The following is a 60,948-nucleotide window of genomic DNA, read 5'->3' on the forward strand; positions in this document are numbered from 1 at the left end:
TTTTCTCCAGTTCCAATTCCTTCTGGTACCTGAACAATAAGATTTTTAAAAATCAACTGTGACATGGGTACTAATATCTCACCTCTTTCAGTCTGAAGATGTAGCTTAAAAGGTCAGTGTTTCTGAAACTTTGGGGCCTCCATCAGTAGTGCGCCAAATCACATATACTCCAACCATCGTTTGGATGCCTCAGGTAAAACGTGAGACAGGTCCTGTGTTTTGGGTCTGGAAGGGTCCCTAGTCTCCTGTCTTCTGAGGTATTAGCTATCCCTCCCAATTTGGTGTCATCTGTAAACTTGATAAGTATGTCCTCTAAACCTTTCCTCTGTGGCCATCATCTTTTCCCTGCACTGATTAGAGCAGGGGAAGGGAATGGCTTGCTCCCATATTGCTTCCACCAAAGTGTGATTGACATGTGAATATTTATTTCAATGTCCAGAAAATAATGGAAGTTATGATGCATACTATGTATGTTCCAGAATTTGTAGTTAAGTTGTAGACATCACAGAGAAGGAGGCATTTGATGATATATTTGACTAGCACTTACACCTCACCATTTCTCATCCCCAAAGGGGGGCTCAGGGGGGCTTTCAATCCATGGCAATCAATGCCAGATTCAGACAATATCAGTAAAATACAGTATTATAAAACTGTAAAAAACATATACATATCAATTAAAATAGTCTTTCAAGTGATTAAAACATATCAAACATAGCAAAAGTCTAGCACCAACTGAACTTTGTAAACATTACATTCAAATTGCAGGAAAGGAGATTACACCTAAACATTAGGAAGAGTTCCCTGATGGTAAAAGCTGTTTGGCAGTGGAATATGAGGTGTGGCAGAGTCTCCTTCTCTGAAAGTTTTAAGCAGAAGTTGAATGGCCCTCTGTTGGGGGTGCTTTGATTCTATGGTCCTGCATGGCAGGGGATGGACTGAATGGCCTATGTGGTCTATTTCAGTTCTATGATTCAGAGGCATTTTAAGACATTGCAAGGCATGACTGGCATAAAAGAAGAAATATAGAGTTGTTAAGAGGTTGGGGAGACCGCTCAATAGCCGAGCATTTGGACCTATAAGCGGAAGATCAGGAGCAGAACAGAAGATAGCTGGCACTTTGAGCTGTGCCCCCCAAAGAACCTAGAAGTCAATACAAATAAAAAGATAAAAGATATTTAGGATATAAAATTTGGCTCATAACACTGTGCTCAATGTCTCCACAAAGACAGAGGTCCTTTCAAGGCCTTTCCCTCCACCAGTCCCAAATGGATTTCACAGAACTTATACTTACCTCTTCTCAAGATCTTCAGAATTGAGTGAGGTGGAAGCAAATGGAATCAACTCTGTGTTTCTTGCATCCTGTTCCTTTAGGTGTGACTACCTATGGTGATGTTTAGCAACGGTAACTCCAGGTAATGACATCATTTGAGTTGTGATTGGTCCAATGTCAGTACTTCATGATCTCTTTGAAAGCTATCCAGGACCTAATAAAAACTGATACAGTGCCCTCTTATTACTGAGACTGTAGGGGAATGTCTCAAAGTCCACCTGAGTCTTCTATTAAGATGGTTGAAGTTCAGGCAACAATTTTCCAATGAAAGTGTGTCCTTTGGACCTTGATCGTTGGCCTGAAGCAATAGCTCTCACCTCCAGCAAGGTTCCTCCTTTGTATTATCATAGAAAGCAAGGAAACCAATGAAAGCTCTGCCTGGTTTTCCAGGTGGAAATGTTTCACTTCTCATTTCATATGCAAACTTTTTCTGTGTCGGACTCAGAATATAGGCAGGGTCATAGTTTTGTAATCTTATTTACTTTAGATGGTATCAGAAGGTTCAGCTACACTATAGGAATAATGCGGTTAGATACCATATTAATTGCCACAGTTCAGTGGTATGGAATCCTGGTAGTTATAGTTTGACGAAGTACTAGCACTCGTTGAGAGACCTCATAGCACTAAAAGTCCCTTGATTCTATAGCATTGATGATGGCAGTTCAAGTCATTAATATTTACTATGTAAATGCACCCCTAGAATAAATAGTGTCTTCACAATTAATTTTGACATGTATATTATGTAAGTGATTGATTGATTTCTAACAGGAAGTAAAAGGATGGAATGTTTTCTTTCCAAACAGAAAAATTATTTACGGAGCAATAGTGTGACACAAAGTTTCCAGGTGTCAAAGGTGAAAACAAGGGGCACTCTGGGAAGGAAGGGCGTTTATATTTTAACGTTTATTTTAATGTTTACATTAATATGCTTTTTAACACCATATTTTAATATTTAAATGTCATTGTGTTTTTATGATTAAATTGATAGCTGTATGTTATTATTGTTTTATGTTAGGTTTTTATGTATGTGGGGCATTTAATTTTGGCATATATATGTTGGAAACTGCTTTGAGCCCCCTTCCCCGGGTGAGACAAATGGTATACAAATGAAGTAAGTAAATAAATAAATAAATATTTCCCTCCTGGAAGGTTTTTTGGACCTCTCTAGGTGCAATTCTATGGTATGTTTTCAGCCCAAGTATAGTCCAAATATAGAGTTTGTTCATGGTTTCAGGTATCTACAGGTGATCTTGGAACATATCTCTAGCTGATATGGAGGATGTGTTGTATATCAGCTCCAGCACTGGTATATGTTACTTCCTCCATTAATGACAGGTGAGTGTGAAAGCTTTGGGATTTACGGATGCAATGCTTCCTTGCTGCTATTCCCAATCCCAACCTGGAGACACCCCTTTGCCCTCTAATGCCATGAACACGAGTGAAGGATTTGTAAAGAATTATGAATAGACCCCTGAAAGAAGTATAGAAAAAAAGGGGGTTAGGTATACTGCCCTGAAAAAATAGGTTATATGGAAAATATGTGTAATTCTATGATATGTTTTCAGTCCAAGTATAGTCCAAATATAGAGTTTGTTCATGGTTTCAGGTATCCACAAGTCAGGCCCATAGCCAGGATTTTGATTCGGGGGGGGGGGGGGGAGGGGCTGAGTCTGAATGAAAGAGAGTCTACCCTAGCAAACCTTTTGTATCATTACCCCAATACCCCCATGTATATGGGCTATATTGAGCATGGTGATCAGATCATGATATGAATAAGCATAACAGTTTAAATAATGTACCTGTAAGGCCTACTCGTGACCACCATGAAGCCCCTCAGCCCCCCCCCCCCCCCCTCCGCACTACATGCCTGCCACAGGTGATTTTGGAATATATCTTCAGCTGATATAGAGGCCGTGTTGTACATCAGCTCCAGCACTGGTATATGTTACTGCCTCCATTAATGGCAGGTGAATTGGAAAGCTTTGAGTCTAAGGATGCAGTGCTTCAATCATGTTGTTCCCAATCTCAACCTGGAGACACTCATTTGCTTACAAAGCATTCTGAAAACCAATCTGGAAGATCTTTAAAAAGTGATTCACCAAAGGTTATACATCACGATTGATTGTTAGATTAGGCATCTAAGCATTGGGCTTCTGCATATTCCCTCTTCTGTCTCTCAGGTTTGTTCTAGTAATTGCCATCTGAGATCAGAGAGGAAGCTTAAGGAGTCTGACATGGAGTTAAAGCAGATGAGTAAATTTTAGGCAATACTTGTTTCCTTTAACTGTTTGATTTGGTAGGAGTAGTCTTGGTTATTTTTATTTATTTATTGAGTCATCAGCAACTAGTCTTGGTTAATCTTCTGCCATTCCACTTTTCCAGCTGCTTTTAAAATTTTGGAGTGCACGCAACTCACTGACTCATTGTGCAAAGGTGATAATGATGAGGAAGACTGATTGCCAGGAGAGAACAGATATATCCATTGAAGAGAGAGATTAGAAAAATGGCTTAGATAGACATGAGAGGACATCTTCCTAAGCCCATCTGTCCCTTTTTTCTATTTAAAGCCACCAAGCTAAGAACTGCATATTTAGAGTCGGTTGGGGTAAACTGTAGAGGTGATGTAGATATTTGATCTGGATCAGGACCTTGTTAACAGCTTGTTTATTTTAATGTATGTTATACTGTGGGTTGTATGCTGTATGTGTGTGTTTTTGTCAAATGTTTTTGACATGGCCAATGGACTAATCAATGCAATGCACCCTTCCTGGATCTTGACAGGAGGGGTAACAGGAGGTTGCATGTTTTTGGAAACAGTGAGAGAAAGCAGTACCAAGAGGTTAGAGAAGCACGAAAGGTGTCCTGGTTTTCTCCTGTACCATGAGATGGTTGTCACGTAACATTTTAAAGAAGATAATTATATATTACACTAATATATTAATAAAGATCAGTGTGGATTTATAGCAGGGAGACAAATGTCAAATTTCATGAGTAGAGTTTTAAATGTAACTCATACTATTAAAGAAGAAATATCAGCCGGTTTACTAGCCTTAGATATATTTAAAGCTTTTGATAGTGTATCTTGGGCTGCTTTAAAAACAATTTTTGAGAAATTTGGATTTGGAGAAAGATTTAGAAGTTTAATTGACAAGCTGTATTCAAAAAATTATGCTTCAGTAATGGTGAATGATGACCTAATGGAAAAAAAATAAATATAACCTGAGGTACAAGAGAAGGATGCCCCCCTTTTCCAATTTTGTTTGTGATAGTGATGGAAATATTAGCTGACATAATTAGCGAAAAATATATATAAAAGGAATAAAAACTAAGAAAAATATATAGAATAAATTTATTCACAGATGACACACTTTTAACGATTAAAAACCCAATACAACAGTGTGAAAAAATGGAAGTTCATTTAATAGAATTTGGAAGAATAACAGTGTTACAGGTTAACGGGAACAAGCCAGAAATGTTATTATTCAACTATCAGGAAGAAGAGGAAAAAAATCTTTGTGGAGAAGGGCCCTATGTTATCTGAGTCCACATTGCCATATAATCCAGTTCAGTGTGGATTTTATACAGCTGTGTGAAAGGGGCCTTACATTTCACTTTTGGAGGAGTGGGATTTGTTAAGAGACACACCATCATCATCATCTGAAAGTCTAAGCAGAAGAGGACAAAAATACTTCTTAAGCTCTTTCTGCCTTGCATTGTTATCATGTAGGTGAAGCTCTGCATTGCAAACAGTTTTTCAGGCCCCTTCCACACTGCTGTACAATATCCACATTGAACTGGGTTATATGGCAATGTGAACTCAGATAACCCAGTTTCAAACAAATATTGAGGATTACCTAACTTGATATTCTGGGCTGTATGCCTGTGTGGAAGGGCCCTCAGAATGTACAGTGCTGTATTTTTTCTGATATATAAACACTGGGTTGCCTCAGGATCTAGCTTCCTCCGCATGAAGCAAGCCAGAAAAAATAAATTGTATTCTGAGATCCCATCTGATTTCTACTCCTCCATCATAACTTTAAAAAAATTCCATGAATTGACAATAACACCTAAACCCAAGGTGTCACTTTTTCAAATACCCATGAAATTGAACCAGTCTTTCTAAAGTGAAGGGGCAAAGAATACCTAAGTTTGCCAAGGTTTCCCTTGAAAGGTTCTCTTCAGATCTTCTTGCTTCAGGCAACTGAAGTTCTGAATTGTATTTGTTGGATTTTAATCTTTTAATTAAAGGACAACATTCCTAAACTGACGAGTTTACCACCAAAGTAACAGTGCAAAGAATTTGATTGTGTTGAGTTCCAAGGATTACTGTATTTGCTAGATGTTCATGAGAGGGTGAATAGGAAGAGTATTTTGTTGCACAAATTAGCCCAAGGTCCCTTAGAACTGTTTGAGGTTCCTTCCACACAGCTGAATAAAATCCCACATTATCTGCTTTGAACTGGAAGATATGGCAGTGTGGACTCAGATATCCCAGTTCAAAGCAGATATTGTGGGATATTCTGCCTTGATATTCTAGTGTGGCTGTGTGGAAGAATACTTAGCTAACTCAACAGAGGGCAGCCTATGCTCCGGAAATGATAAGACTTACCTTTCCAAATCAGATGAAGTAAAAGCAAATGGAGTAAAAACCATCATTTAGGTTAAATAACCACAAATTGCTTCTTGGGGTAAGCAAAAAAATGACAGAAGTACAGAACTTGGACAAAGTAGTGAAAGGCAGAGGGTGTTGATAACATAAGTATGCTTTTTGTGAAAGGGTGCGCTTTGAATCTTCAGTACTGTATGCTTTCCCAAATATCTCATACACAGATGGACGCATTGTTCTTTTCCCTTGAATGGATGTTAGATGCTTTCTCTGATTTTGATCTACTTTTGTTGTTTGCTGTGTGTCTTCAACTTTCAGCCCTAAAGTGAATCTAGGCAGTTGACCACAGAATTTCCCGACCTATCCAGCTCCTGCATTTTGACATAGTCCCTTTCTGGCACTTCTAACACTTTAATAGTCTAAGGACATTTGCCTCCTAGCCCAGCCCTCCGATTGTCGCACTTTCCCTGGCCCTACTTAGGATTCATTGCACCTAGGAATTGTGAACCGAACCCAGCACTATATTTGCTCAGCCATGATATTGCTTTTCATTGTTTTATAATATTGTCTGATTTTATGTTTATTGATGTTTTATATTGCTTGTTTTTAGATGCTTATTTTAACCTGCTTTGTTCGGCATGTCCCTTTGTAAGCCGCCCGAGTCCCTTTGGGGAGATGGAGGAAGTGTATAAAAATAAAGTTGTTGTTGTTGTTGTTGTTGTTGTTGTTGTTGTTGTTGTTAGTTTTCCTGGTAATATTTGTTCAGAAGTGATTTTCTTGTTTTCCACTGAAGCTGAGAGAATGTGAATCACTTAAATTCACAATATGGATTCCCATGGCCAAGCAGGTTTTGAGCCTGGGTCTGTTAGATTCATAATCTAGCAATCCAACTACTATATCACACTGGCTCAAAGTGTTTAATCTTGGTGATGTAAATATCTGGTATATTTTTAATAAGTTAAAGACAAACCAATCTCCTTGGATTTGAAGTATCACACATTTTTTTTAAAAAGTACACCAGAGAAGAAGTTAATATGTCGTTTGTCATATTATTCATATTTATTGACAGGATCTTGACACAGAAATTAAATATCACAAGACACTTGTTCAGGAGTCTGTTGGAAATGAGGCAAGTGGAGTGTATATCTGTGGAATGTCCAAGGTGGGAGAAACATGGCCATACAGCCCCCCAAAAATCACAGCAATCTAGTCAATGTAAGGTTTTTTTCCATTTAATCTTACAAGATCATCCTGAGTAATTTCTCCAGTTTGCTACCATGAGTTCACTGGCTATGCCACATTCTGCTTGATGTAGATACTGAATATTCCCATAATTATTTGTGAAACTTTTGGCCATAATAAAACTAGAACACTTTGCAGTCTTCCCTGACCAATGATATCCCATTTAATGAGTGGTGAGGCAGAGCTTGGAGAGCTCAGGGGTCTCACATGAGGGTCAACAGGAGAAGAAACAAGAGGATTGCCAGAAGGGGTGCTGACTTACTATTGGGATCACTACTACCCTCCAAACCAGCACTATTTGGATTGCAACCCACAGAACCAACACTATTTGGATTGCTACCCCCTGAACTACCACTATTTGGATCTCTACCCTCCAAACCAGCTCTGATCCAGTTGGCATAATAAGGCACAGATGCGTAGACACCGGGGTAGTTGCGCTGGGCACAGCCTAATCCCCAACTCACAATTCCAGCCTGGAACCAGCTTCCTTGTACTTTGCAAACCAAAGGTCCTCCAGAGTCACCCTGCGGAGGGAAAGGAGGGTTGGTAAGACATGCCAGTTGCAAAGACTCTGAAAATCACATTTGAAGTGCTGAGTAGGTGAGGGCTTGGGGCACACTTAATCCACCAGCCACACCCTCAATACAAACATATCCTCAATAAACATTGGGGTAGGTGAAGTGTGGCCACATATGCCCACAGATCTATTTTTGTGTGGCTAGGGGTCATTTTTCCCTAAAGACCCCCAAATGGGAAACATTTTCTCTATGTTTTTTTCCTTTTTGGGGTCATTATGAGACATCTTTTTCTGGAATAGGAAGTGAACAGCAACTAACTAATGGTCACTTTCTGTTGCACTACTCCTGGAATTCATTGGCAGTCTGTCTTATCCAAGCACAAACCACGGTAGGCTCTGCTTAACTACTGAGACCAGACATGATTTTGTACTCGTAAGGTATTCAGGCACTTTGTACTACACAGAGTCAAATAGGTAAAAAAAGTTCATTTATTTTGCTTTCACTCTCCCTCATGATACAGCTGAAGGATTCCCTGATGTTGCTAAATGTTCTATGCACTTTATTGACCAGCCCCCCAGCCCCCCAGCCCCCTAAAATGAGACTTGAAGTATTTTTGGTTGTTGCTTATGATGTACATTTTACTATTGTTATAAGGTTGTTTTATGTTGTTTTAATATTCTATCTGCTATGTTTTAACTGTATGTGTTTGGGCTTAGCTCCATGTAAGCCGCCGCGAATCCCTTCGGGGAGATGGAGGCGGGGTATAAAAATAAATTTCTTCTTCTTCTGAAAGGTCTTCTATGTGCAAACTTGGTCTCTAAGCTGTTCCCCATATCCTTTCATTATGTCATCATGATATCTTTCCCTGGGCTTTAATAGAACCAGAGGAATCCAAGGAGCCTGCAGTTCAGACAACCAGAAAGATGATAGTATATATTCACGTATAAGCCTAGAAAGTTTAGTCCAAAAACTGGACTGACTCATCTACAAGTCAGTGTAAATATTGTATCTTAACTCTAACCACAAATTGAACCAGCTCTTCCTCAGAGTGGAACAGTAAAAGGCAAGAACGAAGCCCATTCAGGGAGAACCTAATAGAAGCACCGACTCCCTCGACTTTTTCTTCCATACTGCCACTGCTGGCTTTTTGGATGCCTGGGCAGGGAAATGGCACAGAAAATCAGAGGTACCTCAACCCCTGAATGGCACTCAGGCTTTCCCTTTTCTGAAGAAAATCAAAATCCATAATTTTGTCCCCCAAACCTGCCCTTGACTTATGTACAAGGTCAACTTATTCATGAATATACATGGTACAAAAGAAATGAAATCTATGTGTCTCTCAAATATTTCTTGGCCACCCTGTATATATGGCGTGCACAAGAATTCCATATGTAAGCATTTCAGCAGTTTTTCCTCCTCCTCTGTGTTCTTTACACCATTACACCATGTAATGCAACCACGGTTTTTGTTCCTGGGTTATAAATTTATTGGTTCTATCATAAAAGCATGGAAAAGGTTTATTAAATGGCAAAAATTGTTTTTGTGGGATATCCTGCAGTACACTTTGCTATAGTTTTTCAACCAATATCTCATAGGGTCTCATCACACTTACCAGTCACATGACATCTCTTAACTTTCGGTGGAGGTTCCATCCCCAACCAGTCTGGAAGCATCCTAGGATGCATCCAATGGAGCCAGCATATTTCTGACCTGGTTGGGCATAGCTATGCTGGGGTGTGTAGTGTGCAGAGTAATGGAGTTGTCCCACACACCTGTCAGTTCGCCACACTTTCTGGTGAAACACCGTGTGTGTGTGATAAGATCCTTACAGTCTCAACCAATTCAACAAAGTTTGTTTCTGTTTTGAAAGTGTTATTTCCTGTTTAATTCTCCAGTACTTACTTTTACAGTAGTTATTGTTATACTCCAAAAAGTTCATTTTTGTGGCTGCCACAAACTTTGTTGAATTTTGTTACATAGTGTTATATAACATTTGTTATAACCATTTTATAACCAGTTTTTTTAATTGCTCAATTAAAAAGATATATTTAATCTATTTGAAAGTTTGCTATTATTTATTGCATTATTGTAGGTGCCCTGATATCTTTTGACTATAGGGCAGGATATCCTATGACAGGCAATGTGCCCAATGAGGAACAGGTGATGGAGCTTCTTACCTGGCAGGAATCCTTCCCACCCATTTCATAACCAGCACAGAACATATCAGCCTTCACGGGATTACAGCTGAGGCCTTTGATTGGAACCTTATTATAATAAATGTTGCAGGTTTCTCGTTTGATGAGAGGCAGGTTTACTTCCTGGAGGGTCATTGGGTACTTTAATGGCACTGGAGGAGAGAAGAAACAGAGCATGATGATAGGAGACCTTTGATACATAGAGGGAGGGCATCCATATTATTAGTAAGAAAGCCATCTGTAGAAAAACACTGATGGGCATTCACACAACATTCCTTGCCCATCGCCAGAGCTTGTTGCCATAACCAATAGAATCAGTGGCATCACTATAGGGATTCATAGGAGAGCACCTGGTTACACCATCAGAACGGGTGAACTCCAACCTTAGTGAGGTTAGTGAGCTGATCCATGTTACAGAGGTGTAGAAAAAGGATGATGGCAGAGAGCAAAAATGGGAGAACAGGGGACAAGTTAGGTGGGTGGATCAAGGGAGGGAAGACTAGGAAGATGGTTGTAATCAGAATTTTCCAACCTCACTCTTGTCCCTACTCTCATCTGCCACTGCGAGGTAACTCCCCATTCCCCCCACAAATTGCCTTTATTTGTTTTATGCAGCCAGGGGAGTGAGAACCAGATGTAGGAGAAGTGAGATGGGCCTCCTCTTCTGGACAATGTGATAACAACTGGGATGAGGCATTTGGGCAAAGTACAATACCCAGGTTATTTAAAAAGGGTATGTTTTATTTTGAGATGTTTGGTAATTTGTAATGCTATGTATTAGAAAAAAAGCTAATCTTTCCTTTCACTATTTATTAATGCTCCCATTAGAAAATGCATAAGGATGTGGATGAACTACAACTCCCAAAATTTTGGGTCAATCACCCCTAAATCCAGCCAGTATTGAAAGTTGGTCACATTGGGTCTGTGTGCCAAATGTAGTCCAGATCCATCATTGGTGGAGTTCAGAGGACTCTGAATAAGGGTGAACTACACCTCCCATATTCCAAGGTCAATCAGCCCCAAACCCCACCTGTATTCACAGTTGACCATGTTGGGTCTGTGCTCCAAGTTTAGTCAGATCCAACATCAGCTGGGTTCAGTGCTCTCTGTATGCGGACGAACTACAACTCCCCCAAATCAAGTTCAAACCCTTCCCCAAAAACCCCTGCAGTATGTTCACAGAGAACCCATGGAGGTGACTAGTTTGGTCCCAGTTCATTGGCAGTGGGGGTCACAATATCTCTGGATGCAGGTGAACTACAACTCTCATAAATCAAAGTCAACCCCCCCCCCCCCCCAAAAAAAACCCCTCTCCAGTATATTTAGTTGGTCAGGAGGCTTCTCTGCACCAAGTTTAGTCCAGGTCAGCCATTCGTAGGTGTAGGATTCAGTGAAATTTACTAAATGTGATGAAGTGGTGAGAGAATGAAATTGGTAGCATAAGCTTTTGTGGATACAGGGCAGATCTACAGTGACTCCAAACCTGGGGCCAATAGTGTGCTGGATATTAGATTGGCTCTTGACTCTGTTCCCCTGGCTGCCATGGAGGGGGGAGGGTGTCTTGGGGAGTCACCCCTCAGTCGTCTGTGTCACAGCAGTCTCCAACTGTGACACACGATCTACCTGCTTCTTGACACTTACCCTGATGCCAGCCGGAGTGATGGGAAGCCAAAAAAGGGAGGGAGGGAGGTGGTAGGGGGAGCATGACTGCATCTCTCCTCTCCCCCTTCCTCCCCATTGCCCTATCTGGCATGACAGCAAGTGATAGAAGAGAGGAGGGGCTGGTATTACAGCCAGGGACCACCACACAGGGGTGGATGGTGTCTGCCATCCTGAAGCCAGGGGTGGATGGTATCTGCCATCCTGTGTCCCCAGGCTGCCTGAGCCTAATGAATGCAGGATGGCTGTGAAAACAGTTGTGACTGGTTCTCTTTGGGAAGCAGGCTAACAATTCTCGCCGGGGCAAACTTCAGACTTCCCCTAACTTTGGGTAATGTGGGGAAATGCTATGTTAAGGTAGCTTTGCCCTGTGTTATCCTGTATCACCTCTGTACCGTGCTTGATTGTTGTGGAGCTGAGCCTCATCTACAAAGATCTAAGTTATCAATGTCTACTTTCTCAGATGGATTGAGTGAAGTGCCTAGGAACTGAGTTTTATCGGTGACACTCTGTGTATGGATAGTCTTCAAAATGTAAAACCTGTGGATATGGTGATGAGATGACAAGTTCAGTGTCTTTGAATGCTACTTCACAAGATCTGCTTGAACCCTTCCTGCTCCTATACTTCCCCCCACGGACTGTACAAAAATCTTAATGAACCCCTCATTCTTTTTGCAGTTTCCTGTGACATTGGTTGTAAGCCAGCCTAGCAGCCTTAGTAAGCTGCAGACCTCATGCTTCATCTACTTCCTTAAAGTTCATAGGGAAAGGAGCTGAATTGCCCATCTCACCTGTAAAATGAAATATTTGTCATGGGAGTCAGCAGGGCAAAGAACATTTATCACCTTCATATTGTGTATTTCCCCATCCTGTCACCCAGCAATTGGGGTTTGCATAGAATTCTGCAGATGACTCTGGCAGACAAACAGGGAGGATGTTGTTGGTGAAATCCACAGGGAATGAGAGTTGAAGTAAAGCGACATCACCGCTGGAACCATCGGCACCATTGTAGTCATAATGGAGGATAATCCTTTTCACATGTCTGACTACCACATCGTTTGAGAGGTTTGAGAGTTCATAGGCTCCAAATAGCAGGAGATATTCATCAAGGTTTCTGTCACTATAAATATAAGAGAAATATACAACAAGAACTTGGAGTGCTAAGTTTGAGGTTTCTTCAAGACTTGTAAGATTTCACCTGTTGTGTTGCAGATGGCCAAAATACTTAGGATACCAGAGAACTATGACCAGATAAAGTCAATTAATCTTATCACTCAACTACAATAGGCTATGAGTTGGAATTGGGTGGATGTTGAGATGTGGAACTGTGTAGTTCCCATTAGCTGTGATGGCTTGCACATAAATTGTTGTCATTAATGAGAAATGATAGGAAGGCACACAAAACAATATGAATGAAAGAACTTCAAGACATGTTGCTAATAACAGCCCATTTCAGCTCTTGCAGACTTGAGGCTATGGTTGTCTTGACGAAGTTCATCAACCTAGAACCCCTTCCCCCCTTCCTACTGCTTTTCATCTTTTCTGGTGAGTAGTGTTGTTTTATGGCATATGGTAGATATAAAGTGATTGACAACTGGAAAATAGAGGGAGAAACCGTGGAGGCCGTGGCAGACTTTGTATTTCTAGGTGCAAAGATTACTGCAGATGCAGACTGTGGCCAGGAAATCAGAAGACGCTTACTTCTTGGGAGGAGAGCAATGTCCAATCTCGATAAAATAGTAAAGAGTAGAGACATCAGACTGGCAACAAAGATCCACCTAGTCAAAGCCATGGTATTCCCTGTAGTAACCTACGGATGTGAGAGCTGGACCTTAGGGAAGGCTGAGCGAAGGAAGATTGATGCTTTTGAGCTGTGGTGTTGGAGGAAAGTTCTGAGAGTGCCTTGGACTGCGAGAAGATCCAACTAGTCCATCCTCCAGGAAATAAAGCCCGACTGCTCACTGGAGGGAAAGATACTAGAGACAAAGTTGAAGTACTTTGGTCACATCATGAGGAGACAGGAAAGCCTAGAGAAGACAATTATGCTGGGGAAAGTGGAAGGCAAAAGGAAGAGGGGCCGACCAAGGGCAAGATGGATGGATGGCATCCTTGAAGTGACTGGACTGACCTTGGGGGAGCTGGGGGTGGTGACGGCCGACAGGGAGCTCTGGCGTGGGCTGGTCCATGAGGTCACGAAGAGTCGGAGACGACTGAACGTATGAACAACAACAACAACAGATATAAAGTACAATTGTCTCTGTTAAGTCCAGGCTTAATTTAGCCCAAACCTCTGTAAACCATGCCATCCTGTCATAGTATACTATAAAATACTTTTTTTTGTTTTTTATTGCAGAAACAAATAAATGACTCTAAAAGTGTACTTACTAGAGAGAACAATAAAAAATTCCCAGTAGTTAACAATTTTGTATTTCTATCACTGCACTGCAAAGCTCAGAATAGAATCACTGTACTGCAAATCAGTGTATTGCAAAGCTCAGATGTTCTGTTGCCTGACATGAAGTACCAGATGGCAACCCTCTCATATATAAGCATAGAATTGGACTAACCATTGAATCTTATTGGTGAAAAAATAAGGTTCTTCACTGTACATGATGCAACAGGTTTGGGTGGCCTCGGGACAGAAGGACTATACAGGTCTCTCTTGTAATATAAGAGCATTTCTAGTGATTCAAGAGGGAATGGTTTGGTGAAGTTGTTGTGATTATCTCCCATCCTTTTCAAATTACTAGGTCAAAACCAGTGTTTCTACACATTTTAGAAACGGCAACCCACTATGCCCTTCACAAGACGCAAGCTCCAACTGTGGGGGTGAGGTATTTTTCTGTTTCTAAAGTATTATTTTTTTCCAATGATTCCTGAGTCAATTGGCAAATGACTTATTTTTAAATTCCCCGCATTGTGACAAACCAAATGGCTAATTTCCCAGTGTGATGTTAATCACTGTTGGCCACTTTTATTGCCTACTTGTAAATAAAACAATGACTGCTGTGTGTGGGGGGAGACGAAATGCCCATTTGCTCAGATCACCAATGCAGTGGCTTGGGGAAAAGGGTTAATTTAAAACTACTTCCTAAGATTTTTGGTGATTTTGTTAATAAAAAGATAAATAACACAAGCTAAAAAGTATTTTTAATCAGATATAATTTTAGGTCATTCTTATAGAGTTTTTTGCACTGAATTCAGATTTGTATTTATGTTTTCTCTACCATGTGTAGTTTTTGCGATGAGCTAATTGAATAATTAATGCATTTACGCACTGATATCAAATATATTCAGAATGAAAAATACTTTTGGCTTGTGTTACATGAATATGATGTGAAATGTGCAGACTTTACAGTTGTTCACTGTAACATACCATTCATCATATTTTTAAAAGTTGACGTGATAAAAAAATAAACACATATTTGAAATCAGCATAAAATTGATTTAAACTGTGCTTTCTCATTTCTGATTATTACAAAAAGTTTGATTGTGTTGGCTTGTCTAATTGAAATCTTGGAGGGACAATGGGAGGAAATTGTGAATTGTTTGCGAATTTTCCATTGTAAATCGCCCTGAGTCCCCTTGGGGAGATAGGGTGTTATAGAAATAAAGTTTATTAAAGTTTATTATTCTGTTTTTGTCTGAGGGGTCTGAAGGCAGGGCTGGCTTTAAGGATGTTTGCTTTAAAAAGTGTGCTAGTATCCTTGAAATGAGAAAAATCATCACCTGCCTATGTGATGGAAATTAAACAGATGGTTGAGTTAGAAGCCGGAGGAGATGATTTTAGTGTGATGAGAGTAAGTTCTTTGTCTTCTTTAAAGACAGAACCCTGTCAAACTCCACTTTTTCCCTTGTTTTCTCCAGCTCAATGTGATGAAGTCCTTAGTTTGTGTCTCCAAATCTCCATAGTACCTCCTATGATACAATGATCTCACAGCCAGATAGTGGGCCTAGTCTTCTGGGTGCTTAAGTAACTGACTGCAAATTTGCTAGCCAGGTTCTTGGCTTGATGACTAGCCTGTCTACAAACCAGAAGCTATCTTCACTCATCTGTCGACAGATTCTTCTCTTCTGTAAATTCTTGCATTGCTCATTCTGGCTGGTAGACACAGAACTTGAACCACATCTCTGAAATGAATCTAGAGAAAATCTTTATAAATGGCTAGATGATAGAATTGCCCAAATACCTACTTGTAGAAGCAGTGTGCTGCTGACAACACCCACTCCTTGTCTATGAGAGAGCCTCCACATATAAAATAGGTAGAACGTAAAACGGTGACTTGCCAAGGCCATGCCCCATTTGTGGCTGCTTGGCCCCCAACAATCCGTCCGGAGATCACTGGTTGCCCACAAACTGTAGAGGAAGAAGAAACAGGACAGGTTTTTATTTTTCAATATTTCACAGATGAAAGCTGAGACACATGTGGTCAAGCAACATCAGAATATTTCCACAATGCCAAAAGTTATTAATGAAGGATAACACATACACTAGGAGAGGATGTAACAGATTACTTTTGATGGCGCCTTCTGGGAAAGACAAGATTCTTCTCCCTCCTCTCCTTCTGTGCTGAGTTAATGAATACAAACTATTTTTTTACTTTCAGCTCAGGTCTCACCAATTGAAATAAGTTGAGAACAAAGGAGAAAAGTGGTGGAGACAAACCTGGGAGCATTTAAAATCCATCTTAAAAAGTGGGATGATAAAGGATGCAGGCAGACCATACTCATTGTGTAATTTATATAATATTCCCCCTTTTTCAGTGGTGTGCTTTTCACTAATCCGTTCTTTTCACACTTTGTCAATAACAACCAAAACCCATACATACTGCCAACTGAGAAGACAACTGAATGATAAAGAACACTGACTTACAATTCAACCCATTTAAATTACAAACCAATTTAGATAGCTAAGCTGACAGATGATTTTTCTTGTGTTTCTTCAGACACATGGGAGACAAGTAGATAGCAATGATCAGAGAACACCAAAATAATTCTGGAAATAACAAATAACTGATAGGCATTTCCTTTTCATAACCGCTGTTTTCTATTATATAATGCAGTGGTTCTTAGCCTGTGGGCCATGGACCACCAGTGGGTTGTGAGGACGAAAATCTGGTCCATGAGCTTCCTTCCTTCCTTCCTTCCTCTTTATTTTATTTTATTTTATTTCCACTTCTTTCATGCTGCCTGCCACCCCTTACCTGATGCCATATGTTCTGCATCAGAAACTAGCGCTAATGAGGTCTTTCCAATTCAGTTTTCTGAATCAGCACCCCAAATAACCAAACTAAATGTAAAGTTGACCAAAGAGTGGTCCCTGGTCAAGTGGGTTAGGGGTGCAGAAACCCCATGAAAGTGAAAAGCCGCTAGTTAAAATGATTTATTTTAAACACAAGAGGACATACATGTATAGTAGTGGTTCCCAAGCTTGGACACTAGTGGTCCGCAAGAATGAAAATATGGTCTGCGGCCTCACAGTTACTACACTGTTGCCTCGAAACCATATAGCAACAAGAGTCTTGCAATTTTCTGAATCAGCACCCCAAAAAACCAAACCAAATCTAAAGTTGACCAAAAACTGATTTGTAACCCTTTTGGTACTAATGTTGGAGAGTGGTTCCTGGTCAAAGTGGTCCCTGGTGAAGTGGTCCCTGGTCAAAGTGGTCCCTAGTCAAAAAAAGATTGGGAAACACTGATCTATAGGTTATTCAGCATGACTCTACGCCGAACCTGTAATTGAGTTACCCATAGAGTCTTGCTGGAGGAACTAGAGATTTCTAGAGAGAAAATATTTATCAAATTCACAAATGTTAAATCTGAAAATGTGGAGGGTTAATTAAAATTACTACAGGTATATTTCAATCTGCAAAATGCAATTCTTCTTGAACTCATCCTATTGTAACTGTGTGTTCCTACTACACGGCTGCTAACTGCCTTCTGAATCCCTGGCTATGTGAACATCACAGCAGAAAGAAAAGAGGGAAATACATGCTACCCTATACATGTTTAAAAAGTATAAACGTATAAGTTTGATCAACCAAAAAGAAATCTTAAGAGGATTGGAGGTTTGAGGAAGAAAAAGTTATCTCTTGATTGATTTCAGAAGCAGCTTTCAAGTGGTCTCTAAAAGATTCAAAATGTGTTTGTTTACTTATGCTAGGCTTACCTGAGCTGGTTGGTTCATTTTACTGAATAGGCAAATTATTAGTTTGGGATCAAAGAGTTACTAAAACATATTGACATGTTCTTTTTTTGTAGTTTAGAAATATATCTCTATTTTTCCATGTAATTTCTTCCTCTTGTACCATTTTTTTTGTTAAAGAAGTAATTAATATAATTTACCAACTGAGGTATACACGTATTTACAACTTTTGAGAGACCAGGCAATTGGAAAATCTCTCCCCCCCCCCCCCGTGTATTTTCCATTTCTCTTTTCCCTGATTTTGACTGATAGCCACATCTAGAATCACATGTTGGATGGTAGATTGTATTGAATATTATGTGTCTGCTGTAAAACAAACAATGTATAAGAAATGTATTAAATTATAATAAAAATTTAAAAATATTAAAAAAGAGAGAAGAAAAAATGGTGAATTAAGGGAGATCCCATTTTTGTTTAAATGATTAGATTATTTTGAATTCTGACTTCCAAATTCTGTGCATAAATGTTTTCAAAAAGGCAGACCACTTACCTACTGGTGAGCTTGTAATACCTGAGAATATATAAAAAGTTAATGTGTGGTAGATTGTATTGAATATTATCTGCTGTAAAACAAACAATGCATGACAAATTTATTAAATTATAATAAAATAATTAAAAATATTAAAAACAAAAAAGAGAAGAAAAAGTAGTGAATTAAGAGAGATCACGCTTTTGTTTAAATTATTGGATTATTTTGAATTCTGACTTCCAAATTCTGTGTATAAAGGTTTTCAAAAAGGCAGACCACTTACCTATTGGTGGGCTTGTAGGACCTGAGAATATATATAAAAAGGGAAGATGTTTTGGGTAAATAGGATGTTTTCACAATGCCAAAAGTTATTAATGAAGGATAACACACAAACTAGGCTGTAACAGATTACTTTTGTTTGAACCTTCTGGGAGAGACAAGATTCTTCTCCCTCCTCTCCTTCTGTGCTGAGTTAACAGAGTACAAACTATTTTTTCACTTTGAGCTCAGTTCTCACCAATTGAAATAAGTTGTGAACAAAGGAGAAAAGAGATGGAAGAGACAAAAATGGGAGCATTTTACAATACAAAGCTCTATTATGGTCTATGACCAGCACAAAGTGGGACACAAGTGCTCTGGGAAGATTAGAAAATGTGACGGTGCGAGTGGCGCCACCTATATGTAGAACTGTAAGTTGCAAGATTTGAATTGTATCATGCCTGATTTTGCCTTTTTACCCTGTAAATGCATAGTTGGATTGATTGGTTATTTATAGCTGTCAATCAATGTTGTTTGCACCAGTTATATTGCTTCCTCAGCTCAATTGTTTGGCTCCACCTCTTCCTGGAGCAGGACAGTGTTTCCTTTTTCATTCCACCATCAAACTTTCTATCAGATGGACGTGAGAGAGAGACTTGGTTCTAAAAGCCCTTGATTAAGTTACCTCTCAGCATCAATTCTTGATCAACCTGCATGATGTTGAGAAGTCTAAAGCGCCTTCAAACCAGTTCTTTGGCACCAGAGGAAGACTTTGTGACTTCAAACATAGGCCATTTGGACTGGGGTTGTGGATTGTTCCGGCATTCACAGCCATTGAGAAAGAGGGACCTGGAAAAGCTTCTCAGCTGCAAAGCTTTTGGACCCAAGACAACCAGAGACTGTAATGTATATTTTCCTTCACCCCTTTGAAACTTCCAGCTTATTGCCTTAAAGGGATAACTCTTTGTGAACAATAAAACCTATTTTGAGTTATCTACAGTGTTTTGGTCCTTGGGAGTTCCAGTTTTCCTAAAGGAGGGCAAGAAGCAATCCCCTGGGGAAAGATGTCTCGTCCATGCCTCTTTCACTAAGAGTTATAGCCCCCAGGCGCGACAGCACAGAAAACCAACCTGGACACAGCATATTATTTGAGAACACAGAAATGCTGGGCCACTTTAACAACCACCATGTCAGACTACACAGAGAAGCCAGTGAAATCCACAAGCATGTGACTACTTCAACAGAAAGGAGGAAACATGGAAAATGAACAAAATCTGGCTACCAGTACTAAAAAACTCTAAAATTACAACAGCAAAACAACAGAGATGAAACAACCAAGGACATCTAATCACTTCTCAACAAAAGATTGCCCCAGGCACTGCCAGGCCATCAAATGCTAATCAAGGTGGTCAATTGAAACATTCACACCTAGCTCCAAGAGACAAGAGTTCTTTCTCCCACCCTGGTCATTCCACAGATATATAAACCCATTTTCCTAGTTCCAACAGACCTCACTACCTCTGAGGATGCTTGCCATAGATGCAGGCGAAATGTCAGGAGAGAATGCCTCTAGAACATGGCCATATAGCCCGAAAAAACCTACAATAACCCAGATTAGAAAACAGTTTGAAATGACAGTTTAAAAATATAGGTAGAAGGTATGGAACCGGGGGGGGGGGGGGGGTCTGATAGGAGGGGTCAAACCACTGGTGGGGGCACTAAAGGGGATGGGAGGGACACATTACAAGTCTATTTTCACAACCGCTCCTCCGTATTATATAGTACAATAAGCCCTCCATGTTCATGAGTGTTAGGGGCGCAGAAACCTCATAAAAGTGGGAAAGCCACTAGTTAAAAATGATTTTTTAAACATAAGAGGGATAAAAAAATTACTAAAAATGACTACAGGCATACCTCAATTAGCAAAATGGAATTATTCTCGTGCTCATCCTATTGTAACTCTGTGTTCCTACTACAGGTATGCTAACTGCCTTCTGTGTCCCTTATGTGAACATCACAGCAGAAAGAAAAGGGGAAAATGCATACTATCCTATACATGTTTTAAAAGTATAAACTTAGAAGTTTGGTCAATCAAATAGAAACCATAAGAGAATTGGAGGCTTGAGGGAGAAAAAGTGATCTCTTGATTGATTTCAGATGAAGTTTTCAAGTGGTCTCTAAAGGATGAAATGTGTTGTCCTACCTTAACTGGCCAGTTCATTTTACTGATTATACAAATTGTTAGTTTGGGATTAAAGATTTGCTAAAACATATTGCCTGGTTATTTTTGTGCTTTAGAAATCTATCAGTATTTTCCCATGTTATTTCTTCCTTCCATACCAAATTTTAAGGAAGTAATTCATACAGTTTGCCAACTGAAGTATACACATAATTGGAACTTTTGAGAGAGCAGGAGATGGGAAAATGTTTAGTTTTCATTTCCTTTTTTCCTGATTTTTGACTGATAGCCACACCTTGAATCACATGTTGGATGCAGGCTCCGTTATTTACATACAGTATGCTAGAAAAATTTGTAATATTCATCCCAAAAGCTGCATCAAGAAGTGGTGAATTAAGAGAAATCCTGTTTTTTTTGTTTAAATAATGGAATTATTTTGAATTTTGACTTCCAAATTCTGTGCATAAATGTTTTAAAAAAGGTAGACCACTATTTCAGAAAACCTTTGGAATGGTCCAATGAAACAGAACAAATAAAAGAAAGCATGATAAGATGGGCGGCCAATATAGGCCGCCCAATAAAAACAGATGAATGGGGAGTAAGAAGCTAAAATACACATATTGCAACAGATCTAAAAGATAATTAGTACAAGATAATGTACCAATGGTATATGACTCCACAGAAGCTGGGAATATTCAATAAAACAATACAGAACAAATCTTGGAAATGTGGTACTCAAGAGCGCATGTTCTACTAGATGTGGTGGACATGTGAGAGAGCAAGGAAATATTGGAAAAAGATACAGGAAATATCCCAGAAGATACTTAATATCAAAATTCAAATGAAACCAGAATACTTTTTACTAGGAACAACAGACATAGATATGGATACAAACACAAAAATATCCTCTTTAATTATTTAACAACAGCAGCAAGAATTTTCTAAGCTAGAAACTGGAGAACAGAAGACGTACCGACAAAAGAACAAAGGCTAACAAAAATCTTGGAAATTATGGATATGGATAAATTATCACAACTGCTAACAAAGAATCAAGGGAAACCTAAGAAAATAACAGACTGGAAACCACTTAAAAACTATATGAATGTGGAGAAAAAATTAGCATTACTATAACTCAAATTAAACAGAGAATAATAAAAAAGATCATCAATGAAAAAGAACAAAAAAGAAGAAGCATAGTATTTGAAGAACAAGAGACGAGTGATCATAAGCTAACCACAAATAAGAAGATTGGAAGACGACAGATCTGCCCTTTCCCCCTATCTTCCCCCTTTCTCTTTCTGTTCCCCCTCCCCAGATTCCTTCCCTTAACCCCACTTCTTCCACTGAAGTCGAAACTCTTCCAGCCTCCAATCCCCCTTCCTCCTTTTTTCCCTTTTTTCCTTATTTTCTTTTTTACTCCATCCCCTTCTCCCCAACACCTCTAGTTCCTATCTATTCTTTTTATCTGTCTTCTCACCCCCTTTGTTTTTAACAATATGCATATATAAAAACCACTTAATATTATTTTTTAAAAGGCGGACTACTTACCTACCGATGAGCTTGCAGCACCTGAGAATATATATAAAAAGGAAAGATATTTTGGGTCAATAGACTTTAGATTGTAGAAAATGTATACAATGTACCATAGCTTGACTTAATCATCTGAGAAATCTGTGAACCCGATCTACACTGCCATATAATGCAATTTGAACTGCATTATAATGGTCAATATAGACACATATAATGCAGATTGAACTGCATTCAATTGGATTGCTGTATATACTCAAATATAAGTCGAGTTTTTCAGCCCCTTTTATCCACTGTTTGTAATCTTCCCTCGCTTCTCCACTTTTCCAGAGAGACTTGCAAATCTGCAGGCTTTATTATTATCATCGTTTGAGTGAAAGGGGAGGGAAGGAGGGAAAGGAGATATATTTCATTTCTTCCTTGTTTGTATGGCTCTCCTTCAAACCCATCCAAAAGTAATAACTATAGTTTACTGATCTGAATGAAATAGAAAAAAAATACATTAATACAATTAATACAATAATTTAACTGCAATATTTGGAAAAACAAGGAGTGTCTGTGGTTTGGGCAAAAGTGACTACCTCTCCATTGTGGCTGATCTGTTCCCAATATCTTGAAAAATCAATATGTCTGTCAAATGTACAATATATGTATTTTATCAGCCTGGTGAAGCATCCTGATTTTCCTGGCATTGGGCAAAAGGAGAGGGACAGCGAGGCAAATCTGTCGTCCTGCATGCAGCTCCCTCCCGGCGATGCTTTCCCCATACAGTGACTCCATAGTTGTGCTGCCGTGCTGGCAGCACAACTCCTGTATTGTGAGCAAAGCCTGTGATGAGGCTTTAACCCTGGTTGGGAGTGGGGCCTCAGCTGGAAGTCACACGACATTGTGTGATGGCTGGCATGAGGGGCTCTGTCCTGAAGTCAGCATAAAAGCGTCCTAGGATGCTTTGCTAAGTAAGTATGATGAGGTCAATATAGTCAAAGTCTCAGGGCTTAATCTCAGTCTTGACCTAATGGAATTTACTGGCATGTTCAGCATTGTGGCACCATTCAATAGTTACCCAAACATTTGTCGCCTTTTCTGCTTCAGACCCTTCCTCAATTCTCATTGTGTGTTTACTGGCCCCTTGATCTGGGGCAAGGGTAGGAAATATACAGCCTTCCAGTTGCTGTGGTATATAATTCTTTTAAACCTTACTCATCTAACATGAGATTGTGGGAGTTGAGAAGGCCAAAGGTTCTATGGCATACAGGTTTTCCTTCCTTCCTTCCTTCCTTCCTTCCTTCCTTCCTTCCTTCCTTTTATAAAAATGCAGAGTACTTTTGATAGAACATTGAGAGAGCTTGGTCTCTGATGAGACTAAGAAGTACTTTTTTACTCCAGGTTTTCTGGACATTGGCATCCAAAAATGTCACATTTAGGTTCCTGATGTGTACATTTCTGAAGCATCAATAAAAAGGGGAAAGTATACAGTTTCTCAAGTTGCTCCTGACACAAAAAAAAATGTCTGATGCTATGGACCACCAGCTGCCCAGAGATTATGTGACTTCTGGGAGTCTCTCCTCTATATTTCATTTTAGAAATGAATTCTTTGACTACCCCATGAGCATCTCCCATTACCCTCAATCACCTTGTGCTGGAATCAATTGCAGCAACCATACAACTAGCAAACAAGGCACAATTTGAATTGTGCCCATAGCGTCTGCAATCCTGTTACGAAATGTGATTCCGTGCAGTCAGTTTCAGACAACCAAAGTTTTTCTCCAGTTCCAATTCCTTCTGGTACCTGAACAAAAAGATTTTTGAAAAATTAACTTTGACATGGGTACTAATATCTCTCCTCTTTCAATCTGGAGATGTCAATGTTTATGAAACTTTGGGGCCTTCGTCAGTAGTGCTACAAATTACATATACTCCAACCATTCCAGTGTGATAATTTTCTGCTGTCCTTTTTTTCAACTGTTTTTAAAACATCACTGTTTTTCTTCCCCTTCTCAAACACACACATAAACACACAAAGGTAAGCCTCCCTCTGAACACACAATGCTAAAAAACCCCATGCAAGTCTTGCCTTAGGATCCGTATAAATCAGAAACTATATAAGGCAGGCAACAAGAGGAAACATTTTCAGGAGTCAATTTATGCAGTACCTTCGCAGTAGTCTATGCAAGGCATAACAATAGCAAATTGTTGCCTTATCCAAATTTCAATTTGAAAACCATGTATTTCCTCAAATGAACAATGAACTCTTTGAACTTAATTTTAACATTTACGCAATGTTACTTTATGGTTGTAACAGTTTCTTGTTATATTCACAAACTTTATAGCTCCTCCTCCCCACCCCTCAGGATTTAAATAATTTTCTTATCAACTGTAAGGTTTTTTCCTCCTATAAAAATTAACACAAAGTAATGTAATATGAAATATTAACCCACCCCATCATTGCAATCAGAACTTGGTCATCTTTTAAGCTTAATAACGAACAATAGAACAAATAAATTTTGAAATGTAGTTCGATGCTGGTAATCCTTGAATATCCAAAGATGGAAACAGATTTAGACCTAGTCCTAGGCCTAAATATGATGATGTAGAGTGCATTCATACTGAGTGATACCACTTTAATTGCCATGGCTTAATGATATAGGATCTGTAGTTTGGTGAGGCACCAGCATTCTTTGGTAAAGAAGACTATATACCTTGTAAAACTACAGCTTCTGCGATTCCACAACATTGAACCATGGTAGTTAAAAGTGGTGATACTCTTTCTCTTCACCAGAGTTGGGCCCATCAAATCAAAGGAATTAATGTAAATGTTGAATTATAGGCAGTCCACAAGTTAAAAAGAAGAAAGGTTCTGTAAGTTTGTTCTTAATTTGAATTTATATGTAAATAGGAAGAGGTACATTGTTAAAGTATAACTCTAGCAATAATTCACACTTACCTGAGGCATCGTTTGGAAGCCTCAGGTAAAAATGAGACAGGACCTGCATTTTGGAAGGGCCGCTAGTCTCCAGGCAGCAGAAAATAGCCCTGCTCCCTCTTCCTTATGACATACATGGCTATCATGTCTCCTCTCAACCTTCTCTTCTACAAGGTAAACATACTAAACTTTTTAAGCTGCTCCTCATTCATGGCCTTCAGACCTTTGATAATTTCCTTTGATAATTTCAGTCACTCTCCTTTGGACACCTTCCAGTTTTTCAATTTGTTTCTTGAGTTGTGATGCCCAGAATTGGACACAGTATTCCAAGTGAAGTCCAATCAAAGCCGAATAGAACGGCACCATGACTTCCCTCAGGCGAGACACTATAATCCTTTTGATGTAGCCCAAAATCCCATTGGCTTTTTTAGCTGCTGCATCACACTGTTGGCTCATATTCAGCCTGTTGTCCATTAAGACTCCAAGATCTTTTTCACATGTCTCTACAAAGACAGAGGTCCTTTTGAGGTCTTTCCCCTCTACCAATCCCAAAATTGATTTCACAGAACTTACAGTTACTTCTTCACAAGGTGTTCAGAACTGGAAGTAAATCGAATCACCAGAGTGCTTCTTGCATCTTGCTCCTTTATGTATGACTGGCTGTGATGATGTTTGACAACGGTAACTCCAGGTAATGACATCATCTGAGTTGCGATTGGTCCAATTTCAGTGCTTCATGACCTCTTTGAAAGCTATCCAGGACCCAATAAAAACTAATATAAAATTGTTGAAGTTCAGGCACACCAATATTTGAAGAGTAAACCAGCCAATGCTGGCAACTATTTTCTAGTTTTGTTCGCTGGCTTGCAGAAATACAAAAGTTTCCTCTTTTGCATTATCACAGAAAGCAAGGAGACCAAAGAAAGCTCTGCCTGGTTTTCCAAGTGGAGATGTTTCCTTCTCATTTAATGTTCAGTCTTTTTCCATGTAGGACTCAGAATATAGGCAGGATCATAGATTTCTAATCTTATTTTCTTTAAATGGTATCAGGAGGTGTGCTTACACTGTAAGAATAATGCAATTTGATACATTGCCATGGTTCAATGATATGGAATTCTGGTAGTTATAGTTTGATGAAGCACCAGCACTCTTTGGAAGACCTCATAGAACAAAAAGCTCTATGATTCTATAGCTTTGATGATGGCTATTCAAGTGGTGTCATTAACACTTACTGTGTAAATGCACCACTAGAATAAATAGTGTCTTCATAAATAAATCTGACATCTATATTCTGTAAATGATTGATTATTTTCTACCGGGAAGGAAAAGAATCTAATGTTTTCTATCCAAACAGAAAAATGATTTAAGGAGCACTTTTGTGAAACATAGGGTTGCCAGGTGTCAAAGATGAAAACAAAGGACACTCTGGGAAGTCCCTTGTGGTGAAAACATTACCCAAGAGACACCCATCCAGATAGTACCTGTGCTCAACCTATGAAAAAGGGGGTCGGATGGGCCACAGGAGAGGGAGGTTGCCCCTGCTGCCTGGGGTTGGGACAGCTTCACCTGGGTGTCCAGAAGGAAAGACTCTGCCGACTCTGCCAGAGGGATGTGAATAGACTGGCTAGCTTCCAGACTCACTTCCCGCCAGAAGGAAGTGCATGCTCAGATTGGTGCATGTGATCAGCATAAATATGGGACAATTCATGTCCTGGCCAAGGATGTAATGCGACGTGGGACATTTTATTTAAATACAGGATTATACCTTAAAACTGGGATGCTTGGCAAAACAAGCCAAATGATCAGGCTTTTTTTTTTTTTTGGGGGGGGGGATATGAAGTGTTAAACAGTAAGGAGGAAGATGACTGAAAAGTCTGAAAACACTTAGGGCCCTTCCAGACAGGCCCTATATCCTAGAATCTGATCCTAGGTTTTCTTTTTATCCCAGTTTATCTGCCAGTGCAGACTCATGTAAAGCAGAAAACCAGATCAGATCCTGGGATATAGAGCTTGTCTGGAAGAGCCCTTACAGTCAATCAGTTTAGCCTCTTTTTTTGCTTAGAATTTTATTTCAAAAGGAGAACATAATGTTACATATAGTGGAAATGATGCTTTAAGAAAACAATTTGATACAAGAGGAGAAAACAGGCCATTTAGAACTTTGACTTTTACTGGCTGAATTACTGAGCATTTGCATCTAGGATTTGCATTGGTGAGAGCAGAAAAAGGTAAATTGCATGGGGACCACTGGAGAGAAAACAAATACAATGCAGCCATCTTATCCAAATATTCTACATCCAGAAATTCATTTTTCATACACTTCAGAAACCATCTCCCTCCTGGAAGTTTTTGCGGGCCTCTCTAGATGCAATTCTATGATACGCTACCAGCTCAAAGTTTCCCCTTGACATTATGTCTAGTCGTGTCTGACTCTGAGGGGTGGTGTTCATCTCCATTTCTAAGCCAAAGAACCGGTGTTGTCCGTAGATGCCTCCTAGCTCATGTGGCCAGCATGACTGCATGGCGCACCGTTACCTTCCTGCCAGAGCGGTACTTATTTGTCTACTCACATTTGCATGTTTTTGAACTGCTAGGCTGGCAGAATCTAGGGCTAACAGCCAGAGCTCACCTCACTCCCCGGATTTGAACCACTGACCTTTTGGTCAGCAAGTTCAGCAGCTCAGTAGTTTAACCCATTGCGCCACTGGGGATTCCAGCCCAAGTTTAGTCCAAATATAGAGTTTGTTCATGGTTTCAGGTATCCACAGGGGATCTTGGAACATATCTCCAGGTGATACTGAGGCCGTGTTGTATATCAGGTCCAGCACTGGCATATGTTACTTCCTCCATTAATGACAGGTGAATGGGAAAGCTTTAGGGTTTACGGATGCAATGCTTCCTTGCTGCTGTTCCCAATCCCAACCTGGAGACACACTTTTGCCCTCTAATGCTGTCAACATGAGTGAAGGATTTGCAAAGAATTATGAATAGACCCCTGAAAGAAGTATAGAAAAAAGGGGGTTAGGTATGCTGCCCTGAAAACATAGGTTATAAGGAAAATATGTGTATTTTAAATGATCATAATTTTCACATCTGCATGACCACTGCAAGTCAATGTAAAAGAAAAGAGATGGAGTATGACTTTCACAGCCAGGTTGATATTGCACAGCTAGCCCAAATACTGTGACACATAGAGTTACTTTGCCAAGTGCCGTGCAAGGCTATGGAGTCTCATGAAGGAAGGTTAATAATGAAATATTAACAAGTGCAGGAAATAGACAAGAATTCAGTACAAAGAATTTAAGGAAGAATGTCTGGTGATCAAAATGGAACAGGGAGGTGAGCATTTTGGAAGCACTGTGCTACACAGATATGAGCAAACACAGGTGAATTGTAACAGGTCTGATAGAAGGAACTTGGCATTAATGAAGGTTTGCTTTTGTTTTTGTCGTGTCAGGAGCGACTTGAGAAACTGCAAGTCACTTCTGGTGTGAGAGAATTGGCCATCTCCAAGGATGTTGCCCAGGGGACGCCTGGATGATTTGATGTTTTTATCATCCTTGTGGGAGGCTTCTCTCATGTCCCCGCATAAGGAGCTGGAGCTGATAGAGGGAGCTCATCTGCATCTCCCCGGATTCCAACCTGCGACCTGTTGGTCTTCAGTCCTGCCGGCACAGGGGTTTAACCCACTCCGCCACCGGGGGCTCCGGAATAACCCATTAAGAGGTGTGAAATAGAGGAAGTTATTAAAAGTTAAAAACTGGGAAAGCTCCAGGTCTAGCTGGATTAGGACCAGAATACTATGAAAATTTCAGAGAAATATTTATTCCAACATTTTTGGAGTTGTACAATGCAATAATGAATGGAGAGAAAATACCAGATTCATGGAGAAAATCATAGGAACACAAAGGAAAGACTACATCACAGGATGCATGCATTTGTAAAAAGGTTTTATTCCACAAATTAACCCTATATATTTTAATTATGAATACTATAATTATCACATTATAATGAGGTGATACAAAAACTGCATATGCACACGTATCTCATAATAAGCATATAAATTACAATCATTAACAAGAATATACTGAAGCAAATACTACTACATAAAGCAACATACTCTATATGGCTTGCAAAGCATTCTGAAATCAATCTGCAAGAAGAGTTTTTAAAAGTGATTCTCCAAAGGTTGTACATCACAACAGATTGTCAAATTAGGCTTCTAAGCATTGATCTTCTACATATTTCCTCCTCTTTCTCTCAAAGTTGATCTAGTAATGGCCATCTGAGAGCAGAGAGGAAGCTTAAGGAGTGTGACCTCCTGTTAAAGTAGACAAGTAAATTTTAGGTTATACTTGTTCCCTCCAACTGTTTTGATTTAGTAGGAATAGTCTTGCTTAATCTTCTGCCATTCCAATTTTTCAGATGCTTTTAAAATTTCCTGGTTTCTCTCTCCTTTTTTTATCTTTCCCTTTTACTTTCAGTTTCCTTCAGTTGTTTCCAACTCAATTCAAAGTGCAGAAGGAATTAACTTAGGAAGGGGGAGGGCAGGAGGGGTGCAGTCCTGCCCTTCCCAGTAGGCTCAGGCAAAAGCAAACTGCTGCATGCTCTCCTAGTTTGTGTGCCCTTCCTCATCAATACATTTTGTCATCTTGACTACACGCAGATGTTGCTTGGCAACATGTTCCCCAGTTTTCAACTGTGAAATGTTGGAGGGGCTGTTAGTTTCTTCATTGGGCAGATGCTGCCTGAGGACCTTCACTGTCCACTTTTTTTTCATGTCAGGAGTGACTTGAGAAATGGCAAGTTGCTTCTGGAGTGAGAGAATTGGCTGTCTGCAAGGACATTGCCCAGGGAACGCCAGGATGTTTTGGTGTTTTACTATCTTTGTGTGAGGCTACTTTCATGTCCCTGCATAGGGTGCCGGAACTGTTAGAGGGAGCTCATCTACGCTTTCCCCGGATTCGAGCCTGCAACCTGTCCATCTTCAGTCCTGCCAGTACAAGGGTTTAACCCACTGTGTCACCCCCCCCCCCCCGCCCCCACTGTCCACTAAATTTCCACAGATATGTGTCTTAAGGGAGCACTGTGTGAAGGGATACTGAACACCTTCTGCCATTTTCCAAAAGTGACACATACTTATTCTAATATCTACTTCCTTTTTGTAAGCCATGATTACTCCAATTCGATTCCAGCCACTGTATCCTTTTTCATATTTCTTTTAAAATGTGGAGCTATATTTATGACAGCAACACAATGGAATGTAAGTTACAGCAATGAGAAACCTCCCACAGTTGAATATTATCTTAATCAAGATCATTAGAGAACCCCCCCCCTTTTTTTTTTTGTAAAAAGCTATCTGTTTCCAAAACTTTTGGAGAACATCTAACTGTCCTAGCCATGTTTATTTAGGAGTTATACAAACTCTCTGAGTCTCAGAGAATGGCATGTAGCATTAGAAAAAATATCAGTTTGAGTTACAAATCCAATAGAAAGACGGTCCATTGATCTATTTTACAATAGCAACACTCAGTTCTCAGTGAAGCTCTACTCTCAGCATTCATTGAGGTAAACCACTCATTAAATTGTTTTTGAAAATTGAATGGATAGTGCAAACATGCCCACATTCAGGAGAGGTTTGAAAGTAGTGTCACCACAGGTACCATGAATAAGAATAGCCCGGTCAGCTGATCAACTGAAGATAGAGTATCTTACAGGACGACTGATATTAGAGGGAAGAGTGGAGGTTTTCATTGGAGCAATAGTGCAAAAGAGACCAAGATGAGTGTCACACTGGGGGTTTTGGGCAGTCCCCCATTCCTTTTTATATCAGTGTTGTTATGAGACACTCCAATCTTTGCTTGGATCCAATCAGCATAAAAAGGAACTGAGGCGTAGACACCGGGGAGATTGGGTTTACCACAGTCAATTCCCCAACTCACAACACCGGCCTGGATCCAGACTCCATTGTGATTGCAAACCAAGGGTCCTCCAGAATCACCCTGTGGAGAGAGAGATTGTGAAGAGGGACTGGAATTAGCACATGGCTCTGGAAAACTTCTGATGATAGATTAATGTAGTTTGACAGCCATAACTCAGTGGAATTGAGTGATTGTAAAACTACCACTCTCATGATTCCATAGTATTGAACCAAGTGCTGTCAAACTACCAAAATTCTATGGTGTAGATATAGTAATTTAGCTAGGACCATGGTTAGAAAGTCTGTGCCTGGCGAGCACATGCTAAACCAGATAGGCCAGGACAGAGAAACCAACTCACCAGGTTGAAGACAAGCCACAGAGGTTTATTACAACTTGGCCAAAAGGTAGGCAAGTACAGCAATTTGTTTCAAAATGTATAAGAATAAACATACAGAGAAATACAAGACATCTTATACAGCTCTGACAGCTATTCAGACTTCCCGCTCCCTCTCCGGATTGGTCAGAAAAGAGGCTGGTTAGAATTTGTGCCAGGATTGACTGGGAGAGAGAATGGCAGTTGGGGATTGGTCAGAGTGAAAGGCCAATCAGCTGCAGAGACAGCTCCTGAGAGGACACAGTCTAGGGAAAACAAATAGTAAAGTTATGTTGATGAGCTCAAATGTCTAGTTCTGTGCCAAACAAAGATATGGATCTTAGAAAACAAAAGTGTAGGACTCAAGGGAAAAAGGTGCTGATTTTGGGTAATCAAGGGCTTGGCTGTCAATAAAAGAGTTAACGAATGCACAGTAGAGTCTCTAAGCTTCTATTTCCATGAAGGAGCAGCAAACTGTCAGCTTCATGTGACTTTTACCAACCTTTTGTGCTTATCTGTCTGGCAAAGGAAGTCACCTATGTTTGCATACACACAATGAATCTGATGATTATCTGGCTTGGGAAATAGCCAGAGGGATTTGCCTATTCCCAGGAAATGATCTAATAGGATCACAAATGGCTGGCTGTTTCTAAGTTAAATTTGGATACACTTCTAAGAAGCAATTATATATAAGAAACAGATCCAGTATGCAGTTTACAGATACAAATTACACAAAATCATAAAGCATATGCAATTTATTAAAGGGTTAGATACGATAGAGTTTAGGGGTTTACGGCCGCTACTGATTCAGTCTTAATCTTCTGATGCTTTGATCTAGTGTAAGGCCAAAAACAGAGAAATCATATCTTTATTTCTGAGCCCTAGTGAACTATAAATCTTTTATGGGGGAGAGGCACTGTGACTCAAAAACATAGATGCACTCTTGGAAGACTAGGTAGATGAAGAAGTTTGAATATGGTTCTCATCCCGGCCCTGCTTGGAGATTCTGGGAGATATAATACAAAAAGTAACTTTTTTGTTCTGGGGGACAGCAATACCGGATTCCACTATTGTACTATAAGCCTAAATGAGGGTCAGATTGGATGACAAGAGGAATGCATGTTCACTAGAATTAACACATTTTACACCCTTCAGTTGTTGGGGGTTATTTTCCAAAAGGAAAAAGCATTCCTAAATAGGTAATGCTGCAACAGCAGCAGCAGTTCAGCAGATCAGAAGCTTCTAGTGCCAGCACTAGAGCATTTGACGTATGCAATTCAGGAGCAGAGTCAAATGTAAAAATTAAGCATTTTATTCAAGGAACAACATAACTAAGTAGGAGAGATAACAGGGTCTATCTTACAGCAGACAACTTTTCCCTCTCCATGTTCACAAGAGAAGAATGAAAATGGAGGAACCAGGGGCTTGCCATGTGCTTGGAAAAGGAGGCCTGTCCCTGAGAAGTATTGGTCTAACTGGCAAGGTGAAAAGAGGAGAGAATGGAGAGACAGTCAGACAAAGAGGTGTGGGAAGGGCTTTCCCAGTGTGGGAAGGGCTTTCCCCTGCCAACTAAGGGCCCTTCCAGACAGGTCCTATATCCCAAGATCTGATCCCAGGTTTTCTTGTTTAAACTGGATCATATGAGTCCACACTTCCAGATATCTGAGATAAACAGAAAACCTGGGATCAGATCCTGGGATATAGAGTCTGTCTCGAAGGGTCCTAAGTCTTTGATGAGAACTACAAACTTGTCCCAATAACAATGGGATTCTGTGGTCATCATTTCCCTTGAGATATATTTCCTGTATGGATGTACATTATTGAGTTTAACATATCCTAGTAGCAAAGTTAAAGAATCTCGGAAGGCAGGTGTATTCAGAACATACATTAGCATACCTATATTCCAATGTATTGCTTTCCTTTGCCCCTACAGAAAACTATACTGAGCAAAAGAAAAATGGAACATCCTACCTGGCAAGAATCTTTGCCACCTTCCAAATGTCCAGCACAGATCATATCAGACTTGACAGGATTGTCTTCCACGTCCTTCAGCTGGGATCTGTTAAAGAGCATGTTGCATTTATCTCGGTCCAAGATTGGCATCTCCACTTGCTGAAGAGTTTGTGGGGGCTTCAGTGGCACTGTAAAGGGAAGAAAGCCTATGATTTAAAGTGCATTGCTATTTCCATAATTCTATCTCTGAGCTCACTGGAGAAAAACATTCAATGTACTGTAGCAGACATGGACCATCTTCTACCCCATACTGAATTCAGGAAACATTCCTCTTTTTTGGGAGACAGATTGGACTAATTCAGTGGTTCTCAATTTTCCTAATGCTGAAACCCCTTAATATAGTTCCTCATGCTGTGGTGACCCCCAACCAAAAATTATTTTCATTGCTACTTCATAACTGTAATTTTGCTACTGTTATGAATCATAATGTCAATTTTTGAATACTGGTAGTGTTGGTGGGGGGGGGGGGGATCATTTTGTCATTTTGGAGTTGTAGTTGCTGGGATTTATAATTCTCCTATAATGATGGAGTTCATTTATGAACTCCACCATTGATGGAATTGAACCAAACTTGGCACACAGAACTCCCATGACCAGCAGAAAATACTGGAAGGGTTTGGTGGGCATTGACCTTGAGTTTTGGAATTGTAGTTCACCTACATGCAGTGAGCACTGTGGACTCAAACAATAATGGATCTGGACCAAACTTGGCACGAATAACCCAATATGCCCAAATGTGAACACTGATGGAGTTTGGGGAAATAGACCTTGACATTTGAGAGTTGTAGTTGCTGGGATTTATAGTTCACCTACAAACAAAGAGGATTCTGGACTCCGCCAATGATGGAATTGAACCAATTTTGGCACACAGAACTCCTATGACCAACAGAAAATACTGGAAGGGTTTGGGTGGCATTGGCCTTGAGTTTTGCAGTGTTAGTTCACCTACATCCAGAGAGTAGGAGGAGGGCTTTTGGTGGGAGGATTCACCCTTTGTTTCAAAAAAGGAAGAGAAGAACAGGTGGAGAGATCTTCAGATTTCTCTGCCAAAGAGTTTCCTAAGACATCAGAAATATGTGTTTTCTGATGGCCTTTGGTGACCCCTCTGAAACCCCCCTCACCAACCCTTCGGGGGCCCCAACCCCCAGGTTGAGAAACACTAGTCTAATTGGTTTCTGTTTCTGCCACTCAACATCCTTTACAACTTCTCAGAGCAATTTTTAATCCTTTCTATGCTCCAAACAGCAGTGGTTGGGAAGATGGAGTGGGGAATATAGAAGTTCACAATACCACTGTGGCCATCCACATGATGAAATAGTTGGTCCACTACATAGGTGCTGGAGGACCTACAGATTCTTAAGGAGGTGGTCTCTCAGATAAAAAGTGGTATTTTTTATTCTTAGTTTTTCCACTTTCACAGAGGTCTTGAAGTTAATGTGGATGGCCTATTGTAGTTGTGGAGAAATGTAAGGCTACATTTGGAATGAGGAAACTGTTCTCAGCAGCATCCTTTTAGAAGCTCTGGTTGTGATCTCATCCTTGACTCAATGAGTTCAGTTATTGAATGTTTCTCCCTCTCCTCACCTTCTTGCTGAATGTCTCCCCATCCAGTGACCCAACATCTTGCACCTGTAGAGAATTGCATAGAGGACGTTGGCAGACAGACTGGGAGGATGGCATCTGAATACTTCACTGGGAAAGTGAGCTCCACTAAAGCAATGTCTGCACCTGAACCTGCTTTGCTGGTGTAGTTGGGATGGATGATAACCTGTTGAACTGTAGATGTCACAGTGTCCTTCGAATCGTTTGCCAGTTGGTAAATACCTAGCCGAACAGTTATTATCTTAGTGAAATCAAGATTCCTGTAAATATGAAAGTACAAAGTGTTGGTTATAATCTTTAAAGCATTGTCCAGGTTACCTACAGATTGCCTTCCTTCTTACAATCCACCTGATAGATTCAGCTCCTATGAGAAACATTTAATTTAACCATTCAGAACTGGCAGTTGTCACCCAGAGGACCTTTTTGTTGGCTGCTTCTAAACTGTGGAATCATCTGCTGGATTCATGTGCAATCTGAATGTTAAAATGATCTAACTCTCACAACATATGAATTTTAAATTGGCACTCCAGATGTATAGATGATTTTAATTTATGTAGTGTTTTTAATCTATGTGTTTAAATGGTCTCATGTTTTAGTTATCTATTGTACTTTAACTCTTCACACCCTGCCTCAAATATTGGGGAGAGGTGGTTAAGAAATAACATCATTATTTCTTCCTCCTCCTCCTCCTCCTCTTCCTCTTCTTGTATTTTGTATATATGTACACAATGAGATATCTTTGAGAAGGGACCCAAATCATGCATGCTTTATATGCACTTTATACACATGGCCTGAAGCTAATTGTTTTTCATAATTTTGTGCATGACATTTTGAACCATCCAAAAGCAAAGGTATTGCTGTCTAAGCTATTTGTGTGGAAAATTTAGGATTTTGGATCATTTCAAATAAAGGATGCTCGACCTGTACCACCAACATTGTATTGCAATTCACCCAGAGTTATACCTTGTTACTTGCCTTTGAGATAAAAACTGACCAGAGCTTTACAGCCACCTGTGTTGGAGACTTACAGTGGGAAGCAGTGAGCTGCTGACAGCACCCATTGCCTGGCGATGAGGGTGCCTCCACAAAGATGGATATTTTTGGGTTGTTGTAGGTTTTTTGGGCTGTTTTTCACTGAAATGCTGACTTGCCAGGGCCAGACCCTCTCTGAGGCTGGTTGGCCCCCAACAATACGTAAGGTATTTTCTGAGTTCCCACATACTGTGAAGAAAGGAGAATAAATGAGGGATATATTGGAACAAGTGGCAGTAATCACAAAATGGAACAGGAAACCAAATCTTTCAGTGTGGATCTATTTGCAAACATTTGTATACATAGCTTGAGATAACATTTCACTTCTTGATTCTACGGACAATGCTGGCTCTTCGGCTTTGAAATGGAGATTAGTATCACCTCCCAGAGTTGGACTCGATTAGACTTAATGTCAAGGGGAAACCTTTACCTTTAGTGTGCTGAGGTATTTGGGAGCAGAGAGTGTTTTGTTTAGAGGACTAGCTTGGAAAATTATGGGTTTTTTTGGGTTGCATCCCCCCCCCCCAATCCTCAGTGAGTATGCCCACTGCATATGGTTTAAATATGCGAAAGCATGTCATATTGAAGATGGACCAACCTTGTTTTTGGCTATGCCAGAGAGTAGGCCATAGAGCAAAGGATTCAAACTACAGGAAAAGAAGTTCCACCTACCACACACAAACATAATTAAAATACCTCAACAAATGAAACTACTCATAAAAGAGAGTAATCTTATTCAGTTAAAACCCAACTGCATGCCAAATACCTCTTTGTATTCTTTCCAATATCAGCTACTAGGCTCATGCAGTTCAGTTGTGAACATATTTATTTATTATTTATTTATTTATTTGATGCATTTATTAACCGCCATTCTCAGCCCTTTAGGGCGACTCATGGTGGTGTACACACATATAAAAGACAATTTACAAAGAGGCAATTACAACAACATATAAACTACATAACAATTACAAAACTACACTAAAAATCCGCTTCGTCTCATAGTGGAATCATAACCAATCTCATATTCATTGTTCCATTCCAGTCATCTTTACCACATTGTTATAGCACTTAATTAAATGCCTTCTTGAACAGCCATGTCTTGAGGCTTTTTCGGAACATACACAAACAGATGGTTCTTTTGGTCCTGAAGGCTTCCCATGGTGGTTGACCATTAAGGAAACAAATTACTGGACCAAATAGACTTTTGGTTTGACCTAGTATGCTATTCTTATGTTTGTGGGATTCTGATTAGGTTTATATTCTCTTTTAATATTTTTGTGTATATGTGGAGAATTCCTACCTTCATCTGAACTGGCAGCACCTGTGTGGGGAAAAAAACCAAAGGGGAAAATATAAGAGACACAGACGCGAAATATGCAAAAACAAGAATCTCATGTAACTTGATATATTGCTCATTTGGAATCTGGATGTCATGTTTTACTGCTGGAACCTGTTGTTAAAATGCCAGGAAATGTCCTGAAATATGTCAAGTAGGAAGTCAGCTGCTAACAACTCTTTTGCTAGTGAAGCAACACACTTTTCCAGTGAGTCCAATTAATCACCTGCTCATCCCTCATTTTCTGTTGTAGTTCTAGTTGCAGTAAAAAAAATACGTTAATGCCTCCATCAAAAAACTGAAAGCAGATTTAATGATCCAGTTGTGGATTCTGGGAGCTGTAGTCCAGAAAGCATAACAGGAAGGCTACTTGTGTAAAGGGATGGGATTCTTCCACACACTTCAATTCTAGGCAAACCTCTGGCTGAAGGATAGAAATGTAATACAAAAAAACCATTCTGTTGCACATGTATGAAGTTATTTTCTACTAGGAATTATTAAAAATGTTTTTGTTGGCTGTTAGTTTTGGACTTCCAGTGATTCAGGTAGGAGTCCCGGTGGCGCGATGGCTTAAACCCTTGTGCCGGAAGGACTGCTGACCAAAAGGTCAGTGGTTCGAATCTGGGGAGTGGGTGAGCTCCCATCTGTCAGCTCCAGCTTCCCATGCTGGGACATGAGAGAAGCCTCCTACAGGATGGTAAAACATACAGGTGTCCCCTGGGCAACGTCCTTGAAGGAGACCAAAACTCTCACACCAGAAGTGACTTGCAGTTTCTCAAGTTGCTCCTGACACACATAAAAAGTTCTACCCAAGAATCTATGAATATTGTATATACTCAAATGTAGGCCTAGTTTTTTGGCCCTTTTTTTTTACTCTGAAAAGCCCCCCTTGGCTTATGCTCTACAGTGTTGTCCTTATGATGCACTTTCCTCCATCCTAAATTGAAGGCCTAGCCGTACTGTTCTTTCTTTTTGGGTTCCTCTCAAATACACTTTATCTACTACCTCATCCATATGAAATAGATACAAAGATGGAATTGATACAAAGATTCAACCGGAGAGAAACATATGGAATAGATTTCATACTGCATTTCTCTCCAGTTGAATGAACAAGCAGGGACTATCACTACTTGTGAACAAGCAGGGACTATCACTACTTTAAAGATGGAAACGGGCAGTAGGCAGCCCACCACCATCACTATCAGAGTTGGCTTCAATCTCTGGATTCTCAGATACAGCTGACTGTCTTGCTACCAACACACATGGCACTTCTCCTTTTCATTGCATTTTCATAACAACTGTTTGAATCAAAACATGGTGAGAGGTCAACCAGTGGGTTCGTTCAGAGAGTAGGAGAAAGTATCTGACTACTGTATGTTGACTGGAGGAATGTGGGAACTACAGTGCGAAAAGTTGCTTGTACATGGTTTGGATCTCTCAAATCCTAGACCACCATGGTAAACACTATACCTTATTTTTTCATAAGGAAGACACTTCTTGGTTCACACAACATTTCTGCTAAACCTTGGCATTATTGCTTTCTCTTCCACCTCCCCCTAAAATTTTTACTCCTTTGAAAGTGATGTGGAAATTTGGGGGGTTAATATTCACATCTTTAAATAACACTCTCAGTCACCTTGAAGCATCGTCACTTGTAGCAACCACAGGGCCAGCAAAGAAGAAATCAGTGTCATGATTGCTGAATCTTTTGCTCTGAATTGTCCACCAAACAGTTCTACTCCAAACAACTGCATAAAAACAGATGTTTTGCTTCAGTGTCAATATAGATTAGTAGCTATGCTGTAATAAAAAAGAGGATAAGTGATTAACAACAACAACATCAACAACATCAACTTTATTTTTATACTGCGCCACCATCTCCTCTAGGGGACTCAAGGCAGCTTACAAAGGGACAAGCCCAGAGAGTTACAGATAAAAACAGAGACATAATTAAAATCAATCAATACGATAATAAAACAACACAGTCATAAAACAACATGGCTGAGCTAATGAGAACATAGCTGAATTCAGGCTCAATGAGTGCAAAATTCCTAAAAGGAGCCCATGGAAGGTGCCGAAATCACATGAACAAGGGCTGGAGGATACTATTGTCGAAAATATCAACAATTTATTTGTATTCCACCCTATCTCCCCGAAGGGACTCGGAGTGGATTCCAGCATACACAGACACAATGCCTCAAAACAATGAAACACAGGTACACAGATAACCGTAAAGGTTTCCCCTTCATCTCTGGCTCTGAGAGTGATGCTCATCTCAGTTTCTGGTCAGCAAGTTCAGCAGCTCAATGGTTTAACCCGTTGTACCACCACAACTCTGCTCCTTACCCATGGATGTCTTTGGGCCCTTCCAGACAGGCCATATATCCCAGGTTTGATCCCAGGGTTTCTGCTTTGAACTGGATTAGATGGGTCCACACTGCCAGATAATCTGGGATAAGCAGAAAACCTTGGATCAGATCCTGGGATATAGGGCCTGTCTGAAAAGGCCCTTAGTTAGTGAAGCTAGACTGAAAAGTAGGAGAATCCACATTTGTCTGTGACTAATGTTCAGCTGTCCCAGTTGGACTGGCAAAGTTCCAATATGCCAATTTACCTTTTTTCTTCCATTCCTTCCTTCATCCTACTTTACTTCATTGTGTGAAAGCACCTAGAGCATCTTGAGATTCCTAGATGATATTTTAATCAAATCTGTGAACAATCAAATCCTCAAATGTGGAAGGTTGACTGTTCTAATAACAGAAACTGATATAACAACAACAACAACAACAACAACAACAACTTTCTTTTTCTCAAGAGGAATGCCTGACAATTATGTAGCCTCTTATGTATTAAGACCAGAATGAAAATGCAGGTTAAGTCAATGATATGAAATGAAATCCAAACTGAGAAATGTTCCCAACTGGTAAAAAGTATTTTCCTGTGTGAACAGCCCCTTCTGGATATTCTTGCTCTTACCTTGTTATTTTCTAGCTCATTGACAAAGATGTTGAATTCAACAACTTTCTTCTGGTTCTGGATTAAAAGGGAGAAAATCCCTTTATACATATTTTTCTATGGAGTACTATTATGTATTAATAAAAGTAAACAGGCTAGTTTCCTGGTTTGAAGAAAAAGTCTCTCTACCTTTTCATTATAATTCTAAATAGTTGCCGGTAAAAGGTGTGACTCAGCATTGTATGGAGTGCTTTTTCCCTGAAGAGTTTTTCATAAACAAATAATCTTTTATTTGCAAGAATGTTATTGATATTTCATTGTGCCTCTAAGTAGTTCCTGTGAAATTGTGCCAATTTGTGGTACTGTGATTGTATTTCTGCATACCCAATGACCCTACCTTCCAACACTACCTCTGTTATTTAATTTTCCATTTTTATTTTCAAAACAATTTTATAAGTCCAGCTTTTAAAAATAAAAAGGCAAATATAACTATTAAATACTAAGTTATTCACCCAATGGGAGAATTATGCCCACTGGAGACACATTATTGTCAATATGCCAGCAGAGAAGTGGAATGGACCCATTTCACCAAAGTAGGTGATGGAAATATTGCAGAACTGTAAGCTCATGACAACTTGTACTCAGTCTCTTCCTCTCTTCCTGTTTTTTTTCCTTTTGAAACTTAACTTAAAATTCAAAGTGCTGGCTTTAACCTATAAAGTCCTAAACCAGAGTTCTCAACCTGGGGGTTGCGACCGCTGGAGGGGTCGAATGGGCATTTAGGAGGGGTCGAATAGGCATTTAGGAGGGGTTGAATGGCATTTAGGAGGGGTCGAATGGGCATTTAGGAGGGGTCACCAAAGACAATAAAAAAACACATATTTCTGATGGCCTTAAGAATCCCTTTGGCAGAGAGGGCTGAAGATCTCTCCCCCTGTCCTTCTTTTCCTTTTGGAATCAGGCGGAAAATCCTCCTACCAAAAGCCCTCCTCCGCTGTGATTGGCCAGCCTCTCATCTGGCCTCTTAGCAAAGGGGAGGGCTGTTTCTGTGACTCCAAGCAGGGAGGGGAGAGCAGGCACATGGAAGAGGTGTGCATGTGCAGGCAAGGGAGAGTGCGCAAGGCTGGATGGAGGCTTGCACCAGTGGTCAAGTGCCTTCCAGGCAAGGGGGAAAGTGCCCATACCAATGGGACTGAGAGTGGCCCAGCAGCATCAGGAGGAGGAGGAGCAGCAGAAGCAGCTAAGGTAATTTGTAACACTATTTATTAGAAAAAAGTAGCAAAATTACAGTTATGAAGTAACAATGAAAATAATTTTATGGTTGGGGTCACCACAACATGAGGAACTATATTAAGGGGTCGTGGCATTAGGAAGGTTGAGAACCACTGCCCTAAACAGTTCTGGCCCAGCTTACTTGCCCGAAGATATCTCCCTCTATGATCCACCTCAAAGGCTAAGATTGTTGGGGGAGGCCCTGCTCTCAGTCCCACCTCCTTCCCAGGTGAGGTTGGAGGGGACAAGAGATGGGGCCTTCTCAGTGGCGGCCCCTCATCTATGGAATTCCCAACCCAGATTGGCCCCCTCCCTCCTGACCTTCAGGAAAAAACTAAACACATGGTTCTGGAATCAGACTTTTGGTCAGTAATGGGAACAGTGCTGTAAGAGATTATAAATTATTATTATTATTATTATTATTATTATTATTATTATTACTTCATTTTGTTTAACTGGTAAATGATCAGATATTCTTAATTTTTCCCTTGCAGAACAAGACAGTTCATACTGCAAAATGGCTTTGAGGCACCTCTGCACCAGTATCTATAGGCTTCCTGTGGTGTAAGTGCAGCAGCTCCAGAGCAGACTAGTCCAGATTATTTTGCCTGACCTAGACACAATCTGAAAGTTTAGCCACAAAGTCCTTTCCATCTCAAAAGTGCTATAGGACTCCTTCATATCTTTTTATTGTGATTTCGACCAGGATTAGGTTTAGCAGTTTAATGTATTTTTAATTTGGGAATCTGAAAAAGGGATGCTCAACCTGTATTTCATTATTTCATTATTTATTATTTACTGTATTTTACTCCGCTCTTTCTCAACCCTGACAGGGACTCAGAGTGGCTTCCAAATTGGCAATAATTTGATGCCACATTAACATAAAACAATCAAAATACAATATACATTGAGCATTAAATTCATGGAAATCATAAAACATTAACATATAAATACATGAAATAACTGTGATTTTGTGATACGAATTCCAGCATATAGATCTCGTTTGCTGTGACATACTGTGTTTTTGTGTCAATAATAATAATAATAATAATAATAAATCTTTATTTATATCCTGCTTTTCTCCCTAACAGGACCCAAAGCGGCTCACAACATAATACAATACAAATCAAAGCACATTTAACATAAATAAAATACAAGACAAAAATCACACAAACCATAATAACATCTATATAAATAAAAATGTAATGTTCGTTTGTGGGATTAACATAACTTAAAAACCACTGGACGAATTGACACCAAATTTGGACACAAGACACCTATCAGGCCAACAAGTGACCATCACTCATAAAAACACTGAAAAGCACAGCAGAAGAGACTTAAAAGCCACCCCCCAAAAGAATACATTACAACTCACACACAAAACCACATATATACATGCAAACACATATATATACACATATACAGAAATATATACACACATATATGCATATATATATACACACAAAACACATATACACAGAAAGGAGGAAGGAGAGAAGGAAGAAGAGAAAAAGGAAAAGAAGGAGGGAAGGAGAGAAGGAAGGAAAGAAAGGTAGAAAAGGAAGGATGGAGAGAAGGAAATAAAAAAGTGAAAGAAGGAAGGAAAGAGAGAGGGAGGGAAGAAGAGAAGGTACAAGGGGAGAAACGGGGTGGGAGGGAGGGAGGGAAGGAAGGAGACAAGGAATGATGGAACCAAAGAGCAAAGGAAGGGAGGAAAGAAACAGGTAGAGGAGGAAGGAAGAAAAAGGGAAAGAAAAAGAGGGAAGGAAGGAAAGAGGGAGGGAAGGAAGGAGAGAAAGAAAAAAGAGAGAAAGAGGTAGAGAAGGTTGGCCATAGCAAAGTGTGATAGGTACAGCTAGTCCAGAAATAAGATACAAATAAATATTAAGCATTAAAACACTTAAAAGCAATTGCTAATGTTGTGAAGATCCATCAATTATTAAGAGAAGTCTCCACAAAAAACAAAAACAAAAATCAAAGCAAAACCCTGATAACAAAACAAAAGTCCCCACTAAAGCCCAGGAGGAACAGAGTTGAAAGTAGAGTGACAGCAGAGAAGCCAGTGGCCCTAATCCAAAGCAAGCCTGGTTTCAGTACTAAGTTGATGGTCAAAAGGAGGCTGGTTGATAAAATTCCCCAGTAACGTCATCCTATAAGGTATCAGTGACTCCAAGCTATGGCTAGCTAATAATGAGGTCACGGCTTCATTATGGAAAGAAGTATTGTATAAGGTACTGTTGAAGGCTATCATGGCCGGAATCACTGGGTTGTTGTTGAGACCTCACAACCTCTGAGGATGCTTGCCATAGATTCAGGCGAAACGTCAGGAGAGAATGCTTTTATGTAGAACATGGCCATATAGCCCGAAAAACCTACAACAACCCAGTAATGTATAATGTTCTTGTGCAATTACTCTTTCCGCAGTTTTAATGCTGTGGGGCACTCAACTAGTAGCAAAAAGTCTTTCCCGGGCATCATCTGACCACCACTAGGAAAAGGAATAGCCCACACCATTGCAAATGTTATGGCTCTTCCTTTCTCCCCATCTACAAACCAGTAACCAAATGATGCTTTTTGAGCTTCCTGCTCCCTCAGTCACAGATTGACTACTAAAGGGTTGTACTTGTGGATAGTAGGAAAAGCCCAGAGAAAGTACATTGATGGAATTTTGCACTTCTCTAGTCCTGAACAGAATCACAGCCATTATTTTTAAGTCCTCCAATGACAAATGTCTACACCATTGGATTCTGCAACAAAATATTGTAAGAATAATAGAATCATAGAGTTGGAAGAGACCTCATGGGCCATCCAGTTCAACCTCCACCAAGAAGTAGGAAAATCACATTCAAAGCACCCCCGACAGATGGCCATACAGTGCCTCCAAAGAAGGAGCCTCCACCACACTCCAGGGCAGAGAGTTCCACTGCTGAACAGCTCTCACAGTTAGGAGAGCTGTTCCTCATGTTCAGGTGGAATCTCCTTTCCTGTAGTTTGAAGCCATTATTCCACGTCTTAGTCTCCAGGGCAGCAGAAAACAAACTTGCTCCCTCCTCCCTATGACTTCCCTTCACATATTTATACATGGCTATCATGCCTTCGCTCAGCCTTCTCTTCTTCAGGCTAAACATGCCCAGCTCTTTAAGCTGCTCCTCATAGGGCTTGTTCTCCAGACCCTTGATCATTTTAGTCACCCTCCTCTGGACACATTCCAGCTTGTCAACATCTCCCTCAGATTAGACTTACCAAATCTATTTAATAAATCAAACAATAAATATTTTTTTTTTAAAAAATGTGAATAACTTCATCTGAAAATCACATGTTTTTATTATAGTCTGTTAAAACTAATCAATGGGTTTTAAAAGGTCATACAATCATATCTGTTTGACACAGTTTTTTCAGAATGTCATGCCAAGTTTAATTGCTTGGGTTTGGTATCATTCGGGCACATACTTCAAGGAAGATAACACAAAGAGTCGGTTTAATATTTTCAGTTTCCTTGTATTCTCTTGCCTCTTTCTTATGGTACTCTTATGTTCCAACTAAAGACTGTTTCCTGCTTAGAAGTGAATTTTTATGGGTTGTACACTTGCCATGAGATTCAGTTTGGACTTAGATCAAGGAAATCAGAACAAAATCCAGTTTCATTCAGACAGATTTAAACTCTGTTTTGACTCACCTCTGAATCTTCATCTTAATTGTTGTTGTTACTATGTACCTTCAAATTGTTTCTAACTTATTGTGACCTTAAGGCGAACTTATCACGAGGGGAGCGAGCCAGCTAGGTTTCAGAAAACTATGTCCATGGAGCATGTTGTATCAAACAGATTTGACACTTTGGTGGTTTGATTTTTTTTTACTTTTTCATCTCAGGATTTTTTGATAGTGCATAATAACTATTCAATATAATAAATATGGACCTTGTTAAGACACTCATAAGATTTCAGATGTGTGTAGGTGCAGTGTTGAACAGATGGGAAATGCCCAAACTTTGAAAGTGGATGGTTTCTTTCCTTGTTCCTTTGCCTATTGGTGTTGGAACAATTTGCATGAAAATGCAACGGGTTAAACGGCTGAGCTGCTGAACTTGCTAACCGAAAGATCAGCATTTTGAATCGGGGAGCAGGGTGAGTTTCCACTGTTAGCTGCAGCTTCTGCCAAACTAGCAGTTCAAAAACATATAAATGTGAGTAGATCAATAGGTACCACTCTGGTGGGAAGGTAACAGCACTCTATGCAGTCATGCTGGCTACATGACCTTGAAGATGTCTACGGACAATGCTGGCTCTTCGACTTAGGAATGGAGATGTGCACCACATCCCAGAGTCGGACACAACTGGACTTAATGTCAATGGAAAACTTCCCAACCTTTTAGTCAGCAAGTTCAGCAGCTCAGCGGTTTAACCTGCTGCACCAGCAGGGGCCCCTAACTGATGTTATGTGTACTAAAACTGGTATTATGTGTTGTATTTCAATCTGTTTTCGTTCCCTGCCTTAATCCACAGGGAAAGATGGGTAAGAAAGTAAATAATAATAATAATAATAATAAAAACAATAACACCTGGAAAATGGAAATGAGATTCTAATCTAGAATATTTTTCATAGCAGTATATTCATGCAGGACGTTTATAGGACAGTATGGGTGATGACCCATTTATCTAAAGTAGGACTGCACCACATTTTAATGCCTGTGTTTTGAGGTTTTGGCTGGCACTGATTTCTAACTACCTGGATATGTGACATTTTCATTTGTATATTATTCAAAGAGTTGTCATGGTGGCTTCAATTAGAACAATAGAATTATGGAATCATAGAGTTGGAAGAAGCCTCATGGGCCATCCAGTCCAATCCCCTGCCAAGGAGCAGGAAAATTACATTCAAAGCACCCCTGATAGATGGCCATCCAGGCTCTGCTTAAAAGCCTGCACAAAGAAGGAGCATCCAACATACTTCGGGGCAGAGAGTTCCACTGCTGAACAGCTCTCATTGTCAGGAAGATCTTCCTAACGTTCAGGTGGAATCCAATTCTTTGGAACAAGAAAATTCACATCTTTTCTCTGCAATAAGCACACAGATGTCATATGAATTAAATCCAGTCTTAGTTACACAGCAGATTTCTTTGGATTCATAGGTAACAGTTACTGAGTAAGACAAATGACTCATCTAGTTTAGTATTGCCAATGTCTACTTGGACTAGCAGAAGCTCTCCAGGGTTTCAGATGGGAGTCTTTCCTAACTCTGCTTTCAGTTGATGCTGACTGAATATAGGGCCTTTCTTTTGCACAGCAGGTGCTCTACCATTGAGCTAAAACCTTGACCCAGGCCCGTAGCCAGGATTTCGTTTCGGGGGGGGGGGGGGCTAAAAAATTTTCAGGGGGGGTTTTGGGGGGGGCTGAGTTTCGGGGGGGGGGGGCTGAGTCTGAGTGAAAGAGGGTCTAGCCTAGCAAACCTTTTGTATCATTACCCCAATACCCCCATACATATGGGATATATTGAGAATGGTGATCAAATCATGATATTAATAAACATAACAGTTTAAATAATGCACCAGTAAGGCCTTTTCGCGAACCACCATGAGAATTTTGGGGGGGGGGGGGCTGAAGCCCCCCGAGCCCCCCCCCCCTGGCTACATGCCTGCCTTGACCATTTGTAGTTTTGACTTTTGTCATAGAACCATAGAGTTGGAAGAGAGCTCATGGGCCATCCAGTCCAACTTCCTGCCAAGAAGCAGGAAAATCTCATTCAAAATGCCCCCGACAGATGGCCATCCAGCCTCTGTTTAAAAGCCTCCAAAGAAGGGGCCTCCATTACACTCCGGGCCAGAAAATTCCACTGCTGAATAGCTCTCAAAGTTAGGAAGTTCTTCCTAATGTTCAGGTGGAATCTCTTTTCCTGTAGTTTGAAGCCATTATTCCGTGGCCTAGTCTCCAGGGCAGCAGAAAACAAGCTTGCTCCCTCTTCCCTATGACTTTTGTGATGAAATGAAGATCACTTGTAGTTTACGTCTTGACGAATCCACACATTGTCTTGCTAGAGAAAAGATATGCCATGCAGAAGGTAAGTAACGAATAAGGTGTTTACTCTTCGTTATGCAGAGGAACATATGTACAGTCATGCAAACAGTTGCATTGACTCACACAGTGCCTTTTAAAAGAGATTCAAATGGTCCTTGAGTGTCCAGGTGAAAGATCTTCTTCCAGCAACCCAGAAGCAGAAATACAACCTGTTCTTGGCAGGCATGTAGCCAGGGGGGGGGGGGGGGGGGGGCTCGGGGGGCTTCACCCCCCCCCCCCCGAAATTCTTATGGTGGTTCGCGAAAAGGCCTTACTGGTGCATTATTTAAACTGTTATGTTTATTAATATCATGATTTGATCACCATGCTCAATATATCCCATATGTATGGGGGTATTGGGGTAATGATACAAAAGGTTTGCTAGGCTAGACCCTCTTTCACTCAGACTCAGCCCCCCCCGAAACTCAGCCGCCCCCCCGAAACCCCCCCTGAAAATTTTTTAGCCCCCCCCGAAACGAAATCCTGGCTACGGGCCTGGTTCTTGGCAAGCTGCTGCACAGAATATGTAAACATATAAGTGTTGCCCAAACTCCCAGGCTCAGCTAGCTTCTCGGGCATGGCCCAACCAATCAGCTTTTTTCATTTTTCAGTTAACACATTCACCAACCGATTTTACAGGCTACAACAACTTCCCCTCACATATTTATACATGGCATCATGTCTCCTCTCAGCCTTCTTTTGTTCACATTGAGTTTAATTGAGACTTACTCACATCTGGATCTAAGCCACTGTCTTTCCAAAACTAAAGTTTCAGCTACTGCATTCCTGCTTAATAACTTTTTAATGACTGTTTAACCAGAAGGATGCCAAATATTCATCCTAAATCTGGACTGTTGTGTAAACATAAATACAAGGAAAAGAACAGTCAAGCGAGAACTAGTGTGCAGTGTGAGATGCTGGCATTATTGCATATACTTTTTCCTGGCATATAATTGGCAATTCAGGTCTATGAATATAGACAATAATAGTGCATATTTGTAGCCTCATCCAAATTTAACCCATAATTCTGCCAGTGGGAATCCACCCAAGCCTTCAAGCTCTTCAAAGTTAGTTTTTCTCTGAATTCTTTGCCTTTATCCTCCATTAAATCTCATCCAGACTGTGGGGAGGCATTAAAGCTTTTATTCTATAACTCATTGTTGCCTTTCTTGGATTCATGCCCAACCATTAACCATTCAGTGATAACTGGAACACTTATAAAAAGGTGTTTATACGGCACAAAGAAGGTTGGGTTCAATGGTCTACAGAAGAGAATAAGAGGCAGAGCTTCTAGGTCTTGTCTTGAGATTTAGGAGCCAAAGTTACAGTATGAAATTTGGTAGGAACCACAGTGGAGATGTTTCTGTTCAGTCCTGGAATAAATCTAGTAGATCGGGTTAGAGCATTCTGCTTAAAGGGCATAAGGAACTTGTAGGTTCTTGAGAGGACAGGGTCTATCTTGCAGTTGCAATACTCAAAATCTGGCTTTCTTGTCTTTTCAGAAGCAATTTGGAGTAGGAATGCTTGATGGGGTACACTAAGAAGTTCTTGGAATATTCAATGATCTGTTGGGTAGGGAAGAAAGTCAAATTATTGGTGTTTCTCCTTGTAATGTCAAATTAGTGCTGATTGGATAAGGGAGTGGAGATTCCCTTCTTTTGCTATTTTTGGCTGGACTTGGTTTCTTTCTGTTTTTGGAGAAAAATATATTTACACATTGGATTGTTTGCTTATGTATGTCTACTTGTTTAACACTGAAATTGCAACAAAAGTGAGGAGGCTGCGATCGTGATCAGAAAAGCAATGACCCTCTTGTTTCTTCTCATGCTTCTTGGAATGAACAGTGAGTATAAAAGTTGATGCCCAGATATATGTACCTTTTCTTTGAAAGCTGGATAATTGCACCTCATTCTACAGTTATTCATTCACTTCAGTAAAATGAAATGCAATAAAATTTAAATTGTACCAAATACAAATTAGTGAAAATGTCTGGCCAATATGATCTTGTCCCCAATCCTCACCAAATACAATTGCAATCTATTATGTGTGTGTGGATTTCATTGGGTTTTCCAGGCTGTATGGCCATGTTCCAGAAGCATTCTCTCCTGACGTTTCATCCATACCTATGGCAGGCATCCTCAGATGTTGTGAGGTCTGTTGGAAACTAGGAAAATGGGGTTTATATGATCTGTGGAATGTCCAGGGTGGGAGAAAGAACTCTTGTCTGTTTGAAGCAGGCGTGAATGTTGCAATTCGCCACCTTGATTAACATTTAGTGGCCTAGCAGGTTCAAGGTCAGGCTTCTTACTGCCTGGGATATTATATATATATTTGTCATATATATATATATATAGTATATATGTCTTTATATATCAGAATGGCTGTAAGAAGATTGTTTGAGGAGATGTGTTGTCAATTCAGAATGTAAAAAAAAATACATTTGACAAATTTTACTTTGTTCCTGTTTGTAATCCTGTTCTTCTGTCTCTCTTTCCTTACCCTGAATCCTTTTTTAGAGGCAGATCCTTTATTATCAGGTAAGAAAATGACTTGAGTTTCTTAACTGTATCTTTTCTTAATATCTGTTGCTACTGTTTCAATTTCAATTTGAAGTTTAATTTCAATTTTTCCCTTCAACCCATCTTCATTTCACATTCCCTTCTGAATTATAGTTCAGTTTGGAAGGAGAGAGAGAGAGAGAGGGAGACTTGGAGAGCTAAAGAGATGGCTGGGTGGGACAATTAGAAGAAAGGAAAGGATAGTGAAGGGACAGAAAGGAATGAATCAGGTGTTGCAAATAGGAGCCTTCTACTAACCTCTTATACTAGTCATTGGCTATGTATATAATTCAGATTGCTTACTGTATTGTGTGTGTGTGTGTATATATATGTGTGTGTCAGTATGCAATTTTACCTTAACTCTATGTTTTGGGAAGGACTGCAGAGGTTGTGACCCAGATTCAGACCTGAGACTCCATTTTGGAGGACAGATGCCATCAGGTACTATTAGATTCTCAGAAGCCATGAATGAGATGCCATGGCTCCTTTAGAGTCTGAGAGATGCTTTTGACTTTGGACTGTTGATTCTAAGAAAGATGCCCTGTGTTATCTGCTCAGAGAAACTACTTCAAATCTATTTGTAACTTGATTGATAAGCAATGTACCTGTATGCTGAATACATGAAGTTTGTAAGTAAACCAACTATGTTACTTTTAATGAAGACTACTTTGTTATGTCTTGAGAGCATGATTCAAGCCGAGATATTTCTAGGGGAAAGTACATGCTTTTTTGGGCACCTGAAATAACACTTTACATCAATATTATTATACAAAAGTGGCAGTAGTACAAATTCTTCATATAAACCAACTATGTTACGTTTAATGAAGACTACTTTATTTTATCTCTTGAGAGCATCATTTAAACCAAGATGTTTTTAAGGGAAAGTAGATACTTTTTGGGGCAACTGAAAGAATATTTCTGAAATTCTGCTGTATTTTTTATGCATTAGCAGTTCCTGGCAGCTCAGAAACAATAGGTTCGGTCTAATAACTGAAGCTACTTTGCCTTACATGAATATTAGTGGCTATTTACCACTAAACAGAAGATTCACTCAAACATGTTTTTAGCCTGAGGGGACATATGTTTGGGTGTGTGTGTGTGAAACATGATAAAGAGACATGTAGGAGATGGTTGGAAAGGATTGTGACTTCACCGTCAACTCCAGCCAAAGGGGAGTGAAGGAAAAAAACTTGTGGATGAGGAATGAATAGAAAGTTTTTGTTGCTTGCCAGCGGTGCCTCTGTATTTGAGACACCCAAATCAGCCGGTTGTTAAAAAGAGAGATTGTTCTCCGACTTTGTTCTTAATTACTGTTTATTAAAGAGTCATTTTAGGCAATGAAAGAAAAGCCATTCATTAATTACTTTGTTAATTAATTGACTGATTGATTTAATAATTAATTAGAATATTTGGGAAATGGACGATGTTTTAACAAGGAGACGCTAATGATGTTGGTTTTATTGTTCTGTTGTGGTTTTATATTGTTTTTAATGTTTTAATTTGTATTTTGATATTATGTATACTGATTTGTTGTAAACCGCCTTGAGTCGCCGATAGGCTGAGAAGGGCGGTATATAAATACAGTAAATAAATAAATAAATAAATATTTCTACTCCACCCTATACCAAAAGATCTCAGGGTGGTGTACAAGTAAAATGAACACATGGAAGTTAAAACCCTTTAAAACATTAAAATTAAATTAAATGGACAGACACATATTAAATATTTATTTTATTTCATTTTTACCTCACCTTTGTCATCTGAGGGGACTCAAAGCAGTTTATAGGTGGTTAAAAACCCAACAATAAACAGTAAAAACATATCCCACAGTTAAAACGATTAACAGTTAATCAATAAAACATATAAAACAGTGTACAAATTAAAAACATATAAGGTGCATAGTTCCATTCATCCGATAAACTTGCTCAAATCCTTAATTCAGACTGTGTCAAAACCTGTAGTAACTTATTCTTCGAACGCTTGTGTGCAAAGCCAAGTCTTTAGCTTTCTCCTGAAAGCCAGAAGGGATGGAGTCCCACCTTCTTCTGAGTCCCACCTTCTTCACAAGCACAATTGATGGTAACGAGAGATAGGACTTTCTCTGTGGTGGCTCCTCGGCTGTGGAATTCCCTCCCCAGCAACATCAGGCCTGCCTGATGTTGCTGGGGAGGGAATTCCACAGCCGAGGAGCCACCACAGAGAAGGTCCTATCTCTCATTACCATCAATTGTGCTTGTGAAGAAGGTGGGACTGAGAGCAGGCCCTCCCCAGACAATCTTAAAGTCTTAGTAGGCTCATAGGAGGAGATGCGTTCGGACAGATAAGTTGGACCAGAACTGTTTAGGGGTTTAAACTATGTTTATAAAGTTTAAAATAATGTTTGTTCCTCTGCTTTCTCTCCAAGTCTGTGGTCAACCAGTGATGTCTTCACGAATTGTGGGTGGCCAAGCTTCCAAGCTGGGGGCCTGGCCCTGGCAGGTCAGCATCCGTTGGAACAGAAGGCATTTCTGTGGAGGGTCCATTGTGGCAGAGCAGTGGGTCCTGTCTGCTGCTCACTGCTTCAAGTGAGTATTTGAGATAAAACAATGAAGTTGCTGGCTATTTCCAATGCATTTTGGCCTTTTGGTGCGATTGTAGCAGTCTAGACATGATAAGAGAAGATGACGGGGAAAAAAGGAAAGAAGGAAAGACTGGACATGACTCACAAATATGTTAAAGTACAAAGAATGGTTTGCCCTAGTCTACACTGTAGAATTAATGTAGTCTAACACCACGTCAATTGCCTTGGCTCAATGCGATGGAGTCTGTAGTTTGGTGAGGCACCAGCATTCTTTGGCAGAGAAGTCTGCACACCTTGTGAAATCACAACCTTCATGACTCCATGGCCATTAAAGTATTGTCAAACTACATGAACAGGCCCGTAGCCAGGATTTCGTTTCGGGGGGGGGGGGGTGGGGTGGGGGGGGTTAATTTTTTTCAGGGAGGGGGGTTTGGGGGGGGCTGAGTCTGAGTGAAAGAGGGTCTAGCCTAGCAAACCTTTTGTATCATTACCCCAATACTCCCATGCATATGGGATATATTGAGTATGGTGATCAGATCATGATATGAATAAACATAACAGTTTAAGTAATGCACTAGTAAGGCCTTTTCGTGAACCACCATGAGAATTTCGGGGGGGGGGGGGGGCTGAAGCCCCTCAAGTCCCCCCCCCCCCCCCGGCTACATGCCTGTACATGAATACTTCAGTCTAGATGCACCACAACTGAGTCAGGAATATATTAGTAAAATATATGTGACTGTATATATTGAATACATAATCCATACTGTTTGGTTGCATTAGAGACACAATATAGTCATGAAGGTTTATGGGGCATGAGCATTCTACTTAGTAGAATAATGACCATTGTTATAAAGAAGCCAATTTTAGTACAAAGGCAAGATGTGTTTCTTCTTCAGTGGACAACACTGAGGTCCTCTAGAAGTTCTATTACTTCCTGCAAGTCAGAGCTAAAGATCGAAGTACATATACTGGTCTTAAACCACTTCATTGGATGTGTTGCAATAGCAGATTCCACAATTAGTTTCATGTTTACACCTTATTTTATTTTTATGGTTATTTAATATTTAATGTTTATTTTACTTAAGTGATATTTGTCTTTACTGTTCTAATGTAGCACAAATCCTATGTAAAATCATACTACGTATATTCAAATCTGATATTGAAACCTGCTGCGCCCCCTGGTGGCGCAGCAGGTTAAAATACTGAGCTGCTGAACTTGCTGACTGAAAGGTTGGCGGTTCGAATTTGGAGAGCGGGGTGAGCTCCTGCTGTTAGCCCCAGCTTCTGCCAACCTAGCAGTTCGAAAACATGCAAATGTGAGTAGATCAATAAGTACAATTTCTGCGGGAAGGTCACAGCACTCCATGCAGTCATGCTGGCCACATGACCTTGAAGGTGTCTATGGACAACACCGCTCTTCAGCTTAGAAATGGAGATGAACACCAATGTCCAGAGTTGGACATGACTAGACTTAATATCAAGGGGAAACGTTTACCTTTACCTAAGTATGATACTTCTTTTCTCATTACCTGAAGAACTCTCTATCAGTTTCTATAATCAAGAGTATCAATGCTCAATTGAACTTCTCATCTATTCAGCATTTATGGGATGGAGTTTTTTTGAGATGGATTTTTGCCCATTTTTTTTAATTCTGATTGTCTGGAAATTCAACTGGAGCTGCTTTGCTCCAGAAATCATTGCAGAATATTCAGACTGGAAATATATTCTTTTGTCTTTACCCGCCTCCCCTGACCCAGAAAGAACCCTGTTTCACAGATCACCGTGACCGTGGGGGAGTACCAGATTGGAAACCTCAGCACCAACACCCAGACTATCCCGGTAGTCCAAGTGATCCGCAACATAGAATTTGCAGGAGCTGCAACAAGGGGTGACATTGCCCTTTTGAGACTCCAGAGACCTCTGAAATACACCCCGTACATTCTCCCTGTGTGTGTGCCACATCCTTCTGAAGTATTCTCTGAAGGCATGCCGTGTTGGGTAACTGGATGGGGAAACATCGAATATGAAGGTAACCTTCTGGGCAGATGCCATAGCCTCCAACTGTCCCAATTTAGCAGTCCCAAGTAATATTCTGTCATCTCAGATTCTCTTCTTCTCTTTCCACTCCTGCCTTGTCCTTTTCTAAATTAACTTTTTTTAACAGCATTTTAATCTACACTGTAGTTTGACACCACTTTAACTGCCATGGTGCCATCCTATGGAATGCTGGGATTTGTAGTTTGCTGTGGCACCAGAACTCTCTAAGAGAAAAAGTCACTAATACATATTTCACAAAGTTACAGTTCCCGTAGTGCTGCGGGTAAAACCACTGAGCTGCTGAACTTGCTGACTGAAAGGTTGGCAATTCAAATCCGGGGAGTGGAGTGAGCTCCCTGTTAGCCCCAGCTTCTGCCAACCTAGCAGTTTGAAAACATGCAAATGTGAGTCAATCAATAGGTACCGCTTCTGCGAGAAGGTAATGCCACTCCATGCAGTCATGCTGGCCACATGACCTTCAAGGTATCTATGGACAACGCTGGCTCTTTCACTTAGAAATGGAGATGAGCATCACCCCCCAGAGTTGGACAGAACTAGCTTAATGTCAGGGGAAAACCTTTACCTTTTACAGTTTCATGAATACCATAGCAGTTGATGTGGTGTCAAATAGCTATACCCCTGCAGCGTAGATATAACCTTATTCTTACTTGCTATAAGACTCATTTGAACCTATTATTGGAGAAAGACAAAATGTACATTCAATAAATATTTTTTTAAAAAAATGAGTTAAAATGAGTTAAAAGTGCTTTCACTTAACAGGAGACAGACATGAGAAGGGGACCAACTCTTTCCCTTTCTAGTAGACCCAGCAACTGCTTAAGTCTCTCCTAGCTTGTGGTCTCTTCCTCATAACTTTTGTCAATGTGAGCACTGCATGACGATCATAGAATCACAATCATAGAATAGTCCAACTCCCTGCCATGCAGGAACACACAGTCAAAGCACTCCTGACAAATGGCCACCCAGCCTCTGCTTAAAAACCTCCAGAGAAGGAGGCTCCATCACGCTCTCATGCAACACATTACAGAGCCAGACTTCTCTTACCACCTGTCTGCATTTGAATATATTATACACTCTCCTTCTCGTTTCATTCTTAGAGCCACTTCCTTCCCCCAAGATATTGCGTGAAGTTGAAGTCCTCCTTATAGAGGTTGACCGATGCAATGAGCTGTTCAATGTGCCTCAACCTGTTTCCAATGGTTCCAAGCCTATCTTGGACAGCATGATTTGTGCTGGATATGAACATGGTGGGAAGGATGCTTGCCAGGTAAGTATCAGTAATTGATGCAGGCGAGGAAGAAGGAACACAGAGCTTTTTGGAAGTTTCAAGACATTCACAATGTGTCTTAGCTGCCCATAACCCTATATAACATTACATAGCATACATAGGATTGCTGTGAGTTTTCCGGGCTGTATGGCCATGTTCCATAAGCAATCTCTCCTAACATTTTGCCCACATCTATGGCAGGCATCCTCAGAGACTGTGAGGTCTGCTGGAAGCTAGGCAAGTGGGATTTATATATCTGTGGAATGTCCAGGGTGGGAGAAAGAACTCCTGTGTATTTGAGGCAAGTGTGAATGTTACAATTGCCCAGCTTGGTTAGCATTCAATAGCCTTGCAGCTTCGAAGTCTGGCTACTTCCTGCCTGGGGGGATCCTTTGTTGGGCTACCAGTATCTGGCTACCAGTATTAAAAAAAACTCTAGACTCAGGACAATAAATAAAAAGCCAGAAAACAGGGGAATTCCAGACAGGAAACAATTGGGGCCAGCTAACACCTCCCAACAAAGGATTCCCCAGGCAAAAAGCAGCCAGGCTTTGAACCTGCAAGGCTGTTCAATGCTAATCAAGCTGGCTAATTGCAACATTCACACTTGCCTGAAAGGGGGTTTTCTGATACTCCAGTCTATCAATGTCTTGTGAGTTTCTGGGACTACCAATGACCCTTAAACCATATGTTGGAGGATGTTCTACCTCCTTCTGTTCAAGGAGTTTCTGATAAAAGTAGGGATAAATTCTTATATCTGTATCCATTTTTTCAGTTACTTCTGGGAAATCTCACCAGTAACAAGGTATAGAATTATAACTTTTTCCATTGATTTTTTCCCTCTAATCTCCTTCATTCTGTTTCCAGTTTCCAGATAGAACATTTGTCTCTCCCCGCACATCTTTCCAGTTAGAGTGGCAAAGTGCCATGCTACGACTAAATATCTGAAGCAAGGAATCGGAATATTGAGGAAGAGCATGTAGGAAGGTGTTGAGTTTATGGATATGAAGATAGAGAGGGAAGGAAATACTACCCACACTACAATTAACCATATTTTAAGCAGGGATAAAAATGGATGAAACACCAGTATATTCATAGTATGACTGTACAACAAAGCAGAAATAATTGTCACAAGAATTAAATCCAGAAATAGAATATCATGGCTTTTAACAGAACTACTGAACGTTCAGTAAAATTGAGATTGTAATGGGCTGCACCACAGTCATCTAGTGGGCACTCTATTATATGTGTATAGAGTCACCTGTTGATTTGTGGTGATCCCATGAAAACCTTGCGCAGGTTTTCTTCTGCAGGGAATACTCAGAGGTGATTTGCTAGATCTTTTCTCTGTGTTGGTCTCTTGTATTAACTAGGATGTACAAAGGCTTTTCCAGTGTCAGCAACAGAACAAAACAGCAGTGCTCCAGTTGTTGTTTATTCATTCAGTTGCTTCTGACTCTTCATGACCTCATGGACCAGCCCAGAGCTCCCTGTTGGCCATTAGCCACCCCCAGCTTCTTCAAGATCAAGCCAGTCACTTCAAGGATAACCTAAGAAACCAATGTAAACATCCCCAATGCAAAAGAATGGATTAAGGAAGCATGGAGGTGAGAAAAACTGATAAAAAACAAGGAGCTGTATTATAAGGACCCATATTTCTTTAGATTGGTTTGGAAGAGCCCAATATTGTGTCAGTGAAAGTCAATTTAAATATATTGAAAGTGTCCTATGAGTACCTTTTGTGATAGAGAATGTGCTTGGAGAGTTTCAGAAGGCTTCGTAATTTCTGTGTTTTTCCCCTCCTAGGGTGATTCCGGAGGGCCCTTGGTCTGTGCCAAAAATGATTCCTGGTTCCTGGTGGGCATTGTGAGCTGGGGACAAGGCTGTGCTCTGCCTTATCGACCTGGCGTCTACACCAGAGTGACAGCATTTGTGAATTGGCTGCAACGTTATGTTCCTGACCTGAAGTTTGGAGTTGTGCCGATCACCCTCCAAGGAGAAGGGAGCTCTTTCAAGATGTCATGTTGCTCTCCTCTCATTGTCTACCCTATTTCCCTCCTTCTACCAATTTTGCAAGTGGAATTTATGAGATGAGGGTTTCCTGCAACATGGAATGGCATTGCCAGTTTCCCTCAATTGGAATGTGGAACAGAAATGATGAAATATCAGCTGCCATGAAAGGGAATTGGAAAGCAGTTTCAGCGGGGGGGGGGGGGGGGGGGTTAATCTGTTGGAGGACGGAGCAGTTTCTGCAGCAACCAGCCAGGATTTGAAGCTGCAAGGCCATTAAATGCTAATCAAGGTGTGCAATTGCAATATTCACACCTGCCCCAAGCAGATAAGAGTTCTTTTCCCCATCCTGGACATTCTACAGATATATGGACCTAACTTGCTTAATTTTCAACAGATCTCACAACCTCTGAGAATGCCTGCCATAGATGTGGGTGAAACATCAGAAGAGAATGCTACTGGAACATGGCCATATAGCCCAGAAAACTCAGTACCTTGAATAATTCCTATACAGTAGAGTCTTTGCCCCACTCAGATTGAAACCACGAGACTGCACCCATAGCTATTACGATGACAGACTCATGCTACCTGCCTTAACCCCAAATGGTGACAAGTAATATACAGGGAGAGGTGGGCGGGCAGGAAGAACAAAGAAATGACTGGTTCTTTTCTCTTGAGGCTGGCCTTTTAAGAAGATCTATGCTGCCCCTTGCGTGGGCCATGAAAATCCAAGATCCCTCATCTTTATTGTTTGTGATGCCCAGTGTAAACTCCTTGCAGTCGCAAGAGATTGCTGGAAGCGCCATGTGCTCCACTTAGGCCTGTCCCACTTTCCTGGGATTCTGTTTTTACTGTCACTGCCTTTCACAGAATTCCTTTCTGTTAGTCACATTGGTTGGGGCTAATGGGAGTTGAATTCAGAAACACCTGGAAGAATAAAAGTTGGAAACCACTTTAGACAGAAAGAGATTAAGGTCTTGACCTTTCTGTCTGCCTGCTTCCTCTGTCTACCACCTATCCCAAACTGTTACAGCCAGATCATCAGGTTCACGCAGGGTTATTCAAGTCACTATCCTTTGTTATACTAAAATAACTAACCTGGAGCTGAGCACTCCCTCTGCCAAGTATGCGTTTTCTCTCTCTCCTCAGAGGAGATGGTGAAGCATATCTAATTACAATCTTGACTCATTTAGAATACTTTGGCAAGGATCAGGCAGTTCTGTTTAAAGAATGGGTTTCTGTAATAAATATTCCTCCCACCTAAGATCCTGAAAGCTATTTTCTGCTTTTACTTGGTCACTGAAAACTCAGCCTTCCAAAGTGGGCATTTCTTCTGCTGTAGGAGAAAAGGTTCTAACAGGACTGCGTTGCTGTGAGTTTTCTGGACTGTATGGCCATGTTCCAGAAGTATTATTTCTTATTCTTTTCAGGAAAGAATGCTTCTGGTACATGGCTATACAGCCCAGAAAACTCACAGCAACCCAGTGATTCCAACCGTGAAAGCCTCCGACAACACATTCTAACATATCTGTCTTTCCAATAATAATGCCGGAGCCCCACATGGCACAATGGGTTAAACCTTTGTGCTGGCAGGATGGAGGTTCAAATCTGGGGAGAGCGTGGGTGAGCTCTCTCTGTCAGCTCCAGCTTCCTATGTGAGGACATGAGAGAAACCTTCCACAAGGATGGTAAAACACCAAAACATCCAGGTATCCTCTCGGCAACATCCTTCTCTCACACCAGAAGCGACTTGCAGTTTCTCAAGTCGCTCCTCACACACACACACACACACAAACCCAATAATAATATTTCTGTATCAATCCCATCAAGCAAAACTGGATATTGTTCCCTTCCACATCTTGTGGGTAAAGTAAACACAATATATCCATGGACATAATCATAGAATCATAGTTGGAAGAGACCTCATGGGCCATCCAGTCCAATCCCCTGCCAAGAAGCTGGAAAATTTCATCCAAAGCACCCCCAACAGATGACCATCTAGTTTCTGTTTAAAAACCTCTGAAGAAGTAGTCTCCATCACACTCTGGGGCAGAGAGTTCCATTGCTGAACAGCTCTCACTGTTAGGAAGTTCTTCCTCATGTTCAGGTGGAATCTCCTTTCCTGTAGTTTGAAGCCACTGTTCCAAGACCTAGTCTCCAGGGCAGCAGAAAACAAGCCTGCTCTTTCTTCCCTATCCATGATATGTGCATAAAGCACATGCTTTATACATGTATCATGGTCAATACAATGTTTATCAGCAGGTTATGTAGAATGTGTACATCCTGATGGCAGTTTGAATACAGTCAGTCCTCCATGTCTACATATTCTGCATACACAGACCCCACTAATCACTGCTTGAAAATATATTTTTTAATCCCAAAAGCAACCCTTGATTTTACTATTTTATATAAGGAAGCTTAACCCAATGGTTCATTCCATCAAATTGAGGTCTGCCCGAGAGCTGTTTGTGGTCTCTTGGTATCCAGTTTGCTAATGTCCATCAATTGTCCTTTGTTCATGCTATATGCTCTGCCCATCTTATTTTTGTTTCATTGATTTCATTGGCCACATCACACACCCTGTTTCTTGACACAGCCACACATCCTTCTTTCCATTGGGTTGCTGTGAGTTTTCCGGGCTGTATGGCCATGTTCCAGAAGCTTTCTCTCCTGACGTTTCTCCTGACGTTTCATCCCCAGAGGTTGTGAGGTCTGTTGGAAACTAGGCAAGCGGAGTTTATCTGTGGAATGTCCAGCGTGGGAGAAAGAATTCTTGTCTACTTGAGGAAAGTGCGAATGTTGCAATTGGACACCTTGATTAGCATTAAAT

The 60,948-nt window shown here is 40.4% G+C and overlaps 3 protein-coding genes across 3 annotated transcripts; 1 reads left to right on the top strand and 2 right to left on the bottom strand.

The window, feature by feature from the left end:
- Positions 1-7,381: 7,381 nt before the first annotated feature.
- LOC132779505 (serine protease 27-like) lies at positions 7,382-25,181 on the bottom strand. The gene is made up of 5 exons (XM_067470501.1): positions 25,133-25,181; positions 15,745-15,907; positions 12,396-12,670; positions 9,874-10,043; positions 7,382-7,702 (listed from the first exon to the last, which is right to left on the bottom strand). The coding sequence occupies exons 1-5, from the start codon at positions 25,179-25,181 to the stop codon at positions 7,382-7,384; spliced, it is 978 nt and encodes a 325-aa protein (XP_067326602.1).
- Positions 25,182-30,567: 5,386 nt separating this feature from the next.
- On the bottom strand, positions 30,568-39,034 carry LOC132779506 (serine protease 27-like). The gene is made up of 6 exons (XM_067470502.1): positions 39,025-39,034; positions 37,353-37,373; positions 36,049-36,241; positions 35,003-35,280; positions 33,377-33,546; positions 30,568-31,113 (listed from the first exon to the last, which is right to left on the bottom strand). Exons 1-6 carry the CDS (start codon positions 39,032-39,034, stop codon positions 30,862-30,864), a joined length of 924 nt encoding a protein of 307 aa, XP_067326603.1. The 3' UTR covers positions 30,568-30,861.
- A 7,089-nt stretch (positions 39,035-46,123) lies between these two features.
- On the top strand, positions 46,124-58,202 carry LOC132779507 (serine protease 27-like). Its single transcript, XM_067470503.1, has 5 exons — positions 46,124-46,127; positions 52,628-52,787; positions 54,541-54,812; positions 55,939-56,108; positions 57,915-58,202. The coding sequence occupies exons 1-5, from the start codon at positions 46,124-46,126 to the stop codon at positions 58,200-58,202; spliced, it is 894 nt and encodes a 297-aa protein (XP_067326604.1).
- Positions 58,203-60,948: the final 2,746 nt, after the last annotated feature.

The sequence above is a fragment of the Anolis sagrei genome, chromosome 6 (genome assembly GCF_037176765.1).
Source record: "Anolis sagrei isolate rAnoSag1 chromosome 6, rAnoSag1.mat, whole genome shotgun sequence".
NCBI lineage: Eukaryota > Metazoa > Chordata > Lepidosauria > Squamata > Dactyloidae > Anolis > Anolis sagrei.

Coding starts and splice junctions, on each gene's coding strand:
- LOC132779505 (XM_067470501.1), bottom strand. CDS start 25,181: ATGCAGGTCCTGTCTCATTTTTACCTGAGGCTTCCAAACGATGCCTCA. Junction 10,044..12,395: donor GGGAAATACACAATATGAAG/GTGATAAATGTT, acceptor TCTCTCCTCCAG/TGCCATTAAAGTACCCAATG. Junction 7,703..9,873: donor GTGGGAAGGATTCCTGCCAG/GTAAGAAGCTCC, acceptor TTCCCTCCGCAG/GGTGACTCTGGAGGACCTTT.
- LOC132779506 (XM_067470502.1), bottom strand. Junction 35,281..36,048: donor GCAGCTCACTGCTTCCCACT/GTAAGTCTCCAA, acceptor TCATATTTACAG/GAATCTTGATTTCACTAAGA. Junction 31,114..33,376: donor GTGGCAAAGATTCTTGCCAG/GTAGGATGTTCC, acceptor CTCTCTCCACAG/GGTGATTCTGGAGGACCCTT.
- LOC132779507 (XM_067470503.1), top strand. Junction 54,813..55,938: donor GGGAAACATCGAATATGAAG/GTAACCTTCTGG, acceptor TTTCATTCTTAG/AGCCACTTCCTTCCCCCAAG. Junction 56,109..57,914: donor GTGGGAAGGATGCTTGCCAG/GTAAGTATCAGT, acceptor TTCCCCTCCTAG/GGTGATTCCGGAGGGCCCTT.